At 43.6% G+C, this 52,337-nt stretch overlaps 1 protein-coding gene across 1 annotated transcript; it reads right to left on the bottom strand.

Annotated features, from left to right (window-relative positions):
* Positions 1-7,765: 7,765 nt before the first annotated feature.
* PANX2 (pannexin 2) lies at positions 7,766-29,103 on the bottom strand. The gene is made up of 3 exons (XM_061988893.1): positions 28,878-29,103; positions 9,960-11,408; positions 7,766-8,127 (listed from the first exon to the last, which is right to left on the bottom strand). The coding sequence occupies exons 1-3, from the start codon at positions 29,101-29,103 to the stop codon at positions 7,766-7,768; spliced, it is 2,037 nt and encodes a 678-aa protein (XP_061844877.1).
* Between the last annotated feature and the right edge of the window lie 23,234 nt (positions 29,104-52,337).

The following is a 52,337-nucleotide window of genomic DNA, read 5'->3' on the forward strand; positions in this document are numbered from 1 at the left end:
TAGCATGGTTTTGGAGAAAAATTCCTGGATGAACCTTCCAGCTATGCACTGGTTCGTTTTGAAGAGTGGATCGGTTGTGATTGCAGCTTCTCCAGGAGAAAATCACCCCAGAGGCTTGACTCGAGGTACAAACCAGCCCTTGAGAGTCAAATAAGAGTCCAGACACATGCCAGGACTCACGTGCCTGGCAGGAATGTTTGATCCAGGGCAGCACACAAAATGTCATCTGAATTTAAACTCCCAGACCACATATAATGGAGCAGAGAGGAAATTGGCCTTGACTGATCCAGTTCACTCATCTGCTCCTATGGCACGGCATTACTGGCTAGTGAAGAAATAGCAAAACCTCAGCATGATATCTGTAAGAACTGGCAGATGAGCAGTTTTTATGTGCAATGAGGTATATAGTAGAGAAAGAGGGCAGAAATTCAGAGGAGGGCTCAGCAGACCAAGATGTCACAGGCTGGGGACTAAGGATGGGGAGGAGCAGAAATAAGTTAGAGGCCTTTCCAATGACAGACAAGCGCCAGCTGCCCGGCCTTTGGCTGTGGCTGACTCCCCAAGGACAATCATCATCTTTGGTAGCTCTAGGCCCTGACTCACCTCTTTCTGCTCATTGCCTGCTCTCTTGTGAAAACTAACAGCTCAAGTCATTGCTTCCACACCCCCACACATTGTATAGTCAAGGCAGCAGAACCATGGGCTTCACTTCTCAGTGGGTAATGCTCTGGTCTGCAGAAATAAAGAAACAGGCAGCTCTCCAGAATCCAGGGAGCATTTAAATAACCAAAAAGTTGGGGCTGCTTGGTGCTCACCCAGGAGCCCTCCTTAGAACAGGGCAGCTCCAAGCCTAGGCAAGCAGGCAAAGCTGCTTGTACCTGGGCATGCAGTGGCTGTAGGCTTGCTGGCTTCTTGGCCAGAGCTGCCACTGTGTTAGTTGTTAGCTCCCAAGTGTCACTGCTGCCCAAACACCAAGTAGTAATATATAATAAATCAGCAAGTTATCTCATGAGAAGTCTCCTGCCTTGATTTTGCACATGAAACCTGTCATCAAATATCTCGCAATTTTCTATTAACCCAAACAAGAAACATTTTAAAAAAGCCTAGTGACTTACACTTCTTAAGTCATTACATGACTGACAAAACCTAAGCATACAGCTTGAAACTTCCAGAAATTAGATAATCTTTTATGGATTTTGGTTTCAATGCTTAGGGTAAAGAAATCAAAAATCAAATTCCCGTTTGCAGTGAAAATGACATTCTTATTTTAATACTTATTTTCTGAGGAAGTCAGTACAATATAAAACTAGAAAGTTTAAATTATAGCTACATAAAGCCCAGGGCCACAACCTCCAGAGGACATATTTGTTCTGCTGGGAAAAAGAGGACTATGCCTGCAGAGGATATTTCATTTGCTAGCTCATATGTCCTCTAGTGTTTCCCAGAGATTCAGTGCAACATAAACCTGCATTTAGAGGGTAAAAGAGAAAATATAGAAAATAAATAGCTCTTGCTTTAGGTCCAAGTGTCTCTTTGAAAGACCTTGCTCTTGTAACTGCCCCTTTTTTCCATCCTGTGATTACTTTTGTATGAGACTGTCTAAACAAAAGGACTTATGGCAGGAGACCAGGTCTCTCCAGCACTTGAGCAGAAACTGATGATTTACAGCAAATTAGGTGGTGGCAGGCCAAGACAGCAACACTTATACATAAAGACAGGCTTGCAGAGAAATACTTTGACTGTTGTTATGAGATTCTGATTAATCTGTGCAGGGAAAAAAGAAAGTTGAACAGACTTTTGCAAAGATCCTGGAACACAGAGGAAACAATACGCAACTGCATGTGTATTTTCTGGCTGTCTTTTCCCAGGTTGAGGCTTCCTTTCCACAACAAAGAGCCCCTTGTTTTAACATGGTCTGAGATGAGTTTCCAGGAGAGCAGCCAGGCTGCAGTGGAGCCTGGAGCCGGGGTCTGCGTGACAGCACAGACCTCAGATGTGTTTAATGCTGTTCCTTTTACAATCACAGCTTCCCAGTTGAAAGGTTTAATACCTTGTCTCAGCTCTCCCAGCTTTTCCTCATAGGACAAATGCTCCAGTACCTCCATCATCTTTGTAGAGATGTCTTCTTTCCAGGAGTTACAATATTCTCTGCCACTGCCTTGGAGGCATGCCTGTGAGGCTTCTCCCAGAAGCCCCTTTGACCCTTCAGCTCCCTTGTCATGTGAAGCATCACTTTGCCCTGCTGGGATATCTGGTTCCTTGGGCTCTCAGCTGTATTGTATTGTATTGTATTGTATTGTATTGTATTGTATTGTACTATTTCTTCCTTCTATCTAGTCTGAATCTACCCTCTTCAAATTTAAAACCATTGCCTCTAGTCCTGTTACTACAAGTCCTGGTAAAAAGTCTGCTTCCATCTTTCTTACAAGCCATCTTTAAGTACTGAAAGACCACAAATAAAGCCTCCCTGGAGCATCCCCTTCTCCAAGCTATTAATTTCTTCTACACATCTAGTGACTCCTTTACATTGTTTAGGCCTTTTCAATAACAGGATAAATCTGTCAGCATGAAGTCCGCAGGACTCTACATGGAAGACACACAACACAGAGTTTCCTCAGCCCCCATTGTGACACATCCTTTTTCCAAATTTGCATGAATGGACACATCCATCACTTTGCAAAAGAAGTTCCTGAACTGTTCTCAGAAGCTCTTTCCCTCAACAACAAAATGTACCCATCTGTCCCCTCTGCTGTGCACCCCAGGGTCTGGACACAGGCTTGTTATCCCACAGAAATAACTGTGGTAAACTGCCATGGCTTTATTGACATAGTATAAAAGCTCCAAGAGCAAAAAACAGTATGATTTTTTAAGCATATAATTTTTCTTTACAGGCAGGCATCTCCAGTGGAGGGTATGGTGTGGTTTTCTGTCTCACTTTTGCAAGACATCAGATTTTTTTGTGAATCATGCATTCCTCTTCCAGGGATATATTGTATTCTGTGTGTTCCCTGGATGTGTGTTTTGGAAAGTTACACTGGTGAATGCAATGAGTCCCAAGATTCTAAAGCAAAATTATTTCTAGCTAACCAAAAGAGTCAGTAAACTTCTTTGCTCTCGAGCTCAGCAGGAGGGCCAACTACTTCTTTCAGCTTAAGCTGTCTCTGGTTTTGAGCAAATTAATTCTGTGAACAAATAGCAAGTCATTGAAGCATTAAGTCTGAAGCATCAATAACCACTGAGGACAACAGGACTGGCAGGCCAACATTTCCCTGAATCTGACCTGCGGAGCCCTCATCAGTGTGGCAGCCTCATTCATATTTTTTTCTGTTGCAAAACATCTGAGAAATGCTTTAAAACTGTTCAGAGAACAGGAACAGCTGAAAATTTATTGCTTGACATAGAATGTTTTCCCATTAGTTACAGTCTGTTTACAGGTGGAGTGGAATATTCCTCATTAAAAGCCAGAAAATATTGCAAGGTGTCTGAAAAACTATTGTCCTGGGTGCTCTGTGGCCTGTATTTTAGCAGAATGATTTTAATGACAAAATTCATTGTTTCTTTAAAGCAAAACATTCCTTGATCAATATTCCACAATATTTCTGGAAGAATTACAAATCTGGCAAATTGTTTCACTTTCTTGTACTACAGAATCTGCACCCATAAGCTAGGAACAACCTTCTGACTGAAAGGTTACAGCTGTGTTCTCATTATTCTTATCCACTGCGACAGGAAGGGAAGAATTTTCCCCGACTCAGCAACAGGTCAAATGCGTTTAGAGGCTGCCTTCAGTTTTCACTGAGTCAGTGGCTTTAGGAGCCTGGGCTCAGGGTCTCAAAGACTTACCTCTTTGTTAGTGCTTCTTCTGATACAAGCATGAAAGGGTAGTGACAAGCTTTCTTAAAGACAGAGATCTACTCTCTGTGCAGCACCTGTATTTTCCAGGCAGAGAGGCTGTGAACACTGTCCCCACTGTACTTTCAACTGGCAGATTACCTGGTGGCTGGCAACCAGGGACAGGTGAGAGGAGCTTCAAATCTGCTTCGCTTGCCTTGGGGTCCAACGCTGGCCTTGGGAGCTGTGGCTCTGGAGATACAAAGGCTGTGCCAAATAGCTGCCAGCTATACTGACAGAGATCAATTCTGTCCTGTGTTTTGGTGCTAAGGAGTCATAGGAAGCACAGTACAGAAAAGGGGCTACCAAGACTAGGGCCTGACTCACAGTCAATATTAACACATCAAGTACCCAGCATAGTTGACTCTGCAGGGTATGGAGCATCCTCACCAGCACACCAAGCCTCAGAAAGTCTCGGTGGAGTCAGAAAGACATATAATGTGCTGGGTTGGGCCTAATGCATGATAATGGGAAATGAAGTGAGAAGAAATGACTAAGTATTGCTTATTTATAAAGAAAACTAGAGAAGAACATTTGTATGCAACAAACACATATTTACATGTATAGATACAAGTTGTAGGTGTACAGTTGCTATATAAAAATCTGTGTGTGAATGTGTATGTTCACTCAGTACAGGTAAACATTTGTAATATCAATACTGAGAAGTATTACTGCACTAAAAAATATCTCAACAGAAGCACTTCTCTGGCTGGCTGTGAGACAGAAATGGCTGATCTCCTGATGGGTTTGGACAGCCTGAAAGTAGCTCAAAAGATGCTTCTGACACATTTGTCTCTCCTCTTTGGTTGTCAAGTGTACTCTGAATAAGAGTTTCTATGCTCTCAACATGGGGTCCTTCTCCTGGAGAAGTAAATGTGAAAGCAGCCTTGGAGAATGTGAGTCATCCGATTTGTCAGGCTGCAACCATTAGGCAGAGACTCAGCAGATGGAGATGCTAATGCTGGTCAGACTAAAGAGATATTTAAAAATTGAGGCTGTCTCATCTTTCCCATCCTTGGTCATTCAGTGTAGGTTAAGTTCCTCTAAGTGGGCAGGACACTAACATTTTCCTTTCAGTTCAGCAAGGCAGCATTTGCTATGTGCCTTCCTCAGAGTTATCCACCCCACATCATCCAAAACTGTGCTGTGCTTGCCCCCTGCTTGCTCGTCCAGTGAAACACAATGTCTAGGCCATCATCCTGCCCTGGACAAGGAGGTGTGGGCTAGCACTCCCAGCTGGGCCCCAGCATCCACAGCCTCTGGCTTCATGGAAATCCCTTTCATTATTGAATGTTGCTCTTCTCAGTGAACTACACAAAGTCCAGTTCCTTAGTTTTTCAGGCATAGTCTGCCTCGCCCAACACTGGTATATTGGTATATAATTTCAGCTTCAGACCTGTATGGCTGACATATTGCTCAACATATGGAAAGTGAAGAGGCAATCCCAGGGACTTCCTCTTGCACTGGTAACACTGTCAGCTGAGCTGCTGCAACCAGGAAGGAATTAACATTCTGCCTTCTGGCAATGAAAAACACAGTGGCCTAAGGGTCTCTCTAAATCTGGCCTCAAGGTCCTATGCTTTCACTCTGCTTTTATTAACAGGCTCCTGATTTTCTTGAGGCAATTTTACATATTTTTTTCTAGTTATTTATTGATGTTTAACAAGCACTGAAGTATAGTGTTCATCTCAGTGAGTAGAATGTAGCAGGGCATTTGCTCACCTCCAAAGCCTCTGAGTACCATTGCTGTCAGGTAGCTGAAGGGATGCAGGCGCCCATCAGACCTTGCGCAGTCCTGTCACAGATGATGCTCCACTCCTAGGCTGCCTCATCGCAGAGAGCTTTCTCCTGTACCTGGGGCAGAAAGAGGCCCTGGCTGTGCAGGTGCAATTTGTTACTTAAAAAGTCAGATCAGTTTCACAGTTGCACAGGCAGTGATGCTAACGCCCTGCAAGTTGTGTTTGGATGAGATGGAAGAGGGGTGACTGAGCTACAGCCCTGCAGCCACAAGCCCCTGCCTGTGAACTGCTCACACCCTGCTCACCCCACAGCTGCCTCACATAGCCAGCTCTGCTCAGGGGGGTGACACCGATGTCCCCAGGGCTTTAAGGAGCTGAGCCAGCAGAGCTGGCTGGTGGTGGGAGGTCACCACTTCCCAGTGTTCCCCCTGACTGAGCTCCATGTACATTGGGCCCTCGGCGTGTTACAGCCACGTCCTGCCACAGCTTCCGCATCCCCTGCCTGCCGTACATGTCCCCTGGCCTGCTCCCTTTTTGGTACGTGCTGCTGGGCATAAGTGATGTAGTGGGGAACGTGGCTTTGCATGTCCCACCTACTGCATCTACTAAAGTCCCACATGGAACTAAGCTAGGAAGAAGTACACGGCAAACTATTCAGAATAATAGGTATTTATTTTCAGTGCTATTTTCGTTAAATATTCGTATCATATATCCATGTCTGAGGTAATAAATTAAAAATAAATTCAAGATTTCAGTCTCATATTTGTGCTGCATATTTTTTCTGCCATTATAAATAATTTTGAAGCAAACACATGTAGTCCATAATTCTGAATGCAGCTAGGAATATTATTTTAACACAGTCACTTTTTGTTTCACTATCGTTTTGCTGAGAATGGTTATTGCATGATACACTTTTAATAGATGTTTCAGTTATACTAGAGGTTTTCTGTTAAATCACACGTATCGTAGTCATAGGAAGATGGGCATGAGGATGTGCTTTGAGCCAAGGAAGGCAAATATTGAATCAAGAGTGACAGCACATACTGCAGGATTATTGTCTGCCCAGATCCAGCAAAACCATTTCAGAGTGTGCTTAGCTTTAGACATAAGAGTTGTTTCAGTGCCATCCATAGTCTTAAGTGTTTGCTGAATCCAGGAGTAGCCAGGAGGTCTACAGACTGAAACAGATTCACTGACTTCTTTAACTGTGTGTTATCTGGAAATAGTTTTGCTGGTTTCATATTTTTGTAAGATATTTTGTAATGACCTTTGTAAGGTTTTTCCTATCAGTGGAGCACCCATGAAAGTTTCTAACCTGGTTCATAAAGACACTATGAAAAAATAAGCAGCTACAATGACTCTCATCTACACATAGTGTTAAAAGCAACACCTGGTTTGAAAAGTTATTAAAACAATTTTTCCCATGGTAAAATATATTTAAAAAAATAAACTCTTCATTTCATCATCTTCCATCAAACATATAAGCATGGTAAAGGGCAGGGCACACCTTGGGTATTTTCATTTATAAATGCAAGAGATTGAGTGCTTCAACCTTTTTGCACTTAAATGCTGGTGGTAGTAAGGCCCTTTCAGCTAAGTCTCCACCGAGCCCAACATTAGTGAGCTAAAGAAACAAACAAACAAAAATTTTGCTTGCATATAACTTTTTTATAATCCTGAATAGAAAAAAATCCTCTCTGCTTAGAAAAAAACTCTCATTTAACTTCTGCCATTAAAAAGGTATACCTCACCTCCACGTTGTTTTGACTTGAATCTGTAACTCTGAATGCAAAGGATTTAAACACTCACTGAAATTACTGTGGCATGCCATCAGACTCTTAATGTTCAGAAATTGTGCTACTCCCCACTTAAATAAGGAAGCTATAGTTTAGACCTAGAGCTAATGGTTGTCTTGGTGTTAAAGGTCTATTTCCACCAGATTTTCTTTATTCCGTTTTGCAAATGACTGACAGTGCTCGTGATGTGGTCCTGAAAACCTGTTTGCTCCTACTACCAGAAGCTATATTCTGTGTGGAAACTCTCTGTGCTCATGCAGCATCGTTGTGAGGACCACAGTTGGCGCTGCTGTGGCCACGGGCTTGGCCACGAGGACACAGCTGTGCAGCCTGGGGTCCTCAGTACTCCACCGAGCCCACCATGGCCATTGGTTCATCAAAAGTCGCCAACCGTATCTGCTTTGGGGTAGGGATGGAGAGGATCTCCCCGGTGTCAGCTGGAGAGTGAATACCATTGTCTATTATGTTTGAAACTTCCTCCTCATGGTCCTCATAGAGTGTGTTGATGTGCAGCAGAGGGTGGGCTGGGTTGCAGTTCAGTGCGGGTGTTTGCTCTGGCTTGACTTGGTTCAAAGCCACACTGGTTGCGGCAGCAGTTGTGGCTATATGGTTGTGGTTACATGTGACAAAAGCCCCGGCAGCAGGCACAGTTCTGCATGTCTCAGATGAGTACAGGATCTCTTTTGCAGGATGAGGGGTGTCTAAAAGAAAAGAAAATGGCCAGTTAAAAGACTGGTAGTCTTTCACCCTTCCAGCCCGTCAGAGAGCAGCGTGCTGAACCAGTAAAAGTCACCGGCAGTTTTGCCACTGATTTCAGCAGGAGCAGGAGTGGACCCAAAATGAAATTTTCTTGGGATCGTTTGAGAAATCCCAAGCAGGGTTGTAAGCTCAGGGAAAGAGGACAAACAACAAATGGGTTTGGCAAATCTCACTCTTTTTTACGCATGCTCATGCTTCTTTACGTGAACGGTATTTTCTTCAAACGAACAAAAAAGAAAAATCCCAACCAAAAAGTGCCCTTTCCTCTCCTCTGTGGTCTGGCAGGTGTTTAGTAAATGTTATGGTTTAATGTTTTGACAAACATTATGAAAGTTGAAATCCACAGGATGGAATACAAAAAGCACTGATCTTTTCAATGGGAAAAAAATTGTGGTTACACGTCGTAGACCACTTGTCTTTAGAAAGAACTCAGCAATTTGACATTAACTGATGTCTCTTTCCAGAAATTATAAGTTTACCTTACCTGATGGACTGCAATGTAGGTCTAACTCAAAAGCAAAGCTGAAAATTTTTAATGAGAATGGGGAAAAACTGAGCCCTAAAATTCCAGTAATTATTTTTTGCCCTTAAAATATTCAAGCACTGATTTAGATGAAAGTAATCGAGACCTGAAAATCCCAGTTGTTTTGAGGAGTTGAAATCAGAGCAGGTGACTGGATAAGGAATGCTGTAGAATAGCTGACATGCACATTGGGGAGTTGGAGGGCTCTAAGGAGCATAAGGATTTGGAAGTGACAGAAACTTTTATACCTCAAATCACTTCTTTGCTGGGCAGTGGGGTGACGGTAGCTGTCAGTCTGTCGAAGCCCAGAGGGAGGTCTTAGCTTGTAATGAGATGAGAGCCATTGCTTTAAGTACATACAGATCTTTCTGTAACTTCAACTGCACAGTCCGTCTTTCTTACGTCAGTAGCTTACAAAAATAAACAAGAAGATACTTGTCTATTGGTTTATCTACTGATCTATCACTCTTCTTAGTACTCATATGGCTTTCCCCATCACTCTAGCACCTAACAATTACTAATATATTTGAAACTCTCCCCTGAGGTAAGAAAGGGACAGGATTTCCAAGACACACGCTGGTAACTGAGGCACAGAAAGACCATCTCCTGTGAGGACATGCAGGAAGGGAATGGCAGAATTCCTGAATCCCCGACCAGCACCTTCAGCTCAGACCATCCACACTCTGATCCACATCAGACAAAGGGCAATTTGAAACATCTCTTCCGTGAGGAACAGTATCAATGATCCAAGTTGTGACAAACACATGCCAACCCCTAAGAACTGGTAGATCTTTTTTTTCTACAGAGAACCACCATTAGCAGTTTCTCACACACTCCCAAGAAGTGGCTGTTACTGCTCAGAGTACTGGTCATCTACCATGCCAGTTTTCATAGGCAGGTTTGAGAAGTAAGTGGCAGGCACTGGTAGAGCACAAAGGGTATCATGGAGGCCAAACCCTTCTCATTTTCTTGCCAATGTATGACCATGTTCCTAATTGTCAAAATTCGCTCACGTTTGAAAAATTACCTGCACTAGCTGCCTGCTGCTTTGTACTGCTCTACCCGTTATCTCCTCCATGTAACTGATTAGCAAAGAGAAGCCCTAGCTCTGAGGTCTGCAAGCCCCAAGATTATTAGCTATCCCCAAATCCAGCAAGGTAGATCAAAAAGTTCAGATTAGCTTTACTTTTTGAAGACTGCTAAACAAATTATGGTCTGTGGAGGTGGTACGGGTACTACAACATACTGTACCTTTGAGAGAAGAGGTAACGTGTACTACAACATTCTCCTCCTGGTTTAAAAATCCACCCTCTTGGCTTTTTGACGTAGGCATCGAAGGGATGGCCGGAATCTCTGGTTTGGGTTTTTTGCTACTAAGTATATATGGATGAACATCCAAGGAAAAGTGCCGTGTATGCTTTTTTTCAGTGCTTGTGCTTGGGATGGCGTTTGGCTCGGCTTTGTGAGCTGACTGCTGTGAGGTTTTTGTGGTGGACTCCAACAAAGGAGCTATGAGGCTGTCCGTTGCTGTTTTCCTCCGCACGGGCTTCGGTTTCTCAGGTTTATGGTTTTCGACCTTCATGATGGCTAACTGTTCCTTGAACGGCTGCGGAAGGGGATTGGTGGTTGGGATCCACTTCATCTTCTTCCTCGGTCTCTTAATGATGAGCTGCTCATTAGCATCGATGTCTGCCGGATCCACGCTTGGGTCTATTGTTTGGATCCCCGAGTCCCGCATGGTTGGAGTGGCATCATGATTGGACTGGGCCAATGCGGCGAGCAGCTGGCGCACCACGTTGTCATACATCAGATCGCTCTCGTTTGTTATAAAGTCCAGACGGTTCAACGATTTTATGTGGTCACGATTTTCATTGCAAAACATGGCCAAAATATTGATATCACAAAACTGGGACTTCTGCCACTGTTTCTTGGTCTTTATTCCAACTTTGTTCAGTTTATCGAATATGAAGTTGGACTTGCGAAATATGAAGAGGTGAATTAAGTTGATGAGGATTATCAGGTTCATGAAGCAGAGGAGAACGATATCCACACCAGCAATAATCCGCTGGAGCTGGACAGAGGGCAGCTTACAGTTCACTCTGATGTGCAATTTGGAGCTGCTCGTTTTGTCCGGAGGCTCTCCTAGTGCACACGTAAATTCATTTTGCTTCTGTGTAGCATAGTAGGTAGATAGGTATGTAATTGGTATGATGCTCAAGAAGATGATGAACAAATGTCTTGCAAGGTAAAGCTTAGCTAAAAAGTTACTTCGTCCTCTTCTTTCCAGGTATTTCTCAAACAAGTTCTGCTCTGGGCTTTTTTCCTTCTCTGCATTCTCAATGATTTCTCTCTTCTCTCTCTCGGTGATCCCTGGGCCTTTGGACTGAATCTGTTTCTCTATCTTTGGTGCCCGCCCTTCAGCTGCACGGTGGTAGCAGTTATCAATCTCCTGAAGCAAAAAATTAAGCTCTGAAGTCAGTCGGGTGGAGGCCAGAAATTCCCAGCCCAGAGCTGGAATGTACATTATGCCAGCAAAAGCCAGCAGTGCATAAGGTAGGAACTTATGCTCAAACAAGGAGGGCCAGTGGCTGGCATCAACTCCTGGCAAGGCATCTTTTAATTCTGTCCAACAATATCCTCTGGCATACAAGGCTTGATCGCGGGTGAAGTTGTGTGGTGTGTAACAGTATATTGGCTCCTCTGTATAACAGAGAGAAAAGTCACTGCTGTGCATTTAACCTACAAAAGGAGCTCTGGAAAATAAACATTTCAAATTATAGCAGTTTTATTTTACTGTACCTCTACGTGCCTTCCATGTCTATTAGATAGTTCAGCCTGAACACATCTTCACAAGCACCCAGGCAAAACTATTTCCCTGGAAGTTTTAGAATGAACCTGAGCTAGAAATGTCATCAAGAAATACTTATTTTGGTTTAATCATCTCTCTGGAAACAATATCCTAAGCAACTCTGACCTTAACTCTGTAAAGCTAAGAGACTTAACAGCCACCAGACAGTAGCTGAGAATGTTATGTGCAAATATCGAAAGGTTCATTTAGGTGAAGTTTAAGGTTCACCCGAACTAAATAATCTTTTAAATGGGGGAAAAAAAAAGTTAGATGTAGCTGAAGGCAACATTTTTAAGCCTTATTAACAAAGTCTTCTAATTGGATACAACAAGAATAATTGAAACTTAAAAGACATACAAGCATTTAGTTAACTGTATCCCTCCTAGCTAACAGTCTTGAACTGAAGTGTGACTGACTAGGACAGAATCTGCTGTACTAACTGTATTTATGACTATGAAAATTTAACTCTACATTTGAAACTGTAATATTGCTTTTTACACAATGTGCAATTAAATGGTGTGACTCGTTGTCATACAGTATAAAGGAAGAAACAAATACTGTGGATGAAGAAAGCAATCAGACACGGGAATGGAAGAAAAAGTATAGCAAGGATTATTAAATACAGAGATAGTGATGCAATTTTTCTCTCAGGACATGTTTAAACCACAGGCTGCTGGAAGGTGTAAGGGTTTATCAAAGGAAGGAACAACACACTCTTGTCTATTTGCTTTTTGCCATCATCAGAGACAGCATGTTGGGCTAAAAGAACTTTTTTCTTGACCCAGTAGACACGTTACATTCTTATACAATTTCATTTCTTTAGCAGTACATGAAAGTAAGATAGGAAAACCTGTGTAAGCTAGAACAGTATTAATTGCTCGAAGAACAGTGACCATTATGAAAACACCCTCTTCAAAGAGGAAGACTGTATTTTCTTGTTTTGGCAGGTAGAACAAAGGGAATATATCTTATAGTGTTCTGGTGTATCTTTAAGCACCTTCCTAAAGTGAGACACATAGGATACAGGCGTGTTCTTTTGAATGGAGAATCACTCAAGAACACCAAGTTTGCTCCAGTTGTGAACACAGTCCACAACTCAGATTGAGGACAGCTTGCTGTAAGACAGTGGTGGTACTGTTCTCTTACTCATACAGGTCATGAAGAGAAATAACAAAATAGTCCACTGTTTGACAACAGTAAATAAAATATTAAAAATTATTAGGCAGCAAAACCCCCTAATCATTTTGGCTTAACAGAGGATTCCTTACTTGACCAACTACTTCTCACATGCAAGCAGTCAAAAGCATTTACTAGTTCTTTGGTAGAAGAGGTGTAAACCTCTCCCATGACCTACAGAAATCAACATGCTGAGGGCTGCACAAAAATTTGTTTCTAAAATGTGATTCAGAGCTGCTAGAATAAATGATGCTACCCAAGACAGCATGAGTAAGCCTTGCAATTTCTTCCAAATCACTTTTGAAGACTATTTTTAAATGATCTAACTTCAGTCTCAGAGGACAGCTTAAAGCATTCTAATGTTACACAGCTTCCAATTTGGATCATTTTTGTGTACTTACAGCCATGTGTTGCACAAAAATGCTCACTGACTCTCTTTTTTTTTGGTAATTACATGCCCTTGCAGTTCTATCCATGAAGGGACGCATATAAAAAAATTACAACTCCTACCACCAAAGATTTAGTGTATGATTTCCCAGGAGACAAAGTAGATTCCTATGTGAAAATGTTCCCATGGGGACAAAAAAAGGCAAAGAAGCATAGAGCATTTCTCATAAGCAGAAATATTTTGAACTGGGTGAACCTAAGCTTAGTAGAACCTAACAATATGAAACCTAGTTTCCTGTGACATACATGGGTTTCTCCTAGGTCTCAACACCACGAATACTTGGGAAAACAACAAGTATTCATACAAATAATCCATAAAGATTATTTTTGGATCCATATATTATTTTTATGTATACTAACAAATGTATTCATTTATTTCCATACCGAATAAACTGTGAACAGTTCTCTTCAGTTCTCTTCACTGAGACCTGAAAGCTGAGGTGCCTTCTGCCAAAATTGTATATTTACAATAACAATCAAATATACATTTCTTTTACAAATAAAAAGGAAAAAAAATCAAAATGTCTTGACGTGTACATTTATGTTGGGCATATCCCTTAGAGACGAACTCCGATTCAGTGAAAAAAGCCTGAAAAACTTCACAACTCGGGTGTGGACAGAACAGCTTCATTAGAAACTACTTGAAAAACGGGGCTGCCCAGCCCAGTGAAGAAAGCAAATGTCATTTTAGAGGAATTTGTGAAATGTTTTTCCTCTGTTGAATGTTTTTTTAGGCTGCTCCCATTGCCTGGTAAGTTGTGAGAGATTTCTTACTTTATTGTCAGTCTTATTCAATGTTTTATTTTCTGATGCTAGTCTAGCATTTTCTTTGTATATTTGTTAATATGACATGACATTCCTTATATGCCACATAAATCTCAAGACCCTTCAGATGAAACCTTATCCTCAGTGGGTCAGTGGGATTTCTTGTAACTGATTGAAGTGAGGGCAGTGAGGCTACAATGCATTTTTATTCAAACGGTATCTTCCAACACGTTTGAGCCAAACTCAACCATTACCGAATGGCTCTAATTTTGGTCAAGTTACTTTACAAGGGAACTTAGCTTAACCTTCTCATCATCAGACTTGACTCACAAATCATAGCATCAACTTGTTCACATAGAAAATAGTCCAGAAAAAGGAGAAGGCTCTTCAAGATCATGATTCGAAGCAAACAGACTAATTTAGCTATTGCCTGGAGGAACCTGTCTTCAGTGACAAGAGCCTGCCAAGTGAGATCACCACCAGGTTTGAGTCAGTTTTGTGAATGCTCCTTCTCAGGCTACGCTAGCGTTTTACCTTGCATTTAACCAACACCAGGAAGATGTTTGATCTCAACATACAAGAACATGGACCCATTTCTCCTCTACTGCAATCTGTGTCAATCAGTAAGTAGCATTAAAAAAAGGCTGTAACAGTGTTAAAATCATAGCTCTGACACTGGATCATGTAATATTACAAGTATTTGCTTTTAACTTTGTATTGATAAATACAGAAAGTTGCCATCAACTCTTATTTCACCCTGAAAATCCTCAAGCAGTTTAGGAAGTTTCTTTCTTATATAGCCACTTCAGCCACCATGAAACATGGCTTTTTCCCCAAGTCTCTCCAGTTTAAATGCATACGGTGTAGCTGTTCAACTGTGTACAAAAAATCAATACAGTAAAATGTGTAACAAAAGCTTAGGGGACATTGCTACAGCTGAGCAGCTTGGTCATCTTCTCAAAGTTGCCTATGCTTAAGCCCATAAACACAATCTGTCTCTCAACTCTCCTTGCTAACTACACTCTTGTGAGGCCAGGAGACAGAACCCCTACCAAAATAAATGGAGGAAAAGGTCACCATCTCCAAAATAATCTTTTGCCAGTTAAAAAGAATAATAAAAAGAGGCTCACGGTGGACACATATCTGTGATTTGCACATGTGTGCATCAACATGAAAGGCAAAAAAAGTGAGAAAATAAGAAGATAACTAATCTGCCATCATTACTGGTGGCTGGAATACTGAACTCAACTTTTCTGCATTGGACGTGATGAGTTTACTGCAAGATTTTTACTTCTCGTGCTCAGAGTAAAATCTCACTAAGTTTGTAATCTGAAGGTCTGCCCTTTGGTCCACCTTCACAAATGTGTTAACAGCATGATAGAATATGAAGTTCAACACAGTTTCAGAAACAAATCACTAGGAATACCTAAGACCAAATCCTATCTTCAGTAATACTTACCCATGTTCCCAGGAAATGTTCCTTTTGCATCATTTTTAAGAGACTAAGTAACCCTGTGCTAATGATGTGCAGAAATAATTACTACACTGCAAAAAAAAGCCCTTGATGTTCATGTATTATAAAGCATACCATATCTTATATTGATTTGAGTACAAAGATGCATGCTAGGAAGCTTAACTTCCCTTTTTTGACACTATTATACTATCACAGGAGCACCACATAAAATTTTTTCAACAGCTGTACAAAAATACATTTTATCCTGCTCACTGTGCTCCTAAGTAACTTCTAGAAGTCAAAAAAACTAGTCTCAAGGATAAGGTATGACAGGTATCACACTATAATTGTTTGGACATGCACAGAAGATGAAATAATCAAAGCAGGATTACTTAGTTGTGTAATATAATTGACTGGGTTATGTCACTTGAAAAATCCCTTGACAGATATTTTTTTTCCATATGCTTCATTCCATATCATCTCATCCCATCAGTTTAAGTACTGCTTAAATGGAGAAAAATGACTTACATCAAGTATTGTGGTACAAAAGGCACACTTTTGTGAGAATTTGTGAGAATTGTGTGCTTCCTGCAGTCACAGGCAACCACTCCCAGTTCCCAATCCAACATCAGCCACTGCCTTTCAGTGGTTCCTCAGCCCCAATAGACTTCAGCATACACTCATCTGCCCTCTTCAAGAGGCCTTGATCTGAACAGTTTGTTAGGCTGCCAAATGCTAGGCATGAAAATATGTTGGATAATAAATTATGCTTAATTTTATGCAAGAGACACCATACCTAAGTACTGAAATTCCTCAAGCAAGGGACTGGGGTGCTAAGGTTTGGCCTTGGAACCTCTGGGAAATTTCCCCTGCAAAAACTAAGCTCAGATCTGGAAATGGTGTCACTAATGGAAAAAATCTGGTAACTGCTGTTCTAGATGCAGAAACATGGAAATGCTGGAACCTCAGAAGTTACAAAGTGCAGTTCAGAACAGCCTGATGAGGCCTTTGTCAGTCTGAAAACCTCTAAAGATGGACACTACATAAGCTGACTGTGCAACTTCCTTCAACATTTGGATTGTACTCAAAGTGAACTTGGATTTCTTTTACATCATGTCCAACATGAATGGTTGATTCGTGCAGAAGTTAAGTTTTTTTTTCACTTCTGAGAAATGGCCATTTTCAAGAATGAATTCAATGGCCAGTTGCACATTAGGTAAAATATGACCAGGAACACATTAGGTAAAATATGGCTAGAAGGCTATCACTGCTATACAACTGGCTAGAGCTCAGGTCCCACTATTGCATCTCAGTTGAAGGAAACAGCACAGCTCATCATGGAGGCTGTGTGTGTGTGCACGTGTACGCCCCTGTGTGTGTTTGCCTACCTAAAAAAACATCTACAAAGCCATGTGAGCTGGGGTGTGGTACACAGAAAGTACACTGCCAGAAGACACTGTGAAGCTGGCAGATATGTTACGCTCCCCATTCCCTTTGCAAAGTTAAGTTTTTACAAGTGCTCCTCTGAAAGTGAATGAATGGCATCTAATGCAAACATTCACTCACCTCTTCATAATAAAGATAAAAAGGCCAATCTTTTTGTATTCAACACTGTAAAAAAAGAGACCTGCTCCTAAGAAGACGTCAGTGACTTCACACACTGCACAGTTCCTTTGAAGCCAATGGGATTACTTGGTGTGTAAAATTTGGCAAGTGCATCTCTAAGAACTGATGCTGTAGGAGGGACAATGTCAAGCTTCTAAAAGGCTATTACGTGCAAAAGTTTAGTTTAAATAAATAGGGACAACACTTTTACAATATATTTGGTAGACATTAGAAAGTAAAACAGGAAAATATTAGTAATGAACAGTATATGCCCTTATATAAAAGGACAAATGGCTTTTACACCCACCACATTCCTGGTAAAATAAAGTTTATTCACCCAAAGCAAAATATAAACCGTAATAGTAAATTGTGCATGTCTCCTGTGACCTCCAGCTTTTAGAATTTACTCTGGAAAAGACATCACACCTTATTAATCTTCCAACTGAACTGCATGGTTTCAGCTTCCTGGTGCAATAATTCAGTAGTAAGGAAGGAAACGCATGGTTTTCTAACAGCAGACAGAAAAATAAAGAAAAAAAATGAAGCCAGTTTTCAGAAAATATAATTCAAAAATGAAAAACCATGAAAATTCTGGTGCTTGCTACACCAAGACAAAGCCAAATATGCCTCTTGTGCAAAAAATTATTCTAAGATCAAGAAGTAAACATTCAGCCTGACCACCATGGCCCTACATTCGCTATAGGCAGCAGAAGTGGTACTGCCAAATAGGCTGGGCCTGCCAGCTCCTGGACAAGTGCCTAAGCCCTCATCCTGGAGACCAGAATTAGGTACCTGCTAAGTATATGGGTAAGTATACTTACTGAGTTAAATATACTACAGGCTCACCCTGGGCCTAGTGCATCCCAGCAATTGGCAATTGGTACCCTCACGCCGGTACCCAACCTGCCTGTGAAGAAAAGCTGGCATTGCAGCCACCTTCTCTGAAACACTCTTTGTACAGTCCTCTCCAGTGTTTAGGTAGAATCTCTGAATCTCCCTGCCTACCAGGTGCCAGAATACAAGTTCCTAACAACCAAGACAAACAAGAAACTCCCCGAGTTCAGCAATAAATGCCAGTATTTGACAAGTGTAGTCTCCCTTGTACTGCTCTCCTTACATTGTGCCACATACGTGTAAGCAGACACACGACTCATTCATCTTGGGCCCTAAAAGGACTGCACAAGAAAGCAGGTAGCAAACAGTTTATTTTGCTAAACAGAAGTAATTTATTTAGTAGGTTTTCAGCATTTTTTAAATGGAAAGAAGAAATGTCCTGGATCCTCTTCTCTCTGGAAAAGAAGAAAAAACCCATTCATGTTACTGAAGTTGAAAATGTAGTCTAAGGAAGTACAACATTATCTAAACAGTACACAGGTTTTCCACCTCAGTCACACAAGGAATATGTAACTCTGGACTTTTTGATTTTATCAAACGCTGGCTAGTACCCAAATTAATTCACAGCCAAAGGAAAAACTCCTTTAAATTAACTAGTTTGTTTCAATTCCTTTATTTAAACTGTACTTAAAGGTTAGCAACTAGTACAGCATGAGGATGGATTCCTGAAGATAGTTTTGTGTATCAACTGTAGCTATACAGTCCTAGTTTAAGTCACTGAGATTACTCATATGAATAAGAAAACGTTCATCAAGCTAAGTCTCAATGTATCAAACTAATTATTCAGAATTATTACTTTTATTGAAACAAAAAGACAATACCTTTACCTTTCTTAGGGAATATTCTTTCCAAATCTGAATATAGGTTCCATGCCCATGAAGTCTTCCTAAGGTACAAATTTCTCCATGACCAACAAGGTAAGGTATAGCCTTTTTTGCCCACTCTCTGAAACCACTTGTCCTGTTTAAGAAAAAAATCTTAAAAAGAAAGTCCCTAAAGAAATGAGACAGGAAACCACTACTGCTAGTAAGCTTTACTGGCCCATACCCTACAAGGATTAGTAGTAAATGGGTAAGATGTAGATAAGCAGTTTCAAAGACTGACTGGTAATGGGTTCCCCACTGGTTTAACTGAAATGTGAGGGCAGCAGCAGGTGTCTCCCAAATTTATAGTTTGGGTCTTTCTTCCTTTCAGGACTGCTGCTTGACCTGCATTTATTTAGGATATACAGAGTCAATAAACCAGCAATGCCTTTTCCTAGTGTGTATATTATTTTACAGAAGTATAATCCCTGAATGCAATAAACACTGGCTCTTCTAAACTCAGCTGGTATGCTGAAGTTCACTTACCAGCAATCTGAGGTTTACAGACTTGTAACGTCTGCCCAGGTTATGCAGGAGAGAAAGACTATTCAGGAGAGAAATTCCTACTCATATTTGGTTGCTATGTTGATGTCTGTTGGAGAAGGTTATTCCAGAAATTGTAACCATTATGGAGAAGGTGCAGAAACACCTAAACAAAATCCCTTAGGCTACTCCTAGAGAGGAACGTTTCCTTGATGAAGAGCTACCATCCACCATGTGATGGCCATACAGTATGGTGGTGACATTATTGGAAAGAGAGCTTGTTTATAGTGACTGTACTGTTCAGCATCACTAGGAGCATTTCTTCCTGCGTGCAAGAGAGCCCTGTGAGGAAACAGAAAACACCTGGAAGGTATTTGTACCTGGAGATAGGTTTCTGCATTATAATGTTGTTTTGTATTATGTTAAGACATGTGAATTTTTAAAAGTGCATTATTTTATACATTACTTTATACATATAACATATAAATTATATATAAAATAATATCTACTATTATAATAAGTGTATCATATAATAAATTAAGTTCTACAAAAGAGATCTGAATAACATTTACTTCCAAATTTAGCCTTTACATGTGGAGGTGAGTGGAATTTTGGTGATGTACAGATCCTCTGCATAGGAAAAGTAGTGTGTGAAAATAAGTAGTTTAATGTTTTTCCAAAGATTTAAAAAAAAAAAAAATTTGAGGTAGCTCAAAAATCCCCTTCTAGAGATGGAACCTATAAACAACTACACAAGCACCCCAATACCATGATAATGTGGACCAGAGTAATAGCTAAAGCCAACTACAAAAACATTTAAATGCTGAAGTGAAATGAACTGTGAAAATCCAGTGAAACTGATGATACATAGACAAAGATGGCTTCTTAACTCAAGGGTCAAGTGCAAAAGACAAATATAGGAAGCAACATGAAACAGGAGGTTTGCGCTACGACATTATTTTTAATGACCAGAAATGAAAAAGATGACTTGTATTAAGTACCTCTTGGCATAAACACAGCACCTGGAAAACTTCATTTGAAAAAGAAGAAAAACACCAAGTCAGCTCATTAGGTAATTAAGTTATTTTAACAACACAGCGTTGTGGAGGCAGGGATGGCTGGTCTACAGCTTTTATGAAAAACTGGTCCCTCCACGTGTAAAGAAATTAATGTTTGTTAAGTATCAGAACTGTTCCGATTACAACAGAGGTAGGAGAATCAGCCTCCCAGGACTCCTTGGGGCTCTATCAGTTTCAGTATGGAGGTCTCCTGATCTGCTGAACAGGTCAAGGATACCCCAGAAGATAAGGCACCTCAATCTCAAAATGTTGAAATAACTGCTCCATCATATATCTAAAAGGTTCCAGAAACACTCACTGAGCTCTTGAGCTGCAAAAAATGTACCACACACACATCTCAGCCCCTGGCTGCATCGCTATTCTGATAATTTAGAACCTGCATAACAGGCATGATGCCAGCAAAGAAAAGCAAACAAATCCCCAAACCTTGCTGTTATAATAACTGTGGCATTTCCCAGCTCAAATACAAGAATATAAAGCAAGCCTGGGACAAAATCCCTGATGAAGGAAATATCTGCACTGATTTCAGTACTTTTCTTGGAATAAATTCTGTAGCATGGGAAACAAAGGGAACCTCTACTAGAATCATGCCTATCTTCTGAGAAATTATTCAGCTTTTGTAATTAAATGTGCATAGCCACTGACGGTGCCCAAAATAGTCTATTTTAATGCTGATAGAGCCCAAGGAATTCAGTGATGATGTGGATCCTTCTTGAAGAGTTTTACAGTTCAGAGAAATAGTACAATCTTAGATTTCTTCTAGATGATGGATGCATAATTTCTATATAGTTTAGGGAGAAAAAAAAGCTTTTTAAACACTTCAGGGCAGCTTTGAAAAACAGTCTTGACCTTAGTCTTGTTTATTCACAAGGTTTCCTCTTGACTAAGATGAATTAATTAAGTAGCTCTCAAACAAAAACATGGTTTTGACCATCTGTTCAAATTGTTGGAAGTTTTCTGAAAGCACGTCCTAAGCTAAATCTCATCCACATCAGGACATCTTCATATATATGACACTTGGAAAGATGAAGGGTTCAACAGTGAAAACAGTACCAGTACATTTCATCTGAAAAAAGGATGATTTATGTGCGTCACTGAAGTTTGAAAAATGGAATTAATGACAGGAAAATGTATGTAGCTGCAAGAAACTGCAGTGGAATGATTACAAATGAGGCTTGTGCATTTTCTCAAGGCTGTCTTTCCATTTAACATTCAGCTGTGAAACTACAGATCTTTAAATGACCAAAACTCACAGAAAGCCATCTCACATGTCTTGTGCACATCTCACTTTTGTGTGTGTGTGAATTGCTCTTACCCTTTGGGAAAGATTCCATCAGCAGTGCAAACAGCCAGCAGCTGAACTGTAGCCAGCCTGTAGTTGCTTGTGCTACTTCACTTCTTTTTAAAAATACATGATCGGAAAGCACTTAATCACAAGTGGTGCTGAGACACTCCTTAAATTCTCTTATCACAGCTAATATCACCCCAGAACTCACTGCTGCACTGATGTTGTCATGTATATAAAACAATCTGACCCTGTACTCTCAGCTTTAACAACAATCACTTGGAAAAAATTTCACCTTCACTTTCTTACTGTATGTGGCTTTGAATGCAGTTAAAGAGCAAAAATGGAAAAGAATCTCAAAAGCCATCTAATAGGTAAGTCATGTAAGTGAGCATGTCAACATATGCTGCCCACAACTTGAAACAGAAATATAAACTGGAAAAGTTGACCAGAAAGATAAAGTAAACCTCCCTCTTATAACAGAGAAATCAACACACAAAATTTCAAACATACTGTAGGGTGAAATGCATAAAGAGACATTGAACTCACTCATATACTGTACTACACAGTGAAGAAAGCATTGCTTATGCAAAATCATTACAATCAGAAAAGAAAACATAAAACTTGAACTGACCCTTCAGTCATTTAACTTACTGTCTCCTTCCATTACTTCCTCATGAGATTTTTCTAGCAGAAGGGTGGTAGAGGGCTGAGCTACGTAACTGCTAAGAGACATAGAAATACAATATTTATGAGCAACTTTTTGGTATTTTGTAGGCACTGCTTTATAAGCCTAGCAAGAAAATTCATACCAAAGCTTGGCTTTTGACTAAAATATAAAAATCAGCTCGATGACTGTTCTGCTTTATTTTAATAAAGTGTTGATGTTTAACAGCTTCTGAGGGAAAAGCAACACAGGAAGGATAAGTCACTGTGAACATAAGAGAGAGCATAAGAGCGATATGACTTAGCAATCCTTGTAATTGACCACATCAGTCCTAAAGCTTTTGAAAGTTTGGAACCTAAAATATATCAATACTGTGAAGATAACACATAACAGAAACAGCAACATATTCTTTGGGACCATCACTCTCCAGACCCTTACACTGAGAACCTCCCAAAGACACAACTGAAAATATTGCTTCTTAACGCAGCACAACACTGAACTATTTAAACCACTTAAGGAAAACATTAAACAATACAAATTAAGCAGCACATCATGAAAGCAAAGTATGGATTTGTCTACGGGACTGTAGAATAGTGTCTTGGAAGTTCATTGTCATGCCATAAGATGCTGCACTACAAAAGGCTACCACTTACTGCAAGCAGCACCATTGCCATTCACAGTGGATAGAATTTAGCACTTGCTAGTGAAGACCAGTATTAAGTACCCAAAAGCATCCTGCACATGGCTGTGGTCTGTGTATACTAGTTCCATGGTAGATACAGGGAAGGTAAAGGGAAGGATAAAAAAACCCACCTGGAACACCAAAGAGATCCACTTCAAACTGATAATGAATGTTACAGTCTAATAATACTCTGCATACTGTACATTTTAGAAGTTCAGTAAAAATGGAAAGGTGGGATATTGAAGGACCAATCTCTTTCTGTCTAGATCCATACCCCCACAGACTGACCGTGCCCTGACAGGACATACTGAGGCATCACCACTAAAAACAACTGCTGAACATTGACACAGGCTGGACTAGAACTACATATCTTAAGAGCCTTACCTACTAACATTTAATTTAAAAGTTTAGTGGGTTGTAATTTTTTCACTAAATATTAACCTAAGGCTAGTCTGCTTCAACATGAAAACACTTTAAATGCTTTACTTAAAAACAAATAAAGAAAAAGCACACCAAACCCTTTATTGTCAGAAAGGGAACAATCCAGTGGGCTCCAACACAAATAAAATGGAAGGAAAAAAGTGACAACCTGTACTTACAGGCTGACAATTTGCTTCTTCACCAGCCAGTAACTGATACAGCCATCAACTCCTGCATGACGACAGTGCTGTACAACTTATCTGAACTCTCTGTTCATACTGGTTGTACTTTACTTCTATTTTGCACAGGAATAACAAATGGTTCAACTTGCTAGGGAGTGAAAGTCAGGCTTCTAGATCTGCAGGTATTAGAAATCAAACCTTTAATGAGCCAAATACAAGTGTGGACCTTTGCAAAGCACTACATATACATTTTCATGAGTGCTGCAGAAGATGCTTAAGAATATATAGGGTATAATGGGGATCCTATCACTGTTCTGACAAAAATTCAAACACATTGGTATTCATATTTAAATTAAAAGTTTAATTCCTATCTTTGAAATGGTAATTTCCAAATTCCAAACACAGCAAACTGAAGTAAGTTCCCCTGGGACTACCAACTGTGACTCTCAACAAGGACACTGCTACAGGGGAGGTTTCCTTTAGCCTATGCCATCTCTGGAAGCACCTTCACCAGTGCTCAGCACTATTGTCACTCCAGAAAAACAATTCCACTTAAGTACAGATCCATCTACTTGATAAGAAAAACACACCTCCCAAATTTTCCTTATTATCTTCAAGTTTAACATACACTGGCCCCTAAACATAGGATGTCCTGGGTTTATATGAAGTCTGTCCATGGGTCAGTTTTAGAAAAGGAAACAACATTCTTTCTTCTCTTGTGGTTACTCAAGTGGGCTTTCTTTGAGTGGGGTAGCTGACTATTACTCCTAAATGACTTTATGCCAAATATACATAGAGCACATGGATTTACTTTAGGTAACTTTCTAGGGGTGTCCTTTCTGGAACCATACTGGTTTGCCTGAAAAACATTAAAGGAGCAATCATGAGACTCTGAAATGATAATGTAAGAGGTCGGTTGAGTGACTTTATTTTCTCTTATGAAAGAAAGTTTAGGAAGTGATAAGAATGGCTGTATTCATTTATTTGCAGAGAGACCAATGTAAGAATTGTATGTTACCTCAGCCATCAGAGCAAAGTCCTGTCCATATTGAAACTAGCAGTCAAACACTTGCTGGCTCCTTCACAGCCCAAACTTGATTCCAGGGAGCACATCCCAGCAATGCATGTGCCCTGTGCGTTCCCTCTGCAGAGAGCTCAACTTCATCCAAAACCCACTGCCAAAATTTTACCTCCAAGTAAGTTTTGTTTATGTTAGAGATTCATTTATAGGGTAAAAGTGAGCCAAGGACGACAGTCTTTTTTTTTTTATCCCGGGCTGCACCAAAAGAATCATGGCCAGTAGGTCAAGGGAGGTGATTCTGCCCCTCTGCTTTACTTTCATGAGACCCCACCTGCAGTGCTGCATCCAGCTCTGGAGCCCTCAAAACAAGAAGGATGTGGAGCTGTTGAAGCAAGTGCAGAGGATGGCTACAAAGACAATGAGAGTGCTGGAGCATTTCTCCTGTGAAGACAGGCTGAGAGAATTGGGGTTGTTCAGCCTGGAGAAAAGCAAGCTCCAGGAAGATCTTACTGCAGCCTTCCAATACCTAAAGGGGCCTACAAGAAAGCTGGAGAGGGACTTTTTACAAGTGCATGTAGTTACAGGACAAAGGGTAATGACTTTAAAGTGACGAAAGTTAGATTTAGATTAGATATTAGGAAGAAGTTCTTTACTGTGAGGGTAGTGAGGCACTGGAACAGGTTACTGAGAGAGGCTGTGGCTGCTGCATCCCTGGAAATGTTCGAGGCCAGGTTGGATGAGCAACCTGGTCTAGTGGAAGGTGTCCCTGCCCACGGCAGGGGTGGCAGACTAGTTGATCATGAAAGGTCCCTTCCAGCCCAAACCATTCTATGATACATAATAAAAGACCAATACTTAATTTAAAGCCTTTTGTAACATATTAAGATCAGCTAGCTTGTGAGTTACTCAGAAAAACAGTACAGTATCTGCTAAACAATTACGTTTTGCCTTTTATGCTACTAAAGCAGTAATCTGGGATTTTACTTCTCAAAAGTGATGTGAAGATCAGAGCACTTCGATACGAGGACAAACAGATCACTTACATAAATAGCAACTGCATTGACCTCAGCAGCGACTTTGCCCGTTGCACAAAACCAACAAAATCAACTGAGTAACTTCATCTTCACCCACAGGCAAACTACAGTATACCATATATCATACTACAGTCATAATGATTTTCAAGGTTGTTAACTGCCATATTTTTTAAAAACAACACATCTCTACTTTGTCTGGTGCTATGGGGCTGACCTTGGCTTTCATAGGCGCTTCCCTGTCACCTCTGGCCCAGATGGCTTAGCACCCCCTGGGACACCCAGGCTTCCCCCAGAACCACTCTGATGGGCCACCTTCTGCCACCACAGGCCACCTTCTGCTACCATGGGCCACCTTCTGCACACCCCAAGGCAAGATGTCTGTGCTGCTTGGCCAAGCCACTCTCACTACACTTGCACCAGACTGTACAGTTTCTTTTGACTACACTTTAAGCTATGCTTGATTCCACACACAAACTCAGAGGTAGCTCAGAGAAGTTGTAGATAGGCTTTTATCTCCTTTATGCACTAATCATGCAGACTCTTCCAATCTAAAGCAAAAAAGTTTAGTGAGAAACCACTGGTTTTGATCATTACATTTTCATGTCTCACATGCACACACCAGTGTTTCAAGAGTTTTACAAACGCTGATTAAAGAACACAGGACAGACCCCAGAGAAGGGGGCTGTTGAAAGTTTAGTAGCATCATGGCAGCTTTCCATGGCTTGCACTGGACACCATTAAGAGAAATAGGAATAATGGTGACTGTCAATTTTTATTTCCTCTTCTGCAGCAATAACTGATGTGCACAAGAGTCCAAAGCAAAGTTTGGGAAGGCACTATGATATCCACAACCAAAGGGCCAGCAGGAACCTTACCTAATTTTGTCAGTAAATTTTGCACTTTTCATACCTACTTTTGAAATTGCCCACAGAGAGCAGTATCCAAAGGAAGCAAAGACGGGTGTTTTGAAGATTAATGGCAGTGTATGGGTGACCCGTAACAAACTTCAGAACCAGAAACAACCATGTATCCATCTGGACTACTGCTATTATCACTGTGAGTGTCTCTTAACAAGCTTGACCTAGTGAAGAAGTCTGAGTCCATCCTGTTTTCGTAAGGGGAGTAACACCCGATTCAGGTCACATTAAAACTAAAAGGAGTTTTGCTCTTGAAGTCTGTGGAAGCAGAATTACATCCACTAATCCTGAGCTCTTCAACTCCACTCCAAAAAGGAATCTGTGTAGTTGCATCAGATCCTTACAGTGTTTGTACTACATTCCCTTGTATCTGCATTTCTTTTTTCTCACACTATTTTTCTAACTGTAGCCATCTGAACAAACACATGACATCATACATTGTCCCACATTTTTTTCCAACGGCATAAAGGTGTTTTCTGTGTTGCCTTGTAAGCTTTGCCCTGGCAAGGCAAACTAGGCTACTGCTCTGTACCTTACTGCGTCCAATGAGCACACACGATCCGTAAGTAGACACAAATGATGCTGCTTTTGGTACTTGTGAAAAACAAATCTGGAACACAACCATTAGCCTGGAGAACAGTCTTCCATAGCATAAAATAACCCAAATGCAGAAATTCAGCAGATCCCCTCTCTCCCACATACTTGTGTGGACCACAGTTAAGACTTGCATAGGGACATCCACTGTATTAATCTGAGTCTCTTAGACTTCAGGCTTACCGCACAATCTGCGAACTCAGAGGATTTGTTCAGATAAAACAAGTTCCTGCTGCCTGCACAAAGAGTCAGTCATCAAAGACTTTCTGCTGGCAAACTTGCACATATGAAGGGGCATGACCTTTCCTGCACCTAAGGTTATCTTTAGGCATGCTGAGGTTCAAACCTGTACATCTCAAATAGTATGAAGGCATATATACAGATATGCAGTCTCGTCAGCTTCTGTGGGATTGCCTTTTTATTAGTTTAGTTCTCTACAAACCAAATACAGGAAGGGATCCTCAAACTTTTGCATTCTACAGAGGATCACCAACGATGACCTTGAATCCTTCCTTTCAGTCACTATGAAGAGACAGTTTTCACATGTTTGGCAAGCTCACCATGCCCTGAAAATATGGTTTCCTTGAGATACTCCCAGATGGCCATCAAAAAACATGAGGATCTTATCTGTGGCTGAAGATCTTGAGCTATATTACTGTATGTTTAAAAGCCAAAGTATATGAAAAAATGTTAACTATAATTAAGAAAAATCTCAAAACTCCATCAGCAAGGAGTTATTATTCTAGGTAATTTAACTTTATCGCATAATGAAAACAAGTATTAAGAGTACTTAAGTTTTGGAAGTCAATCAGAAAGCAGCATACGAAGCAAGAATCTGGCATATTTAGACGGACTGAATACAGCCAATTCCCCCAGCCTCACAAGCTACAGGCTGCCAGGTCAGTCCTGTATAAAAAAGTGCTAATAATTTCATGTGTATCTTCCATATGGAGCTTCAGGGGATCTTAAAAGCACTCATACACTAGCAGGTACACTCATCAAGTCTGTACTTCAGAAAGTAAAAAAATGTTTACATTGTTTACATTGATGCTAACAGCCCGAAAGACGTGGTAACACTTTACTGCCTCAGTCATTTTCAAGGCCCATGGAAACTTGACCTTCCCAGCCAGGAAGGACCCTGCACTACCAGTGATAGGCAATCAGACCAGGCTTTTTAAACTGTTTCTGGCTCTATTCAAGATGTAGACCCTCAACAGAAACAGTGATTTCCATTATCACAGTATGGCAAAGCACAGTGTGCACGTGTCTCCATGTACTGTATCGGTCTCCACGAAAGCACCTGCCTCTCTCCAGCGGCTGAACGCTCACGTTGTAGATGCCTGAATTAACATCAGGACAAATGCCTGATGTACACCTCAGGACCTCTCCAGGATACACCTCAGGGAGCAAAAAAACCGCACCCGGTTGTCACCCACACCAGCTCTCGGCTGCTGCGAGGCAGCGGACACCTCCCCGCGCCGCTGCTGCCCACAGGCCGGCGACCCGGGGCTACTCGCCGCGCGGAGGCGGCTGCGGTCCCGCCCTACCGGCGGCGAAAGCCGCTGCCCTGCCCGCCACGGCGAGAGGCAGCGGCCGCCCTTCCGCGCCCGTGGCCCCGGGGTAGCCGCCGCCGGCGCGGGGGCCGCCCAGCCCGAAGGCCGCCCAGCCCGAAGGCCGGGGCGGCTGCTGCCCCTCAGCGCCGCCGGCCCCGCCCGTCCCGCCTCGCCCCGCCGCGGGCCTCCTGCTGCCCTTACCGGCGAAGTTCTTGGTGAAGACGAGGGTGACGAGAAGGATGGGGATGAGGACGGTGCCGATGGTGACCACGCGGTCGAAGGGCAGCTCCAGCTTCAGCTGGAGGAGCAGAGCCGCCAGCGCGCCCGCCTTGTCATCCTGCTGCCCCGGCAGGATGAGCTCCTTCAGCTTCTCGCCCGCCAGCAGCGCGGTGGCCATGTCGGGGTGGTTATCGATGATGTGTTGCATAAGCGGCGGCGGGCGGCCTCAGGCCGCCGGGCCTCCCCGGGGGCGGGCGGCGCGCTGCGGCGGGCGGCTTGGCTGCGGGCGGCGCCCGCCTGGCCTGCGGGGACAACACCGACAGCGGTGACGGTGGGGCCGCGGCCGGGCTCCTCTGCCGCAGCAGCACCATCTTCGGGGTCGGCGGGACGCGGCCCCGAGGGGCCGCAGCTACCCCCCGCCTCCCGCCGCGCCCCGCGCGCGGCTCCCCCGCAGGGGGTGTCCCCGCGCCCACCCCGCGCAGCCCCTGGTGCGAGCGGCCGCAACGGTGCGGCCGGGCAGCCGCAGCCCCAGCAGCGGTGCAGCGGCAGCTGTGCAGCGGCAGCTGTGCAGCGCAAGGCAGCCTCCCTCTCCCCAGAGCCATGCGGAGCACTGCTACGAGAGGCGGGCAACGAGGAGCGCTGCCCGGTGACAGCTACTGCGTTAACCGCTGCCTCCGCTCTGCAGTTCATCCTGTACAATAGCGGTGAAGCAGCCATGCAAACAGACAGATTGGAGCTGCTTGTCTTAAGGTGCTGCAGACAAGGAAGAGGGCATTCACCTGGCAACTTCGGTTCCCTCGGTTCCCAGGGGATGGTGAGCAAAACCGATGACTTGTAAATGACAGCAGAAGTCGTAAATAAATTTACACTGGACCTTCCTGCTGGAGAAAGGTCCCGGCGCCTCCACGAGTAATAAAATCGCTCCGGATTTGGAGCGGGAGGCGAACGATGTGCTGCTGCTTGTTACGGCAGCGGGTGGCTGGAGCTTGCATGGAAGTGCCCGCCTGCACTGAGAGCAGTAACGTGCAGAGCAATTCAAAAAGGAGCTCGCAGCAGCGGTCGTGAGGAGGAGGCGGTGGCGGCGAGAGCCGCACCGGCATGAACCGCGGGAGCGCGGAGGTCCTTTAAGGTTCGGAGGCGCGCAGCGGGAGCCGCGGCGGCAGCGCGGCCGCGACGGGCACACGCGCGCGCCCGCAGCGCGCAACACGTTGCGGCGGCGGCGGCCGCGTCCCTGCAGGAGCCGCCGCGCGCATGCGCGGGCGCGGGCCGGGGGCGCGCGGGCCGGCAGGAGGGGCGGCCGCGCGCGAGGCCAGCAGCGCCCCGCAACACGCACCCTGCACCCCGCGCGCCGGCGAGCTCAGGGCCGGGCCCGGCTGCACCTTCCGCGACTCAGGGGCTGTGAGATGGGCAGGGGAGTGGTGAGGGAGAGGGAGGCCGCACCCAGCGGGCCGTGTTCTGGAGGCCTTGGGGCAGCAGGCGCGTCGGGATTCAGGTGCTCCGTTATAAACCCGTACAGCTGCTGGCTTTGTAAAGCTCCTGTGGGGTTAGTCACGCCGCAGAGAACAGCCCAAGGGGTAGAGCGCTTGCCAGAAACGCAGAGGGTAGCTTTCAGCGTGCCTCAGCCTAATGGGGTTCAGGCCTGTATCGTCATAGGGGTGACCAGACCTTGCTGCCTATCTCTGGAAAGGGCTGGGAACGAATCATGCTTTATCCCTTTCTGGGCAAAAGCCGGACCACACAGCGTCAAAGGAGGACGTACGTGCTGCTGTGGCATTCAAACAAAAGCTGCAGGTCACAGTTCCTCCTTCTCAAGTTGTTTAAAGATGTTATATTTAGCAGTGCTTAGATGGAAATCAGAGTCCTGCTCAAACAAATATCACTGACGTTTCTCTCAAAGATTTGCATTTATCATCTGCAACACAGCATGAGTACGGCAGAAATTTTCATAGTTGCCTTGAAATTTTCCTTTCCACAGTCACAATGAACACTATTATGGTCCTATCTGTTATTTAAATATTGGGTGCAAGCTTTAAATAATACTTCTTGTCAGGATTGCTTCCACCCAGGCAGGGATGTAATGAGCAAGGCAAGAGGGAAGTCCTGATGGTGACAGCCCTAATGAAGGATCCCAGGCAGCAGACACAAGGTTGTTGGTGCTCCATGCTTCCGAGGAGTACTGAGGATAAGGCGGCAGAATAGTTGAAACCTGAAGCTGTCAGCATCACTTGTTTCCTTTTCCTTGTTCCTCACCCTCTGTTGGCTCTGTGGCTTGTTGGTCCTCTAAGGACCAACACACAGTGTCCACCTCATGAGCAGAAGACAGGGTGGAGAGGTACCATCTTCTCACTCCGTTGCCCAGGTATAGTGAGTACAGGCAATGTAGTGCAGCAGAGTTCTTGGTCACCAGCTGTATCCAAGCAGGACAGCAGGCAGGGCAGGATAGGAGGTAGAGCAGTGCAAAGCCTGGTGTGATGAATTTGGGAATGGAGTACAGCCTGTGTTATTTCCACACGTGAGGAGAGGTGGCGGGGGGGGGGGGGTTGCTGGGTCGGGCCTCAGGTTTCAACAATCCCTTCTACCTGCAGTGAGGGATGGATGCAGCAAATTCTCTTGCCATAGCTGTATTTAGACTGTGCATGTATTTCATCAACCCTTAATATACAGGCTTTCCATTCCAATGACAACCAATTGAAACTCCTTATGCTCTTGTTATTGCTGCTGCCAGAGGGATGATCTTGAGCAAGGTGGACTGACAGCCTGAGGCAGTACAGCTAATCTTCTGCAGAGCTTTTGCTTCAGCTTTCAGGATCATAGTTGTCTCACCATGCTTTTCTCAGCTGTTGACAGTCTTGTCCTGCTCGTTGAGGATGTTGCTGAAAGACTATTTTCCTAATTTGAACTTTGTAATCTCCTTTTTGAAGCCTCTCTTTTCTGTCCAGTTGCTTAATATTTCAAAACAAGCTACTTGCTTCTTATTTTCAAAGGCTTCCTGTGATATTTCTCCTCCTACCTTCTCCTTATCACTTGTCTGCCGTCTAGATGCTGACTCTTCCTCATGTTTTCCCACAAGGAAATTATGCCAGCCTCTACTAACCCTGAGGAAGCTCAGTGTAAACATCTACAAACGTTAAGAACATAGGAACAGCATTCCTGGGTCTATCTGGTCCCTTATTATATCTCAATGTGTGGCTATAGCTGGACAGTTAAGCACAAAAATGAGGCAACCTGTCCCTAACTCTGTCCCAGCTTCCAACTGTGTTCAGAGAATTTCCTGAGCTTGGGATGGTAAAATAACCCCCAAGAAGTCTCTTTTTTCTGATCTTCTGTTGGGACTGTGTGAATTCCTAGTGTCCACAGCCTCTTTTGATAAGGAATTCCACAGATTTACAGCCTGTTGTGTCAAACCCACTATGTTCTGTTTGTTTCAAGCATAATTTAATTTGGTGGGGCCTAGTTATGGGAAGGTATTTGGATAAATCCCTTTTCCATGACACACATGCTTTTGTAGACAGCTATTGTATCTTCTCCCTAACTTGTGTCTGTGCAAGGAGTCCTACTGGCACAGAAAAATAACCATAAATCCGTTTGAGAAATAAATATGACATCCACAGGTAATTTGAGCTTCCCTTTTGAAGCTGGCTTCATTACAATAGCGTTATTCGATTTAATCACATCGATTTTGTAATCTTGCTTGGCAAGATCCAGTCTGTACAGTGAGCCAAAGAGGCAGTCAAGGTGGAATGGTACTGTCAGACCAAAACACGTGGGTAAGCAGAAACTTGTAGTAGGGCAGAGGCTGGGACATAGAAAATTACTGTCAGAATTTACAGACAAACACCTTAGCCAAGTTTGTCAGCAATAACATGTTGGCATGTAGGCAGCTGGGTAATCCAGACAATAGTCGGGCTGTGATAACAATCCTGCGCTAATAAATGTTTCACAAGCTGCTGGTGGAGTCAGAAATTCACAGATCAAAGTGGAAAGTCATGTGAATGAATTCTGATTAATCATAACAAAAGATCAAAAGGGGAATATTATTTTTAGACAGTTTGAATAAACCATTTGCTTGTATATAGGATATATTGACTCCTGAAGGTAAAGTGTGGGGCCTTTTTAAATCTTGTTTTCCGAAGTTCCGAAAGTTCAGACATTTAAAAGCAAATGAGTAAAAGTGGGAGACTGAATACAAATTCTGACAGGGAGACCTGTAGCATTTAGAATTTGTATTCTAAGCAGAGGGTACACTACCTCTAGATGCAGGGCGGGATTTGTCTTTTCAAATCTGAAAGCATCTGAGCTAGATATTGCAGAGCACTATTCCTGAGTCATGTAGGAGGAGAAATAAATGTAACAGTGCAGTTCCTGTGACCAAATGCAGATGTCCTCTTCAAAATGAGATGAATCATTTCCCTGTTGTAGGTGTCCTGAGTTTACACATGAATCCCACTCGCTGTCTCTTATATTGCCCCAGCTTAGCCATTTCCTCAAGGGGGACTGTGTGCTGTCCTCCTTTTCAGTTCCTAGTTACTTGGGAATTGCTGCCTTTTGATCTGGTGTTTTTAACTTTGGTAACGCTACCATAAATCATAGAAAGGTTTGGGTTGGAAGAGACCTTAAAGATCATCTAGTTCCACTCCCCCTGCCATGGGCAGGGACACCCGCTAGACCAGGTTGCTCAAAGCCCATCCAACCTGGCCTTGAACACTTTCAGGGGTGAGGCAGCCACAGCCTCTAGGGGCAACTTGTGCCAGGGCCTCACCACCTTCACAGTGAAGAACTTATTTTTAATATCTAACCTAAATCATCCCTCTTTCAGTTTAAAGCCATTACTCTTTTTCCTGTCACTACATGTCCTTGTAAAAAGTCCCTCTCTATCTTTCTTGTAGGCCCTCTTGAAATCTTCCTGGAGCCTTCTTTTCTCCAGGCTGAACAACCCCAACTCTCTCAGCCTGTCTTCATAGGAGAGGTGCTCCTCTATGCAGTCCCCCAGGATGTCTTTGTAGAAAGGATGCATCTTCCTGATAACACTGTCAAGGAGCAGCCAAGGCTGTGGCTGACCTACATAGCCTTTGCGCCATTAGCCCCCCTCGAGAATTGTGTGACTTGGTGGGCAGCACGTGGGGTCTGCGTGGTGCAGACCCGCTGCTCCCATGGCTGCACGGTCACTCTGGCAGGGCCAGGCTGGTGGCCAGTGCTGCCATAGCCCTGCATGTACTCACTGCTCTCTGCCTGCCTGAGCAGCAGCCATCCCTTTGGTGAGAAACAGCTGTGCCTTTGCAGATGCACCCAGTGAGATGGGACTGTGTCAGGTTGGCAGTGGGAACTGCCAGATGGCAGTGAGCTGTGACAGAGGGTCTTAGCACTGAGGTGAGGGTTTAGGCAGTAAAGTGAAGTGAGATGCCAGATGATAGTGGAAAGTGACAACTGGCAGTGCAGCCTGGATGTGGCTTCTGGCACTGAGACGAGACTTTGATAAGAAGAAGCTCTGTGCTCCCTGTCAAGAAAAAGTGACTCTTAACAGTAAGATCTGATACTGTTGCTGACATTGTTGAAGGATTTTTTGCAGCAATGCACATTTCCTCGCCAGCAGATCTCTTCTAGAATTGTTTAGGATAGACTATTTCAGTTGGAAGGGACCTACAATGCTCATCTAGTCCAACTGCCTGATCAAATCCAGGCTGACTAAAAGTTAAAGCATGTTGTTAAGGGCATTGTCCAAATGCCTCTTAAACACTGACAGGCTTGAGGCATCGACCACCTTTCTAGGAAGCCTCTTCCATCTTTTCAATAAAATCATGCCTCTTAATGTCCAGTCTAAGCCTCTCCTGGAGCAGCTTTGAACCATTCTCAAGTGTCCTATCACTGGATACCAGCGATCAGCACCTCCACCTCTACTTCCCTTCCTCAGGAAGCAATAGAGAGCAATGAGGTCACCCCTCAGCCCCCTTTTCTCCAAACTGGGCAAGCCCAGAGTCCTCAGGTGCTCCTCACAGGACATTCCTTCCAGCCCTTTCACCAGCTTTGTTGCCCTTTTCTGGAGACATTCGAGGACCTCCTCGTCCTTCTTAGGTTGTGAAGCCCAGCACTGCACACAGTGCATGAATTGGTTCTGCTGTGTGTGATGCCTCCCAGGAAGGAGTTTGCCCTCTCAGTGCCAGGGCACTGCTGACTAATCATGAGCCTGCTGCTGACCAGCACTCCCTGATCCCTCTCTGCTGGGCTGCTCTGCAGTTTATACTTGTGCCTGGTGTTCTTTGTCCTATGTGCAGAATCTGGTGTTTGGATTCATTAAATTTCATCCCATGAATCATAGCCTTTGAGCTCTTCCCTTCAGCCAGTTCTTCACCTAGTGTACCATAAACCCACTCATCCCATAGCTGGACAGCTTGTCCAGAAGGATGCTGTGAGGGACAGTATCCAAAGCCTTACTAAAATCCAGAAAAATGACATCCACCACCTTCATCCACCAGGCAGGTGACCTTGTCATACAAGGATATCAACTCAGTTAAACAAGGCTTTTCCCTTTGTGAACACTGATGATTGCATTATTCTTTCAATGCCTTTCAATAGTATCCACTTTAGTCTTCTCCACAATTTTTCCAGGAACTGAGGTTAGACTAAGAGGTCTGTAGTTCCCTGGTTCTTCCCTCACACCCTCTTTGCAGGCTGGACTAACACTGGCTTGCTTCCAGTCAGCAGGGGCCTCCACAGACTCCCAAGGCTTTTGGTAGATATCAAGAGGGTTCCTGCTGTAACATCTGTTATCTCCTTCAGAATCCTGGGATGAATCCCATCAAGCTGCGTGGACTTGTGAACGCTCAGGTGATACAGCTGGCCCTTTACAATTTCAGTGTCCGCAAATGGCAGGTCACTGTCCCCACACTCGTGTTCCTCTGACCGGGGGGACCGGGCTGCCCAAAGGCTATCAGTATTATTGAAGATTGAGGCAAAAAAATAATTGATTGCCTCCATTTTTTCTTCATCCTTATTAGTCAGGTGACCATCTTCGACAAGTATCCGCCCAATGTTTTCTTTTCACCTCCTCTATGTCTGTTGTCCTCCCAGTGCCACAGTTCCCTGGGGATCCTGTGCTAGACCTTAGCAGTTTCAGCTTTCTGTACTGTATATTATTTCTTGAGCAGAAGTGAGTGATCAGAAGCTAATTTTTCCCTTCTATTCAGATGAAGTGAGAAGGCATTTATACAACCAGCTTCATGAAGGTGCTTGGAGGAGGAGTCCAGGTTCCCGTTCCTTTTCCTGTGTGCTGAATGTGGGAAACACATTCAAAAGGAAGTCTCGTGCAGGTGGCACAAGATGGTGCTGACCCTGCAGGCCTGGCTGTTGCGAGGCTTCTTCCTTCTGCTTCTACTTCAGCTTGTCTCTCCTGTGCAGAAGGGAGAGATTGCTGTAAGAAGACATGATGGGACCTGGGCTCTTTCCCACCACTGTCTGTCATCATGTCAGCTGTAGGAAACATGTCTGCTGCCTTCTTTAATTCCTTCCGTCCTTGGGTCCTCTTGTTCTAAGAAAGGCCCATGAGGAGGCTTTGAAGGAGCGAGACATTCTCTTACTGACACTTCTGCACCATCTGCTTGCCCAGCACAGGGAGGCACTTGGATGGAAGCCCTGGCATCTGCAGGGCTGTGCTGTTACCGAGAGAGGTCCTGTTCCACCCTGGGCTTCCAAACCAGCAGACACCCACATGGGAACCAGGCAGGCAGCTGAGTCTCTTCAAGGGCAAGGGGGGGCATTTTGTTGCTCTGGTGTGCAAGCTGACTTTGCAGAAACCAATAAACTGCTTGGCTTAAATACAGTTAGTAGGAAAGTCAAGGCTAAAGTGGGAGAACAGCCTTCAGTTCACAAAGCATGTGGTTGTCAAGGTTTAGGCCCATCACGGAACAAAAGACCACGATTAGCCTAAAGTACTGAAGACCTGAGAATTGCCAAAGGGCAGGGAGAGCTTAATTGCCACTTAAGGTTCAGGACAAAACAGACCAGGCTGCTCGGCTTGGGGGAGAAAACAGAAAATACTTCAATGCAATATCAACTAAAACATAATCATAAAACCCCAAAACATAACCAAAATAAAACCACACAGAGTAATACAACAATGAAGAGTCTGACCAGCCCTTTAAGACCACCTTCTCCCCACACCTCCCCTCTTCCCGGGCTCAGAGCTCTGATCACCGGGTTTTTACCTCCTCCCCGCCCCCCCCCCCCCCCCCAACGGCTTAGGGGGGCAGGGAGTGGGGGTTTCAATCAGTCTATTCCCAGTAGCTTCTGCCGTTTGTCCCTCCTCAGGGCAGGTGTGCTCCGCACCCATCCTCCCTGCAAGTCCATGGGGTAACTCACAACACAGCAGCCCTGCAGCGTGCAGACTCTCCAACACGGCCTGGGCCATGGCCGTCTCCCCACACAGTCCCTCGCCAGTCCGGGCTCACTCACATGGAGCTGCTGGTGGCTCTGTCCTGCCGTGGCCCTGCATGGGTTCCAGGGGTACAGCCTGCGTTCTCACCACGGCTTGCAGAGGGGTCTCTGGTCTATTGCTCCTCCTTCCTTCCTCCTTCTCTGGCTGGAGGATCCGCATGGTTGCCTCCATCTTGTATCACTCTTACACCTCCTGCCAAGCACTTCAAATTCCCGTCCCCTAAATAGTGATGGCAGAGGCGCCAGATTGGCCCAGCCGGGCCAGAGGTGGGTGTGAACCCAGGAGCCGGGGGAGAGTCTAAAAACTTTTTACTGGATCTTCAGCGCAACCCGCTCCCCCTGTTACCAAGCAAAAGCTGCTCCTTGCTAAACCATGACAGTGGTGTAGATTAAATGTAACCAGTTTGAACCAAAGGGTAGCAAAAAATGTAGCAAAACTACTTGGACAACAGTGTTAGGAACAGCAAATTTGTGTGTGGATGTAGCAGAATTGGGCCAGTGAAGAAAAAATATTAGGGATGGGCCATTAAATTGGTGCCATTTGTCTAGGGGGAGTAAGGGAGGTGCAGGGTTAGTGAAAAGGTGGGCTCAGGAAAAGAAACACTAAGAATTTAAATAAATAAACGGGGGAAAAAGAGGAAATACCTAAAATAATAGACATTAGGTATAATCCAGTGGAAAATAAAGAAAGCAGAGTGTGGACACCTCCGGGGTTAAAGCCTCTGTGGCTCTAAGCTCCCCAGGGTGCTCCCACAATACCCTTGGGACAGGTCTGTCCAAAAGACTTGTTGGGCCAGGTTTGGGTGAGAAGGCCGTGGAGAAGGGGAGGCAGCAGCATTGTAACGTGATAGAGCTCACGGTGATCTGGATGATTTCTTCACAACAAAGTAATTGTGAATTACTGCCAGGAGTAACACACAATTTAATTGTAACTCTGAATGGTTGTGTTTGTAGTGATACAGCTGTGAATGAGTACTGCTGATATTAGACATGTGTTCAATAGCCAGTCAGGTATTACCAGTCTCTTAGAGGCGCATTAATTAATCAGTAAACATCATTAACTGTTAATCAGTTACATCTTACATCCCCAGCCTAATGGACAACATAGAATACTGTGATCATTGCTTTAAAACCAATTTTATATGCAGAAAGCTAACCTCATTTAGTTTCCCTAAGACTTCCCAACTAGTTATCCACAACAACGAAGAAATGAAACAGGGAGTGCGTTTGTGTCCTGTCAGGTGGGACTATGTGCAGCAACGACCTAGTGCTTTTGTTCTAACATCACTGTGGCACTGATCAATGTCGAGAGAGCTTACAGAGGTGCAAGACAGGAGGCTGCATGGAGTCCAAATGTGGATGTTTTGTGGGGGCTCAATACTGTGGCTGAAGGAAGTGAGAGCAAGTAATGAAATGCCTCAGCTGCAAGCAGAGTGCTCCTGGCAAGAAACACATGCAGTGCTAGACAGCTTGGGCATGAGAGTGCATGGGATCTGGCATTCAAACTGCCAAGGTCAGATGGAAGAGACCTTCAGACAGAGCCCAACGAAGCACAGAAACTAACACTAAGGGAATAACCGGAGAAAACAGCATCTTAAAAACTTATTTCAACTTAATTTAGACAGTTTGCATTACTTCAGAGGAGACTAAATATATAAATGCATTGTGTATTGGGTTGATGGTGTCTTTAGACTTGTATCTCAGTGTTGCCAGAAAACAGCTTGTTTCTTGTTTTAGTCTCAAAATTTCAAATTCTTACAAAAAAGAGCAAAGCACATGCTTAACTGCTTTGCTCAGTACAGACTGCAATCAGCAACATTCTTTCAAATTTCATCCTGCCAGGCAGCCGTATTAAGTATCACATGGAAGGCCAGCATAATTCCAGCTCAGTGCAGCAAGGAGCATTTAAAGTTGAAGTAAACTTGTAATGCAAATGAACAAGGAAGTACAGATGAGATGCTGATGGCTTTTTTATTTTCATTGAACCCTAGGAGAAAGGGTAAGAGCCCCGATTTCTGCTGGAAGTCCTGCTTGTTTGAGCATCACAAGCTAAAATACGTAACTATCACTCGGAGCAAGGAACAAAACTCTGCAGGAGTCATAAGCTGCTGGGAGTCCTCACCTCGCTGGGCTACCCGTGGGTCCCTTATTGCTGGTGCCCCCCAGCTCCTGTGAATCCCGCGCTCTGCAGCATATTGGCCCAGCGACAGCAGGTGGAGTGGAGAACACCGCTGCTGGAACCTGCTTGGTAGCATGATTAGGCATTTTATTGAGAAGTAGAGACTCAAATTCTGAAGGCTGAAGAAGGGCCTAAAGCTCAAATTTCCTCCTGCCCCGGGAAGTGCTCTAACCCCTAGGATGTCACATTCCCCACTCTGCTACAGGACGTCAGAAATTCATTAAATTCTTAATGGAAAACATGGGAGAACATTAATGTTGTAAAGTTACAGTTGCTCAGAGCATTTGATTACACTCAGTTGTTGTTATTTCTGCATATCACTCTTCAAATTAATAAGAAAAAGGAAAGTTTTAACCTTATACCTTGACATACAGAAGTACTGCAGAGATTCTTTTTCCTGCATGTCTGTTAAGGAATTCTAGCAGGGTAGGTTCTGCCTGGAGCTCTGAGATCTGCAGGGTGAACTGTGCTGCCAGAAGGCTCAGCATACTGCTGCTACCCTGGAAGGATTTTAGGAAGGGAGCTGTGGTAGGTACTGCCGCAGAGGCCAAAGGGACGGGCTGTGTTCCAGGAGGCAAAGGAATGCGGGAGGAATAAGGCAGAGAACTTTGCACAGGTTTGTGCAATAAGGAGAGAGTTGAGGTGAGAGACAGCAATGCTGGCTCACAACCACCCTGTGCAGCTTCCAGCATGCTTTCTTGTGGGCCTGTGATTCTGTGCAGGGTTCCGAGCAGAGAGCTTCCCTCTGCCTGCAGCACAGGTCACACCTCTGTGTCTTGTTCTGGAGAGATGCACATGCCTTCCACTGGAAAAATTCCTTTGCAGGTGCTTAACAGGGAATTAATCAGGCCTTTCCATTTTTGCTAGTGCAGAGTGAAGACAATTCCAGGGAGACAGACAGCTGAAGCAAAGGAAGGGGAGAAAGAATTCTCATCCAATTTCCAGCCCACCCTTCAGCACAGGTCCAAGACAGACATGAAAGAGAAAGGAAATGAGGAGAGGCGAGGAGGTTAGTCAAACTCCCGTGTTTTTAATCAGGAGTAGTTAATGCAGGTTGCATTCTTTTCGATAGGGACCATTAACTTTTATTATCAATCTGCTGTTCTGAGTACACAACCATTTTCACCCGCTTGCATACACTGGCATAATTAATACAGGTCATAATTCAACGCTTGGCATTGTCCATTTAATTGGATGGAAATGACATGGAGCAGCTGTGCCAACATATTATTACTAATGTATTTGAAAACAGTGAGTGATCTACACAGTTCAATTATAGGGATCCCCAAGTCCCTAAGACTGCAATTGTAGAGATTTACATTTTAATTGATATTTTATTCTGCAAAGGAAAAGAAAAGCCCTCAGCTACCTCGTCCTTACAATTAATTAGGCCTAAAATACTCTGTAAAGATTAACAATGCACTCATCCCCAGAGCACTGGGAAAAAACCCAACACCCAAAAGGCAAAGGAAGCACTTTCAAAATCTGTAAGCTATCAGTTCAACATGTCTAACAGCAGTTAACAATCCACAAAACAGCACATGCATTGGCAGTGAGTAATTGCTCATTAGAATTGTCAGGCGTGGCATGAGTTTGAGCACATATGGCATCCCTAATTTCTGTTGCCTGCTTTAACCTTGTCTGTAGTTCTCACGAGGGCACGTTGTTTGGTTAAGGGAACCATGAGTATGTAGGCTTTGCTCCACAAAAAATTATTCACCTCTAGTCTTCCAGTTACAGACTGTGACAAAAGCAAGTCACAGCTGCATGAACATGCTTCTTCAGTCTTGATATCCATGTGATTTTCAGGCCACCGCCACTTTGCTTTTGTGTTCCACATGCACAGGCTAACCCTACCCTAAATCTTCTAAATGTATGGGACTGCAAAGTAAAATTGCTGAGAGCACGTTTCAGCACTTAGATGGACTTCTTCAGTCACGTACCACAGCCCTGGAAGAGTGGTGTACCTCCCATGACATCCTCCAGACATTGTGGAGCCGTTACCGGTCACCCCATGCCAGCAAGGCAGTGCAATCCCACCTACCACCCTCCCTTGTTCTGCTGCTCCTAAGTGCTGGTGGATGAGCACGCAGCCTTCATCTCGTTTGCTACGTTTACCATACGCTCCGTGCTGGGGCTCCACGCTCAATGCCTTCACATAACGAACCATCCCTCTGATCTAGTGTCCCTAACCACAGCTGCCAGCCAGCACACAGCCAAACAGTGTGCAGGCCCTGCAAAGCCTTATGCCTTGGCAGACAAACACGACTTCTGCCCCTGAGCCTGCTTAGAAAAAGAATGCCTCACAATGTACCACAGGGAAGTGTCCCCTGGGGAGCAGCTCTGCTTTCCCATGGAGAGAGTGAACTTGCTTCTGCCGTAAGGCTATTGCCATGGCACCAGCACTGTTAGGCAGGACAGCACACATGCGGGCAAAGGCTCAAGCTTGGCATCCACATGAGCAGAGGTGTGGAAACCACTTAATACATACCTGCCTCGGAAGGACAGTTATTTTGGGTGACAGGGGTCAGGCAGCCTTTGTCACATCTATTGGCAGATGCTGCCAGGTATGAATTTGGGCATCAGCCTGTCCTTGGGAGCTGAACTGGAAGGACTTAGTGTGCAGAAGACTTCAGCTGGTGACATTCTTCATTGTTTGAAAAAAATTATCCCAGAAAAGGTAATGCAGAAGCAGAATATGATCTTCAGTGGCGTTTTACTATCCGATGTTTCAAATTGGCACTTATAAATAGAGATTTCCTGGCATTTCTTTCCAAACGTGGGCATATCTTCTCGTGAGTGCCAAAACATAAATTTCTGGAACAAGAAGATTAGGCAAAAACTCTGAATAAAACCAGTGCTTTGCCTAGTTAATAATATAGCTGTTTTTAATAATAATATAGCAACAAAGAGAATGAAAAATCATCTGTTTTTACTATTCAAGAACTCATAATCATCTTTTCTCCTTTGAATGAGCTTTCACTATAGCCGACACATTCATATTTTGGCTTAGTTTCAGCTCAGAGATTTAGAAGTGACTGAAGTAAAGAGCCGAGAAGGGAAAAATTCTTGCAGCATTTCTCAAAAAAATCAGAATCCAAATATCTGTGAGAAATAGTCAATTCTCAACAGCAATGGCCAGTACTGTGCTGCAAACCCCACCTCCTGAGGCAGAGAGCACGTTTCTGCCTGCCAGAGCCAGCAGGAGCCCAGCAGCAGCACAGCAGGCAGCACCAGTGTTGCACCTGTGGTGAGACTGCTGCTGTCCTGTCATCTCCCTGACAGAAGTGCATGAAACTCCTCACAGGTGAGACCCTCCCAACCCCCACTGCACCCCACAGGGGCTGCCTGCCCTGAGCCGTACAGGTTGCCCTGTGCCAGCAGCATCCCAGGTTGCTCCGTGCCAGCAGGCTGACTGGCACACACAGCATGAGGCTTGCGCCCACAGCTTCAGTGTCCCCCTTGCAGGTCTGATCTGCATGTGCCCCTCAGTCTTCTCTTCAGGATGTCCTACAGCTGGGTCTGAACCTGCAGTCAACCTGCCCAATGCTTAGCAGAAGGCCACAGTGTAGTCCTTCTAGTCCATCCAGTAGCCTTGTCCCAGCTCTCCACAGGGCTTGGTAGCTCAGGCAAGAACCCTACCTGGGCTGAGGAGGAAAGGGAATTAGTTCCCCAAGAATATGGAGTGCTGGGCAATGCCAGGCAGGGTCATTAATGTGACTCCATTGATTTTGCTGTCTGCATCTGTGTTATCTAAACTTTTGGACTATCTGTCTGGAGTATCCCAGACTCTCGTGCCCTTCAACTGAATAAAACTACAGTTCAAAACCTAAACAATACATAAACTCTCTGTAATTTCCATCCTCTGTGATCTAATGTTAAAATAGTATGCTGCAAATTTGATGCCTAAAATTATGACAAGGCAAACTAAACCGACAAAGGTTTGAAGTAATACTAATTGTGTCTTGTTCCACAGATAGGTAGTAATTATCAGTCCTCCAGTAAAAGACAAAATTGCAAAAAGATCCTCCTAGACATGTTGTAAGGAATTTCTGCTTGCTTCAGATAGTTTAGACAAATGTAATTTTTCTTTTTGGCCTTATTTTTCTTATTTCAGAGCTGCAGGGTGGACTAGGTCATCTCCTGAGGTCCCTTCCAAGCCAAACCTACTGTATAACCCACTGTCACACAGGTGGTATTTCACGTCTCTGTTACAGCTGGAAAGGTGCCCAAACCCAGAAAGAAAATATGCCTTTGGGAGCTGCTGTGCTGTGTAGCTGCTGCAAATCATGTCCCTCCATTCCTGGCTGCAAACACTTTGCTTTGTAAGCGATGTCACCCCTAAGAGCTATTAGGGTAAGATTACATGCAACACATCTCCTGAAGAGCTGGATTCTCATCTATCAACATAACAGGTTGTTCTTCTAATCCTATAAATGGGACTGATGTAGCCTTGGGCAAAACATTTTTCATTCATGTTCTGCTAGCTTTGGCAAACCTGCACATGCTGCTGGTTGTGTGTCTGGTTCAGCAAACCTGGACACAACTCTACTGTCCGACACAGCCAGCCAGCCACACTAAACAAAATGGCAATATTACTGACATTAGTAAGGCTCAGCCACTGCACATCTGTTTGCAAAGGCTCTGCTTTTGTACATCGCTCGGCCTGTGCAGGGGGGTGCTCGGTGCTGCTCTACTCCAGCTGTGACAACACAGAGGTCTCCAAAATTAACTTGACTGTTCTGAGCAACTTGCTGAGTGGAGAATGTAAATGGTTTTATAATTTCCCATTATGCCAAATTTATGGCATAAAATACCGATTTTGGTGTAAGCTCCTACTGCTTACTACAGTTATTGGTCAAACCCCTGTATTGGTCAATCCCCTGTTGTGGGGATCAAGATCGGTGGTGAAGTTTGGCGCATATGCTTGGTGCAGAAGGGCCTGAACAGATCAGTGAACAGGGAGGGCATGGCTGTCAGTCACCATGCAGAAAATGGAGTTACACTAAATTAGCATTTTCTTTTGAAAGTAGCAGGAAGGTGAAATTAATATATTGCAGTAAGGGGGAGATCCTTTATATTGCATCATTATCTACTAGAGCTTGCTAAAAAATTAGTCATGTGAAAAAACCCCACCCAATTAAGAGAACCAGTTAATCTGGACTTTATTAAGGAGTTAATTGAAAAGCAATCTGAATAATTTTGAATTTAAAACAACTGCTTGAATTCTGAAGAAGTTCTGTTTAGTGTGGCACAGAACAACCCTTTTAGCCATAACTAAAATGGGTGAGGGCCATGACATGGAGAACCAGAAGCCATGCAGTCTGCCCTGAGGGGAAATGGTAGGGAATACAGTGGATGCAGCACCCTAACTCACATCAAACAAGGCAAGGGCAGACACTGCCCTGGCATGAGGGCTGTGGAATGGATGTGGCTTCTCCTTAACTCTGGTAACCTCAGATCATGGAATACCTTCAGCGGGCAGCAACCAAAAGCTTTCCAGCTCTGCACAGCACTGTGAGGCTGTCATAGCTTCTTGGAACAGGTGTATTTTGCTGAGAAATCCACCTCTGAAACAAACTGCATCAAATATATTTAGACAAAAGTACAAATTTGGTTGATACAGTCTGAAATAATTACTTGATGTAATAGACTTTTTGAAGGTAGATATTAAATACATACCTATTAACTTTTTGATACAGAGAACTACAGCATGTGAATAGCTTTCATGCTGAGTCACAAGCTGGTAGGTATATGACAATGGCAACAACATAGATAGTTGATGGAAGAAGCTTATAGGTTTCAGTTATTCAATAAAGCTTCTCTTGGAGCAGAACTGAATTAGCATATAATGACATTTTCACATGAGAAGGAAGTCAAGTCAAGCAAAATGGGTGATATCTGCAGAAAAACTGCTGCTGTCCTTTGGGCATTCAGGTAAGTATCTGTGGGCTACAGGTGTTCATCATAGATCTTAAAGCCACAAAAGGGAAATCAGTCTTTGCAGTATTAGATCACAATGTGCTTCCTTATCTGAATACAAGATATATACACATTTTTAAATAGTAAAATAAATAGTAAAATACCATTTAACAGCTACCCTGATGAAATCTGCAAAGACCCAAGTGCTATTTGAAGGAAGAAACAAGGTGCCTGTGCAGCCCTTGCTCTGCATCATCCCCTGGAAAGCAGAAGTAACTCTGCCCAAACTTAAAACACATGCCATGAAACTGCTGTCAGTGGGAGCTAAATCAGGCTATGCAGATTCTTTAGAGGCACCAGGTGTGATGGGTCTGAGGCACGGCAACGGCTGCGCAGCAGTTGCCCCTGAGTGATGTGTGTGCCTCCAGTACCTGTCTCATTCTGTCTGTGCTAATGGAGCCTCCTGGGTGATAAGGGGTTGTTGCTCTGCACATAACACACAGGCACCTCTTAGGAGAGTTTGCACCAGATCTGTAATGTTCTGTTAAAAGGGAAGAAAGAGATTTGACGAGTACCTCACCAGAGTTCATAATGTAAAGGTTTTCAGTCCCAGTGCATGCAAATACACACTGGTGTAAAGACAACACACCTCCTGAACATTTCTTTTAAAAATTATATTCCCTCCTAAGATTTTAATGAAAACCCTTCCTTTGCAGTCAGCAGAGTGGATGATGTCCTTACACAGAGCCTGTACCTGCACCACGTGAAGCAGCTGCTTTTCCAAACATCAAAAATGCTCAGTAATAACTTGGCTTTCCAGATGCAAGTAACACACAGATTTAAGTTAATGCTGGGGATAACCTTTAACTGCAAACTGGGATGATTCCATTTCTCATGTTCGTAACCAGTTCTGCAGTTCCCAATCTTTAAAATGAATTAAGTAAACAACCAACCCCATAGCTGCACAGAAGCTGTGTGTTTGTTCACACTTTTAACACACCATTAGTTGTCTACATTTACAGTCACCCAGGGCACTGAGTCAACTTCTACCTCAAATTAGTGAGGCTTTCCCTGTACATCCCCAACATCCTGCACAAAAAATGAGACGTGGGGAAAAAAGTTGAAACTTTTGAAATAGATCCACAGTTTCCCTTTCATTCTCAAAGCATCTCCAAAAGGTCTGTGAAGTCGATGAGGTTCCTCACAAGCTTCAATTACATTATTCTCCAGGCATAGAGTACTCAGCACTGTCTAGGAAAAATGCCTGAATTTCAGTGGCGTTGCTCATGTGAGTGAATTTACTTCTTTTGTGTCTTGGCTCTAGCTTCAGATTACCTCAAATAATCCCTTAAGATGTTTTGTCATTCAACCAATGGCTTACTGATGCTAATTTTATTTGGAATGTTGTCTGAGGATTACGAAGTACAGTTCACTACAAGTTTCCAGCCACAAGTCCAGTGCAAGAGCTACCAGGATAAAAACCTGGAAACAGCAAAACCCTTTTACAGTAGGAGTACAAGGAGTTACTAAAATAGACATTTTTTGGAAAGCATTTGCTCCAGGATCTCAGACATAGTTTTACTTGGTTGGAAATGACAATGATCTTTACGTGCTGAGGACTGGCAGAAGAGAGCAGAACTTCCTTCTATAGCATTTCATTGTCTCCAAGAGATTTTTGAAACATACCTACTGTGTGAGGTGGAAGCTGATTTCCAGCTGGTTCTCTGAATAATTTACCCCTACAATGCTTCAAATATCATTTATGAAAGGAACATGTTTGAGACCAGAGTAACGTGCAGTTCCAACTGCTGTCACCAGACGGTTACCATCAGGTCTGAGCTATGTAGGGCCAGCTCCTGTCCACTACAGTGGTCCTTCCTCGGCCTGTGACGGCTACAAGACGCACTCTGCTCCTGCCTGGCTGCACACAGCACACTGAAACATGAGGACTTAAGAATGAAAACTTAACACTTCTTCTCATGTAGAGGAAACAAGGTTAACTTATTTTGAGATATCTGCCTGCACAGGCAGACAGCAGGACAAGAAAGATTGGCTTTTGAGTCCAAACCAAATCTTGTTAACTTGAGTCTCGGGCAGATCTGCAGCTTAATCTGGATAAAGATTACCCAGCAATTTACAAACAAGAGCACTGATCAGCCTGTAGTGAATTTGTTTTTATTTCTACTATAACTTATATAGAAATTAGTTCTGCTTTTTTGTTTTGTAATCTGTTTCTTTCCGTGTGTACTGCTACAATGAGTCACTTTAAAACACAGAAAAATAGGTTGTATACATTTTCCCTGGCTAGATTTTGCTGTGATGGTAGAAATGACTCCACACACAAATGAGGTTCATGTAGCGGGCACTACCATAAAGCCACATAAGCTTACAGCACACCATCATTTTTAAGACTGAATTTCAGGACATGCTGAAGTACAAAGGGGTAATATTACACTTACCATTTTCAGTAACTTGGCAAATGAGACAGTTACATTCACCTGGAATGTATTTGGGATGATTTAATACCCAGTTAGCAGCACCTAGTACAACAGACTTGAAATAAAAGCTTGACAGTACTACACTGGATGAAGAACTCTGACTGAAAATTGACAATGAAATTGTTTTTGAAAATAGACGGTGGCTTACGTAAAATAAACAGCCTGATGAAGTTAATTGCATGGTATTTACTAGCTTATTATGAGCAATTCCTTGGGTCTGAAGTTAAAATTCACCACATCTGGCAAATGTCACCTTATAAGCCAGGTACCTCCAGTAGAGCCTGCAGGCTATGGCCATTTGTGCAGATGAGATGGTGCCAGCACTGCCTGCACCACCACAGCCCCTCTGATATAGGCTGCGGGCTAGTGGCACAGGTTGGACACCCGTGAGAGCCAGCGGGCCCTTTCCAGGCTGGGAATACACACCTGCAGGGTTACAGGGCTGAGATTTACTGTCACTGCCCTCTTCTATAGCAAGACCTGAACAGCCTCCAGAGAGCTCTCCTCGAAATAGAAACCACAGAGGTGAAAACACCTTTTAGTTGCTGTCATATTCCACACAAAGAACATCTTCATTTTAGGTACTCTACAGGGAACGTTTATGCCGGGTTTATTTTTCTGCCTCACTTACTCCATCTGTGCTGTTTGCTCATTAATTTAAGAGAAGCCAAAAGGGAAACTTTCATTTCCCTTCTGTCCTCCTTATCTTGTCCTCTTCACTGCCCCAGGGCATGGCTGTTAGCAATAAAAACCACCACTTCACCTTCCCCCTAAATAATTCCAGCTGCTTGCCCAGAGCTGCTCCCGTGCTATTTCTGTGCCTTGCCTCTCCGTGCACTGGGGCTGGGGAGGGCAGTGGTGCTTGGGCTGTGGCTGCCCCGTGCTTCACCCAGGCAACGCTGCTGCACAGGCTGCCCACCCCAGGACACCCTGACAGAGAGGAGTAACCCACAGGTATTAGGGCTTTTGTCTTATGGGGAGCATGGTATATGTGGTTGCTTAACAAGTACCACTGTTACAGGTGCCCCTGCCTCCCGTGTGCTGCTCCTCTGGGTGCCACAGAGCCCTTAAGGACACTCCAATATTGTGACTGTGGCCAGGGATATGGCTGATAATCATACAGGGACACAGGGTGCAGCTTTTTAGGCACATTATTGGGAATGTATCGATCTCTTACAAAAAACACACTTCTGTCAAGTATCATTACACTAAAAGGCACAGTACGGGAGAGGTTTTTTTCCCTCACAACATAAAAAAAAAAAGCAGCCAAATACCTGTTTTTATTGAAGCAAAGTGGTTTTTGGGACCCTATGCCACTAAAGACGTGCCCGAGGATGTTAAGACCTGACAAAGAGGATTGGTTTCATGGACCTGCTTTGGCATCTGTATGGTTTTATGAAAGAATCGCAAAGCCCCAAAGCACTATCCCCAGCTCCCCCAGCCACTCACCACAACAGTGCAGCTGCACCATCACCTACACACCTGCAGCTTGCACGCTGGTGAGGGATACCCTTCCTTCAGTGCACAGGGAAACATTTCTCTATTATTCTTGTCCATGATTCATCTCTGCTATACTTTCTACTCTGAACTTCCACTGTTTCTCACTTCCCTTCAATTTTGATTCTATTTGGATGCATTTCTCCCAGAAGAAAGATCTACAAAGAGTGAACCATGAACCACAGTCTTTACCTACTTCTACCTTTTACGTTGTGTAAAGCGTAGAAAGAAAAGCAGTACTATTTTCCTTGAAGATGGTAACATACTTCTGTTGCACTAAAGTGTACCAAAAGCAAATGAAAAAGGACTTGGCTACATGGCAAGGTTACTTCCCAGCAGGAAGGGTACATGCTGAACTCCCATGTTTATGTCCTCACAAACACTTTCAACTGTTCATTCTGAAGTGATCTAAGACAGCTCCTGTAAGTCTCTTGGACGTGCTGTGTGGGTGCTGTTACTTGAGAAGGGCTGTCATAATGAACAGTTCTCCCCATTTATTAATAAAACAAGGTTTATGGCACCAGGCTTTCGTAAAATTTATTCTCAGACCCAGTAAAAATAATTTAAATAAGCCTAATATTACTCCCCTTGTGATCAATATTGTTATTGAGATGAGCTTGGTACCAAGCTCATTTGGTATCAAATCCACCTAACATCTCAGGTTAACATACTTCCTCACATTAAGATGTACTGTGCTCTGCCATCATGACTCTGAATTATTCTTCTACTAATGATCACAGAATCATTATACTGTATTCTAGAGCTGTAAAGCAGTTTAGCTCTACATCGGCAACCTTTACTTCTTCAGCAAGAGAATTCTAGTTGTCATTGCCCCAAACACTAGTGTATCCCCCCTCAGATACATTAGCTGCTTTTCAAGTAGCTGGTGGGTGAAGAGCTGCTTCCTGTGCTTCTTAGGAAAAGATGCCACAAGCAGCTGGGGCAGATTTCTCCTCACCCAGCTGCAGCTACTCAGAACTGAGCTCCTCTGAATTTCTTAGCTCCTTTTCCCATCAAGGGAGAGGGTCAGGCACCTTCAGAGATTCATTCAATATTCTAAACACATACTAGGATAAAGAAACCACCTTCTAGAGTCACTTTTCTCCATCAGCTAGAGAGGCAGCCCAGACAAACACAACTCTTGGGCATTTCCATTGCCAGCTGTGTACACAGCAGTTGAGAGGAAGGGATCTTCTGTTGGGTTCTTGCACTTCCATGTCACCTGCAGCTCAGCAAGAAGAAGAGCATTGTATGAAATATGAACAGCACTGAAGGGAAACAAGAAAAGTGACTAATTCTTATGGGGCATTTTGTTTGTTTGTGTGTGTGTATGTCTTGTTTCTTTTTTTTTCCCCCCAACTAAAAATTGTCTTCCCATTTTCCTGGGGAAAATTTCCTGTTGCCTGTATTCTTCCATTACACCTGTAGTCTCTTGCTGGTTCCCCATTTTTTCTTCCTCAACATTACTTTCCTTATAAGAACTACTAGCTGGAGACTACAACTATTCATTTTGTGCCTTTTGGACAAATTCCAAGCCTTTCCAAATTTAACATTTCAACAGTTTGAAACACTTTCTATTTACAGTTTGACTTCTGTCCTCGTACAGCACATCAGCTCCTTACTCACTGTACTTCTCACAGACGCCGCAGTAGATATGTTTCCTTTTGTTCGTGGAGAGCAATTACTGAGAAGCTGGTACTGAAATACCTTTAAAGAGACACTGAGACATAACAACACTTAAAGCTGTAAGGAGATTTAATTGGCTTAAAAGGATTATTTTATGCTTCTACTCCTCACCATGTGCTGGAAGACCACCCTTCCTCACAGCTTAGAGGTGTATTGCATTTTCCTTACCATTGCTATTAAAAAAAGAAAGGCCAACTGTTTAAACACTCAAGAGTATATAAATTTTAACAAGCCTGGGAAAAGACACAAAATAATTGTTTCTGAATCTGTGAATGAATGCTGATGCTCTCTTTTGTTAGTTGCAAAAGAACAATATTGCTTTTTAAAAGAGTCTGTTTCTTATTAAAGTCCTCATTATTCTGGTATCCGAGCTCCACAATGCACTGCACAATACTGCTTGACACTTAAGCTATTTTATTTAAAGGATAAAAGTCTACTAAACTTTCACAAAGTTGTCAAATCAAGGGTGCAGAAGACAGTAAACAACAGGTGCAGCTGCATACACACTGAAGTCTATCTCCTGTCCCATTGATCCGATGTCCTTAACAGAGTAATAGGCCCTATAGAAAACAACCACACAAGCTGTTGAATACAGGTTGCAACTACAGCCTCATTCCCTGCCCCTTCCCCCTTGAGTGATTGATCACGATTTTTCAGGAAGATGAACAACAGATAGAATTAGCAAGGCTTGCACTCCCCATTACCTGGAATAAAACCACACATAGCATATCTGTGAAGCCTGGTCAGCATCCAGTCATGTATGTGTCTTGGACTACTGAGCTGACATGACTTAAGCAATTTAGCTCGTGTCAGAGGCCCAGGTTGACCTTCAATGTGCTGCCACGTAGTTTGCAGGGATGTCACTTTAGATAAAGTGCAGTTAATTAGTTATGAAAAAAATATGGAACTAGCAGAAATATCAAACAAACCACATAAAAATACCTGCCCAGCAACAATTAAGGGGGAATTTAAAACCATTAAAAGCAGTCAGTGGAAAGACTACGAGCAGTAGTATGAGGCTACTGCTGCTCTAATAAAGCCTCTATTTCTTAAAATATTATCAGAAGCAGAGTTTTTCTTTTACTTGTCATCTGAACGCTGCCACCTACAACGTTTGGATATTTGTTTCAAAAAGGCAAAGACCATCCTTTGAGGAACTCTTGCTGCCAGCAGGGCACAGAACTCAGCTGTCAGGACTGCTGTAAGGCTGAGACTGCTACAACACAGAATCCA

This window comes from Colius striatus, chromosome 1, assembly GCF_028858725.1.
Source record: "Colius striatus isolate bColStr4 chromosome 1, bColStr4.1.hap1, whole genome shotgun sequence".
NCBI classification, from domain to species: domain Eukaryota; kingdom Metazoa; phylum Chordata; class Aves; order Coliiformes; family Coliidae; genus Colius; species Colius striatus.

Bases quoted from the DNA above. Each gene is read 5' to 3' on its own strand.
- PANX2 (XM_061988893.1), bottom strand. From the start codon at position 29,103: ATGCAACACATCATCGATAACCACCCCGACATGGCCACCGCGCTGCTG. The intron at 11,409-28,877 runs GTAAGGGCAGCA...TCTGTTATACAG, and splicing joins CTTCACCAAGAACTTCGCCG to AGGAGCCAATATACTGTTAC. The intron at 8,128-9,959 runs GTACAGTATGTT...CTTTTCTTTTAG, and splicing joins CGTTACCTCTTCTCTCAAAG to ACACCCCTCATCCTGCAAAA.